This window comes from Aotus nancymaae, unplaced genomic scaffold, assembly GCF_030222135.1.
Source record: "Aotus nancymaae isolate 86718 unplaced genomic scaffold, 86718_ANA_hifiasm-v0.15.2.pri h1tg000029l, whole genome shotgun sequence".
Lineage (NCBI taxonomy): Eukaryota > Metazoa > Chordata > Mammalia > Primates > Aotidae > Aotus > Aotus nancymaae.
Window position 1 is genome coordinate 5,291,812 of NW_026988442.1, and position 72,089 is coordinate 5,363,900.

General features: G+C 41.2%; 1 long non-coding RNA gene and 1 pseudogene across 1 annotated transcript; one reads left to right on the forward strand and one right to left on the reverse strand.

The window, feature by feature from the left end:
* Window positions 1-7,605: 7,605 nt before the first annotated feature.
* LOC105719084 (large ribosomal subunit protein eL31-like) lies at window positions 7,606-8,125 on the forward strand (annotated as a pseudogene).
* A 3,541-nt stretch (window positions 8,126-11,666) lies between these two features.
* Window positions 11,667-38,142, reverse strand: LOC105719362 (uncharacterized). The gene is made up of 3 exons (XR_001107961.3): window positions 38,057-38,142; window positions 30,790-31,040; window positions 11,667-11,964 (listed from the first exon to the last, which is right to left on the reverse strand). It is a non-coding gene; the product is annotated as an uncharacterized LOC105719362 (long non-coding RNA).
* Window positions 38,143-72,089: the final 33,947 nt, after the last annotated feature.

Genomic DNA, 72,089 nt, shown 5'->3' on the forward strand with positions numbered 1-72,089 from the left:
GAGACTAGTGCAGGCAACATGATGAGACCCCATTTAAAAAAAAAACAACAAAAAACCAAAAACCAAAAAAACAAAATTAGCTGTGCATAGTAGTGCATGCCTGTATTCCCAGCTACTGGGAATACAGTAGGGAGGCTGAAGTGGGAGGATCGCTTGCTCTCAGGAGTCTGAGGCTGCAGTGAGCTATGATTACACCACTGCACTCCAGCCTGGGTGACAGAGTGAGACCCAGACTCTTAAAAACAAATAATAAAACATTTTCTCAGGTTTAAACCCAGACCTATTGAATTGGAAACTGAGGTGTGGTCCAGCAATCTATTTTAGCAAGCCTAAGTGATTCTGATGCTCACTTAACTTTGAAAGCCACTGTGCTACATAGACACATGCCTGCACTTAATTAAAAACTGCTCTTGTCACCCGAAGTCTTGACTCAGACTCTACCTAGGACATTTTGCCCTCTCAGAAGGTATGGGGAGGAAGCTTCTTCTTACTCTCTTGTAAAAAATAATCTATTAATAGTTGATGGTGAGATGGGGCAGAATCAGTTCTCCATGTGGACTGGGCTCTTTATTTTTGGCCCTGCCTCTGGCAGGTCTCTGCTTGCAGTTGTCGGATTCTATCTGCTTCCCTGTAGGAAGCACTCCTGTTGCAGGTCAGGTGGGGCTGGCCTCTAGAGATAGGCCTAAAAATGTGAGAGCTCCTCTCTGGGGCATGAGCCAGAGAGTGATCTCCATGATCTACCCAGTGTCTGCTCCACAAACCCAGGTCTTCTGCAGGCAAGTTCTAGACGAGGATGTGAAGGAGTGGGCAGCCCTCCTTTGCCCTTAAACTCAAGCCTTGTCTTTCCCAAACACAAAATACAAGAAATCCTTCATCTGAAGGTCAAAACACTGATACTGGACTTGAATTCTTATTGGGTCTGTTCTCAATTGATTTAAACCAAGAAGGAAAAAGTAGCATGATCAATTGACACCTCAAACCCCAATGTTCGTCTACTACAGTAGGCCAGCCCTGGGGACTAACTTTGATATTGAATCTGGACACCATTTTTTTCTGAGAAATTACACCAGGGCCCTGCCATACTTTATTGGCCCTATCTTAGATATTCTCACTTTTTTCCCATTTCTAGTCTGCTGGGCAAAAGTACTTTTTAGATCTCTTGCACTGTAGAAAGGATGAACAAACTTCAAGTTCACCAAATATTCCTCAAGTCTACCCAAGCCCATTCCTAGCTCCAGTTCTCAAATCTGTTCACATTTTTAAAAATCCCATTTCTATTCCTGGTCCCTTCTCTATAAGAATTTTCTGTCATCACATGTTATAAAGATGTGTCTAGTGAACCATCCGAAAGCTTAATGGGTAAAAATAACAATAATATATTTTGCTTATAAATTTGCAAGTGGAGGAGGGAGTGATGGGGCTGGCCATCTCTTCTCCATGTGGTGTTGGCTGAGTGGCTTGACTGGGAGCTGGACTATGTGCTGTCAAGACAGTTAATTCACATGGATGACCAGTGGGTGCTGACTGTCATCTGGGAGCTCAGCTAGGGATATGGTCAGAGGTCACATGGACCTCTCCATAAACTGCTGCAATGCAGTGGCATGATCGGTTCTCACCGTAGACTCAAACTCCTGAATTCAAGTGATCTTCCTGTTTCAGCCTCCTAAGTAGCTGAATTACAGGTGCATGACACCATGCCCATCTATTTATTTTTATTAAAGAGCTGCTTGGATTTTATTACAGCATGGTGGCTATGTTCCAAGAATGAGAAACCCAAGAGAACAGGCTAAAGACCTATCCTTGGAAATCACATGCCACCACTTCTACCACACTATCAGCCAAGGCATTTACAAAATCTTACATACACAAAAGGAGGGCACATAGATTCTACCCTCGATGGAGGAATGAAAAGATTCTAGAAAAGACTGTAGGATGGCAGATATTGTTGAGGACACCTTTAGAAAATACAGTAGCCACTGAATTCTCTAATGGCATCAAACTCATTTTATCAAAATGCAAATATTCCTAGAAAGGTAATACAATAAACAGCTACCAGTCAATGCCCTATTGAGGATTATTTTTTACTATGTACCCATCTTGGAGGAAAAATGACATATATTGATTAAAGGTAATGACAATAGCTTCTAGTTTGCATACCTAACGTGTGTCAAACACTATGCTACACAATGTACATGTGCTATTGTCTGTAAGTGTAACAAACCTGCGAGATAGATATTACTGTTCACGTTTGACAATTGAGAAACCAAGCTTAGATAGGTTTAGGGACCTTGTTTGAGGCCACACGGGTTGCAGGTGGTTGAACTGGGATTCCAACCCAACCAGTCTGATTTTGCCTCCTCAGTCTGATTTTAAGCTTTCTCTCAACCTACCAACCAAAATTAAAAAAAAAAAAAAATTAGTTTGAACTAATTTTAGATTTACAGGAAAGTTGCAAAAATAGTGCAAAGAATTCCTGAATGCCCTTTACCCCACTTCCTCTGATATTAACTCTTTATATGACCCTAATACAGTGATCAAAACAGGGCCATTAACATTACTACTGTTAAAAGAATAACTAGAAAAATTAAGTTTAACAGAACTTAATTGAGCAGAGAACAATTCTCAAATTGGACAGCCCTCAGAACCAGAAAACATTCAGAGAGCTCACTTCACAATGTGGGGAGGCAGCTGTTATTAACAGAAAATGGAAGTCAGGTACAGAGACAGCTTTATTGGCTACCATTCTGTGTTTGCCTTATTTGAACATGGACTGATCACTGGAAGCCTGTGATTGACTGAGACAAGGCTATTTATTACAAAATAATAAAGTTAGGCTTTCAATTAGTTTATATACTTAGGTTGCCATTTTTTAAGGCCTCAAACTATGAAGGCATCCTCAGGTCAACTTTAGTTGAATTTCATAGTACAATGTTAACTAAACTACAGATGTTTTTTGAATTGTCCTCTTTCTTCCAAGAATAGCCTCTTTATGTTATAGGATCTAATCTAGAATCCCACATTCCATTTAGTTGTTTTTCACCTTGCTTTTTCTCAACCTGTGACAGTTTTTTTTTTTCAGTCTTTCCTTGTCTTTTATGATATTCTCACTTGTGAAGAGTACTGCTCAGTTATTTCAAAGACTGTCTCTCCATTTGGATTTATCTGATATATTTTTTCTCATTAGATTGAAGTTATGAATTTTTGACAGGAACACCAAAAAAGTGATGCTAGACTCTCCTTAAGGCAGCACAGTAACTCTCATTACTAATGTTAGCTTTCATCACTTATTGGGTAGCATTTCTAAAGAAAGGTAGGAGAAAATGAAACGTGGACTTGATGTGGCAGTAGGCAATTCTATGCAGAAATGTTGCTATAAATAGGATGATAAATAATTATTCTTCCTTTATTTTTTAGAATTTAGCTGGGATTACAGGCATGCACCACCACGCCTGGCTAGTTTTTGTGTTTTAATAGAGATGGGGTTTCACCATGTTGGCCAGGCTGGTCATGAACTCCTGACCTCAAGTGATTTGCTTGCTTCAGCTTCCCAAAGTGCTGGGGTTACACACGTGAGCCAATGCGCCCTGGTGATAAATAATTATAACGAGCCTTCCATGCGCCTAGAACAATACTTATCACTTTATTAAGATTAACTAATGGGCTATCCAGGATGAAGTGATTTCTCAGGACCTTGGTCTCTATGACCTTTTAGGGAATTTGTTTGATAACAGAGCCAACTTGTGAGTGTCAACACCCATCTTGTGGGGCTCAAGGAAACTAGGGTGGAAAGCAGGCATTTCTAGAGGGAATCTGGGGCTTGTAAAGAGCAGATTAGCATATTAGGTCACTAGCTGAACTCCGGCTACTGAAATTTCTGTCCTAAGTGCATGGAGCTTCCCTTCTATTGATCCATTGACAGGCAGCCTGGCTGGAAGGGTTTGTGGCCCAGAGACCTGGCTCTGTGGGATAGGACCCTCTTTTACTATCATAAATGGTACTTCTTCAGCTTCATCTTCTCCATTTGCAAAATGATGATGATGCCTATTTATAAGCAGGAAGGCTATGAGAGTAGTGCTGTAAGGGTAGTGCTGAGCAGTTCCTATTCTATTAGTAATCAATAAGTGGGAGGTAGTGTTTTGAGGGCAATACCATGGTATAGAAAGAAAGAATGGAATTTTTTTTTTTTGTCTGAGATGGAGTCTCTTTCTGTCACCCAGCTGGAGTGCAGTGGCATGATCTTGACTCATTGCAACCTCCGCCTCCTGAGTTCAAGCAATTCTCTGCCTCAGCCTCCTGAGTAGCTGGGATTACAGGTGCCTGCCACCACGCCTAGCTAATTTTGTTGTTGTTGTTGTTTGTTTGTTTTGTAGAGACAGGGTTTCACCATCTTGGCCAGGTTGGTTTTGAACTCCTGACCTAGTGATGCACCCACTTCAGCCTCCCAAAGTGCTGGGATTACAGGTGTGAGCCACCGCGCCTGGCCGAAAGAATGGAATCTTTAAGTTGTACGCTCCTGTCTCTCAGCCTCAGGCCTGCCACTTCCTAGTTGGACAAACTGGAGTAACATAAAACTCACAGCATCAATTTCTGGAAAATGTTGAGAAGCATCCCTAGTTTGTGATAGTAATAATGTATAGAAAGTTCCTGGCCTATAATAGGTGTCTCAAACCAGTACCTTTTATTTTTATTATGGTTGATTACATCTTTAGTCAGTTAATCCCAAGGTTTTCTATCTAACCTTGGCCTTTTCCCAGCCAAATTCTCCCTTTGGGGTGCCCTCATGAGGGACTTCAACTAGGTGGGCTCTTGGCTCTTGAACTGGACTCCTGAGTAGAGCTGAAAAATTCAAAGGAAATCCATGAATCTCCATGATACCAAGGATAGAGCAGCAATGAGATTTTTTTTTTTTATTTAATGGCACAACCATTGGCATCAAGATAAAGAAGAGAATTTTCTTGTGACTCAGCAGTGATTAGCCTCTAAACGCTCAAAATATTTGCAAACTCTTGCATTCTCTATGGATACACAGGTATTGGTATGTTTCTAAAGAAAATATCGATGCAGAATACAGGCAGTTTGGAAATGGCTGCTTGCCGAGATGATTAATATTTTATGACAACAGTTAAACTGAAATGGATTTTCCTTCTGGTCCTATAATTGCTGGTGGCATTTCAGAGTGGAAAGAAAGCCTTAGTTTAAAATAAAACAAAGCTGTTGATGAGAATATCTTCAGCAGACTGGAGTTTGGGTTGAGGATTACTCCTCTGAAAGTGAGGGGGTACAATGAGGGCAAATTGATGTGTCTTATGTATAACCGTATGTGAAAATGAACTGTGGTGCTCATATTTTTCAAGTTGTAATATAAGTGTAAGTTACTGGATTGGTAGGAGACTTGGGTTCCAGACTCCCTTCTGCCATTTCCCTGCTATGTGACACTGGGGGAGTAGCAATACCTGCCTTGTACTTGGTTGTCTTATCTAGAGATTTGTAAGAACAATACTTATATAACTACATGCTCTGGATATATCATAATTTGCAGGTGACTATGGCCAACAGAAGCACACAGTTGGTGCTTAGCAAGCCCTTGATGAGTTCAGTAGAATTTAACCTAGTCCATACTTGGCATGAGTGGCCTTGGGCATATCCCTGGGCTTTTCCTGTAAAATAAAAATGGTGGATATTAAATGGGTATAAGAGTTGCTTCCACATCCAGATGTCTCTCTGTATCTTGGTGTCCATGTCTGTGCCCTCTTATGTACCTATACAAACATTCCACCATAGTTTCCAAGTAGACATTCTGAAGTACTGGTCAGCTGTCTCAAAGGCATTCCCAGATTGAAAGCTTAATGTCCTTTGCATTGTACCCTCCAGTTCATATGTGCCAAGAACTTCTCAGGAAAAAGCAAATGACGGAATATAAAGATTCTACTGTGGCTGCATTTCAAACAGTAAGCAGAAGTAATTTATTTAATCAAATGAGACTCTTTGTATTCTCTCTCTCCTCAAAGCAGTTACAATTCCTAAACATCTCAAGGGAGTTTTCTTTGAGTTTCTGAAAATATGTACCTCAAACTAAAGTTTAAACTTTTAACACAGAAAGGCAAACAAGGCAAACAAGACCAGCAACTCTTAAAAGTAGGTTTCCGAAAGAACATTCTTAGAGGAATGTTTCTTAATTCACAAGTCATTGGCAGGTGAATGTGACTATTACTGAACACACTTTTTCCTATATCTTCATAAAGAATGGAATTCGATCAATCTCTCATACTGATACAGATTTTTAACTTCAAGAAAAAGAATACTACTAATTAAAATTTCTTGCAGTAGTCATCAGCAAACATTTCAAAAGCTACTTTATTGCTTTTCAAGATGTATTTAAGTGTATTAGTTTCCTAGGACCACTGTAAGAAGGAACCACAAACTGAGTGGCTTAAAATACCAGAAATTTGGCTGGGTGTGGTGGCTCATGCCTATAATCCCAGCACTTAGGGTGGCCGAGGTGGGTGGATCATGACGTCAAGAGATCGAGACCATCCTGGTCAACATGGGGAAACCCCGTCTCTACTAAAAATACAAAAATTAGCTGGGCATGGTGGCACGCGCCTGTAGTCCCAGCTAGTCAGGAGGCTGAAGCAGGAGAATTGCTTAAACCCAGGAGGCGGAGGTTGTGGTGAGCCAAGATCACGCCATTGCACTCCAGCCTGGGTAACAAGAGCAGAACTCTGTCTCAAAAAAAAAAGAAAAAGAAAAAGAAAAAGAAAACCCAGAAATTTATTCTTTTACAGTTCTGGAGGTAGAAGTCCAAAATCAAGGTGTTGGAAGGACTTTGCTCCCTCTGAAATCTGTATGGAAAAACCTTATTCTTCCCTTCCTAGCTTCTTGTGGTTTGCTGGCAATTCCTGGCATTTCTTGGCTTGCAGCTGCAGCACCTCAGTCTCTGCCTCTGTCATCACATGGCATTCTTCCCTTGTATGTCTCTTCTCCTCCACTTCTAAGGACACCAGTGATTTTGGATTAAGGGCCATCACTACTCCAGAATGACCTCATCTTAACTAATTTCATTTGCAATGACCTATTTCCAAATAAAGTCATATTCTGAGGTCCTGGGGGTTAGGATTTCATCATATCTTTCTAGGGACACAATCCAAATCATGACATTCAGGTACCTGGAAACAGCTATTCATTCAGAACGAATAAAGCTAAGTACATTTGCAAGAAATTGGAGAAGCTAAAAAGTAAATAGCAGCTATATACTAACTAACAGATTTTATATGATGGCCACAATGTATATTTTGATGAGACAGTAAGGATCGATCAAAACCTCTATGGAAAACAGTATGGAGATTTTTCAAAGAACTGAAAGTAGAACTACCATTCCACCCAGCAATCTCTCTACTGGGTATCTACCAAAAGGAAATGAAATTGTTATATCAAAAAGACACCTGCATTCATGGTTATTACAGCACGAGCCACAATAGCAAAGCCATGGAAGAACCCTACGTATCCTTCAATGGATGACTGGATAAAGAAAGTGTGGTATATATACACCATGGAACACTACGCAGCCATAAAAAGAATGAAATTATGTCTTTTGTAGCAACATGGATGGAGCTGGGGGCCATTATTCTACGTGAAATAAATCTAAAACAGAAAATCAAGACAATTCCTTGTGCTCTTCCTTTCCACCTCAGAACCGACAGAACGGCTCCCACAAAGAAGGGTGGCGAGAAGAAAAAGGGCCATTCTGCCATCAACGAGGTGGTGACCCGAGAATACACCATCAACATTCACAAGCGCATCCACAGAGTGGGCTTCAAGAAGCATGCCCCTCGGGCAGTCAAAGAGATTCGGAAATTTGCTATGAAGGAGATGGGAACTCCAGATGTGCGCATTGATACCAGGCTCAACAAAGCTGTCTGGGCCAAAGGAATAAGGAATGTCCCATACTGAATCTGTGTGCGGTTGTCCAGAAAACATAATGAGGATGAAGATTCAGCAAATAAGCTCTATACTTTGGTTACCTATGTACCTGTTACCACTTTCAAAAATCTACAGACAGTCAATGTGGATGAGAACTCATCGCTGATCGTCATCAAATACATCAAATAAACTTAAAAAATTGCCAAAAAAAGAAAGAAAATCAAATACCATATGTTCTCACTTATAAGTGAGAGCTAAACAATGGGTACGCATGGACATCTAGAGGGAAGTAGAAACACTGGGGACCCCAAAAGGGAGGAGAGTGGGAGGGGATGAGAACTGAAAAATTACCTACTGGGTACAAAGTTTGCCATTTGGGTGATGAGTATATAGAAACCCAGACCTCACCATTATGCAATATACACAAGTAACAAACCTGCACATGTACCCCTTGAGTCTCTCTATAAATATATCTGTTGGCTTAACTTTTTGTCCAATGCATGCACTTTTCCACATATGTTTGTGGTAGGGTGGACTTGATTCTGCTTGAAAACCCCAATGGCATTGAGATGATTATTTCATGAAGGCTACCACTCCACTTTTGATGAAAGCTATCACTCCATTTTTTTACTTTCTTGGTTGTAAAAGATTATTCTCTTAGCACGTCTACTGGGTAGGATCACACAGCTACTGTCAATAATCTTCCTCTCTAGATAAGCCCAGGGTCTGGAGGGGTCTCCCTGGCCCTTGTGACAATTCTCCTGATACTCGGTAAGAGTTACTACTGCTGTATTATGTGCTCTTAGCTTACTGTCTAATCCACACAATTCAGCTGCTGTAGCAATAGATTGCTGTGAAAATCTATTCTAAACAATCTCCAATGAAAGTTATCTTAAATCTCCATTAGCCGAGTATAACTTGACCAGAAATCTGTGCAGAAATGGGCTCAAGATAGCTAATGAATCCTTTCTCTTAGGTGGCTCCAATTTCCTCCTCACAGTCATATGCAGTTCTCATTTTCACTGACATCTGCAGTATCGGACAATGAACCTACCTTACCTTGGGTTCCTGTCTTTTAAAACTCGCATATAACTCATAGTTTTAGTTCTCTTCTCTATCTCTCTGATTACCTTTATGCTATTTTCTTTCTTCCTTGTTTGGTTTCTCTTTCCCCTCCAATGGGAAATTAAGTGTATGATCTTATCTACATAATTCCATCTATCCTCACTGTGCTGAGTGCAATATTTGTTCAGAATATTTTATTCCCTTGTCGTCGCCATGCCTCCTCACTCCATTGACTTCAGACTTGGCTATGGGGCTTGCTTTGGCCAATGGGATGTGAGTGGAAATTATGTATGTCACTTCTGAGCAAGACTTTAAGTGTGCTTGCTTGGTTGGCTCCGTGTCTCTTCTTATTCTGACCTTTCACTGTGAGAACAGTATGCACCAGATGCCCATGTAACATTGAACAGAGTAACAAAGCCCCAGGCAGAGCTGCAACTGACTCACAGGAGACATGCTGTGTGAGCAGCCATAGGCTTTTACTATTATAAGCCACTGGGATTTGGGGGCTGTTTGTTAGGCAGCATAATCTACTGAACTATGACAAATTCAGTGAGCTTCAAATCTACCATGGCCTTTTTCTAGTAGTGCCACATGGTCCATTTTCTAACTGCATGTTTTGTTGGCATTTCCAACTCAGTTTGTTTAAAAATTAACTCATTAGGGTTGTGGGGTTTTTTTTTCTTTTCAAAAAAGTTCCTCCTTCTGACTTCCCTGTTTCTATAAATATGACCTTGATCTTTGAGTTAACTTGGACTTCAAACTTTGGAATCAGCTTCCAATCTCCCTCTGTCTTGCTACTTCCACGTTTAGTTAACTGCCAACCCTGTTGAATTCTTTTCTTTAGTTCAATAAATGCTGATGAAAACCTACTATATATCCAGCACGGCCCTTTTCTCTGTGGGGTTTGGAGATGAATGTGACATAGCCTCCTGCCCTCAAGAAGTTTTCAGTCAGATCTGGGAGCAGGATCATAAAGATGATTTCAGCACTATACTATTCGTGCCGTGATAACATTATCTTGTAGGTGGAGAGGAGAGGCACATTCACGGAAGGCTGCCTGGGGGGAAATGATGACTGAGCTGGCATTCATGAGTAAGCAGTACTGAGGAAAGCGGGGTGGGGACAAGGCAAGCAGGCCGACTCTTTGGAGGAGGACCAGGAAGGCATGGTTGAGTGTGGGGGACTTGGAGAACTACATGTGATACAATATTATCTGAACACAAACTGAGGTGAGCATAGGAGATAAGATGGGAAGATGAAGCAAGGTCCAGGCCATGGAAAACTTCCTACATTCTGTTACCCAGCTTAGGTTCCAGCCTACAGAGTTAGGGAAGAGAGGCATGGTTAATATCATGCATTAGTGGAAGGTGGATTATTTTCTATTTTAATTAAAACAGAAAACATAATATAGCACCTATGACATGCCAGATGTCATTCTAAGTGCTAGGCAAATATTAGCTCATGTAACTCTCCTAACAGCCTACTCTGATTTGCCATCTTACAGATAAAGAAATGGAAGCAGAAAGAGCTAAATCTGTCCATGGCTATAGAGCTAAAAGTGTGAGAGTGTGGATTTGAACCCAGGAAGTTTGGGTTCAAATTCAAATGTTGAACCACTACACTATTTTGCTATGGCTGGATGAGAGAGACCACTGTGATTGTACAATGGTAGGATGAGCTCACTAGAGACAGCATGCTTTGTCACAAGGGACTGATTTAAGAAACATTTATGTGGTTAGATAAGGAAGACTTGAGGCTAATTGGATAAAAAGCGTTCAGCAGAGAGAGGAGCCAGGATTGACCTGAAATTATTTGGCTTGGCTGACATTGGTGGTGTCACGAGTGAGAGACAGAATATAAGAGGAGGAGCAGATCTGAGAGGGAGATAATAAATTCTGTCCAGAATGTGTACAGTAGAGAAAACCAAATAACAGTAGGTTGAGAATTGACTTAGAGGCAAGAAGCTGGACATGGCAAGCCTCCGTTATCACCCATTAATTCATGCACTTTAATACCTGAAGTGCATAGCAAAAGCCTCCTAACAGACTTCCCTAATCACTGTCCTCCCTACTCCCACAAATTCTGTACCCCACATGGCAGCAATCTCCTGAAGGTGACATTTTAATTATGTCCTTCTCTACCTCACCCATTTCCAAGGACTCCACTAGTCCCCCTTCACCTCCTCAGCCTGGCTTCAAGGTCTCAGAAAATCAGGTTCCACCTACTTTTCTAGTCTTGTTCTTCCTGCAGTGCCTTATGCAACGTCTTCGAGCTTTATGTTCCCAGTTATTCCTTGACTTTTTACGGTTTTATGTTTTTGTGCATGTCACCTTCCCCTCTCAATGCCTGCCTAACAGTACCCTACCCTTATTTCAAGACCCATACAAGACACCCTTTCTTCCATAAACCTTCTTTAATTATTCCAGCCAGAAGGGGTCTTTCCTGTCTCTCAGTCTCTACTGTTGTATATAGTTGACACCTCACCTGGCATAGACTTATGCCCAATGGCTAATTATCTAAGAGATTCATGTGCCATTTCAAGACTAAAGCATTTTGTACACCTTTTATAGTCTTTCTATTATACATGCATACTAAATTAATTACATTATTCATGATCAAGGTGAAAAAACATGTCTTTGGCTACACCAAACTTCAGAATAGCTTACCTTAGCCATCTTTTTCCGATTGAATCTTCTTGGAAGCTGTGTCAGCTGACTTTGTTTATGTCTTTATTGCCTCAACATGATATGGAAAGAATTGGGGAGAGGGAGGAATCATTCCTTTTGAATATGTTCTCTAACAGTTTTACGAAATTTTAAAAGCAGCATGCAAACATGGTGGCTATTTAGCCCACAAAGTAAAGATATTAAAACTAGCACTATGATAGCAAATGCACGAAGGAGTGCAGAGACATTAACTTCCACCAAAGTTTTCAAGCTCAGATATCTGTGGCCATATCAGTCCCAAGGTTCATCCTTCCTGTAAAACATAGAACACAGCTTGGTGGGACCAGTATCCTGCAAGCCAAGAGGCACATCGGTTATAACGCTGTGGGCGTGGGTGTTTTGCATGGTTATTTCAATTTTCAAACATGCATGAATAGTCTCCCTGAGCTAGATCACGAGCGGTCTGGGAACCAAAACTTATCTCCCTGTGGGTTTCCTGGAGAACCTAGAGGAGAACGACTTAGAGGAGCTGCTTTATAGATGTTTATTGAATGGATCAGTCATGCCCAAAATCCCAGGCATATTTCTCAGGATCAGAATCTTCTGTGAGAAAAAGAACGTTATACCAGGTGAAACAATCATCTTTTCAGTTATATATTTTAAAGAAATTGTTAGACAGGAGAAGCCTGAATGAACTTCATGTTTTAAAAAGTTAATGTAGGCCGGGCGCGGTGGCTCACGCCTGTAATCCCAGCACTTTGGGAGGCCGAGGCAGGTGGATCACGAGGTCAAGAGATCGAGACCATCATGGTCAACATGGTGAAACCCCGTCTCTACTAAAAATACAAAAACTTAGCTGGGCATGGTGGTGCGTGCCTGTAATCCCAGCTACTCGGGAGGCTGAGGCAGGAGAATTGCCTGAACCCAGGAGGCGGAGGTTGCGGTGAGCCGAGATCGCGCCATTGCACTCCAGCCTGGGTAACAAGAGCGAAACTCCGTCTCAAAAAAAAAAAAAGTTAATGCATTATTCATTTTTATCCTGGACTACTCCTGGGGAAGGGGTGTGTGTGTGAGTGTGTGTGTGTGTGTGTGTGTGTGTATGACACAGGTGACAGAGAGGGAGAGAGAGACAGATTCAGCTTAAATTTTCTACACAGCAAGCATGCCTTGTCTTAGAGGCGCTAAAGAAATTTCCTTTTCCGCATCTGTATTTAAATGAGGCAGTAACTAAAATCGGGTTTCATTATCCTAAGCCTCAGCTCACACTTAATGAAAGAGTTGGTATAAATTATTTACCGAATGTCATACTTCAGGTTTTAAATTCAATATATTGTGATACATATGCTACATAATTTAAGAGGCAGACAAATTACAATAAGGCACCTGCCCCTGTGTCTCCATTCGGTCATTTCTGCTCCCTCACATCAATATTTTAGCAGAGACCCTCCAGTTCTCTCCTTTAAAATAAGCCACCATCCAAAAACCTACAAAGGGAAGTAATCCATTTAACTTAGGACAAATCTCATATGCTGAATGATTTAACAGCTCAATTCCGAGCTTCAGTAAGTCACCGAAACATGTTGTGAGCAGAAGTATCAAATGTGAGAACAGAAAGTCTCCCCAGCCAGCTTGACTGTCCTTCTTTTGCCGTCTTTGGGTCACTGCTCTTGGGGTGTTAAATTTTTTTGCTTGCACTTAACCCCAAGTCTGCTCCCCTCCCGTGGGCCAGAACCCATTCTGCCTGTCCTGCCTGCCCCTTTGCTCTCTTTCCTCTGTTTTCTTTCCTGTTAGCAATTATTTATTAGTCTCTGAGGTGCAGCCTAGGATTTTTCATGGTATTTCTCCCACTTCCTCCAGCCCGTTTGGTCACTGCTGAGTGTTCAGATGGGAGAGTAGGTTTTGACATGTCCCGTTGTGTGGAACTGGAGCAGTACGCTGGAAAAGCTATACAATTACCGGTTCCCTGGCATCATTTCCTCTCAGCTTTTTGACCAGGGGGGACTGGCTGAAGAGGAAGTGTAGTCCCATGCTTAGAACACACAGTGGTGGAGAAGCCTGGGCCCTGGCTCTGTCTCTTGGCTCTCCCGCTGACTCCTTGTCTGAAAGCGATGTGCCCTTAGGCAATTTCTTTTTGTTGTTCTCTCTCTCACTCTCTCTCTCGCTCTGTTCTTTTCTGTCTCTCTCTCTAAAGTCAAGGTAAAAATCCTTTTGATTGCTAACACCCTCTTACCTGGCATAAATGAATGTGAGACAGAAAACAGTTCACTAAGCCTGCAAAGAATTAAAAAGGATGATTCTAAGGTGCTTTGACATCCTGAGAGAAATAGAGTACCCTTCTATCATTCCTTGGGGAAGCTGAATTTCTCATGTGAGCATGGTCAGAGAGAGCTGGGGTCAATGGAAATAATTTGTATTTACTCTTTCCTTATCCATCTGTAATCACCCTGCCTATTTTTAGAGTAGTGTTTCTAGAATTTTAATTGGTACACACATTACCAGGGGATCTTGCTGAAACGCTGATTTTAATTCAGTAGGACTGGGTGGGTCCTGCATTTCTAACAAGCTACCAGGCCATGCCTATGCTTCTGGTACTTGGACCACACCTACTGTGGCCAGGTGTTCGAGAACTCTCTGCGCCCCCAACTGTTTCCTTGTCCACACTGTCTAGACTGTCCTCTCTGGCCGGTCCTCCTCTTCTCTCCATTCTCCACCTAAATGTGCCAATCCTATATCCCGTTGTCTGAGATCCTCTGTGCTATGTCACCACGACGAGGAGCAGTTTCATGGCTCCAGAACTACTTTTCCACCCTTGGGTAAAAAAGTTCAATCCTCTTCGAAGTTTGAGCCTACGTCACCCCCTCTCTGCTCTTGTCCTTGGCATTGTGATATTGTTCACCCAGTCATTTGGTGAAGGCTGGTACCTAACTCATAACCATCATGATCCATCCACTTTGATCAGTCTACAACACTCATACAGTCTGCCTCTTCGATACCTACTCTCACAACTTTTTATTTTTTAAAAATAAAAATGAACGTTACCTTTACTCCACTGCAGCTACTGCTTCAAGCGCCACACCCCAGACTTGGCCACCAGCCAGAACTGCTGTGCATCAGAGAACTTAAACACTGATATCCTACCCTGTGACCTCCTGTCCTCTCCAGTCTTCCTCCCTCCCTCTGGCAATGCTTGTTCTTTCAATGCCTTCATCCTTGATGTCTCCACTGTCTCTTGACCTCTTGCCTTTGTGTGTGTAACCCGGGTCTTCTCCCATCCCAACTCTTTTCTTAGAAATGCACTCAATTTTCTTGAGTTTCTATTTTTCTTTCTCATTGCATCTGGAGCACCGTCATCTGCCCTTATTTTTCCTACACCTGGGAAACTGAACATGGCTAGAGAAAAATTACCCATTGTACTACTATGAATGCGTCGTCTTAACCTCCACCGGGCCCATGCGCAACTCTACGATGTATTCATTCACAGACGCTCAGGTCCTGAAGCCACCTTCTGAACTTTCACCTTCTCCTCAAAACTCTAATCCAGTCCATGCCATACCCCTCATCTCAATAAATAACCATGCTCCTAGTACACAAAAATTAGAGAAGCCTTCCTAGGTGAACCTTCTGTCTTCTACTATCTACAAGCTTATCTTCATCAACACCAGTCTTCTCTACCTTCTCAGATGATGAGGTGCCCTTCCTTTTGTTAAGGCCAGACCCAATCACCTGACCCTGATCACCTCTCATCTCATCCCATTTCTTCCAGGCTCAGTTCAATTAGTTCCACCAGCTTCCTCATCTTTAACCTCTGTTTCCCTCCCATCTCCTTTTCCCATACCTGCAGCATGCTAGATGTAATTCTCCTCTGTAATTCTCCAGCTTCCTCTCCCACAATCACCCTGCCTCAGACATTCACCTTGTTTCCAATCTCCTCACACATGACACTGTTTCATGCCTTGATAATTTTGCTGAGGCTGTCTCTAAATGAGACATTCTTTGCTGTACAGTCTGGAAAATGTCTATTCATCTTACAAAACTCCAGTTGGGTGCCTCCCCCAAGCAGGCTTCCATGTCTCCCACAGTCTTACTCACCTTGCTTCCAGGTTGCCATCCATGTCTTAAGGTTACCATAGCAACCTTAATATATTTCCTATATTTTATCATATTATCTATCTGTGTGTCTGTCTCTCTTATGGACTAGGTACCTTTTGAAGGCAAGGACTATTGGCTCATTTGTTTTTGCCTCTCAAATGACTGGAACTGGCTGGGTGCAGTGGCTCACACCTATAATTCCAGTACTTTGGAAGCCCAAGGTGGGTGGATCATTTGAGGTCCGGAGTTTGAGACCAGCCTGGCCAACACGGCAAAAAACCCGTCTCTACTAAGAACATAAAAATTAGCCAGGTGGTAGTGGTGCACACCTGTAGTCCAAGCTACTCAGGAGGCTGAGACAGGAGAATCGCTTGAGCCTGGGAGGCAGAGGTTGTGGTGAGCCAAAATCGTGCCACTGTGATCCAGTCTGGGTGACAGAGTGAGACCCTGTCTCAAAAAAACAAAACAAAACAAAACAAAACAAAACCATGACTAGAACAGTGCCTGGAATAATGTGGTTGAGAAATAAATATTGGTGAAATGAATGAATTAATAAATAGAAATCACTCATAAAATAAATATATTATCTTGCATGCCACCTTAGTTCCAAATTGCTTTACTTCACAGACCTCTTTTGGGGCATATTTGTATTTATCACAGGGCCAGCTTTCGAAGCTTACTTTAATAATAATAATAACATCATAGGTAATAACATTTTTGACATAACACCGACTGTTTATTGAGTTTGTCTTAGGCACTGTGCTAAATGATTCACATACATTATGCCGTTGAATCCTTACGACAGCCCTGTGAAGGCAACCTTATCATCATAATCTTAGAGGCGAGGAGCTGAGGATCAGAAAGGTTAAGTACACACCACAGGTCACATGCCCAGGAGGTTACAGAGCTCGTTCTGAACCTTCGCCAGTCTGGCTGAAGATGCATGCCCTGTGCACCACATTTGACTACCCTTTTGGCCCCTGGCTGTTCTTCCCTAGAGTCTGGCCTCTCTCCTTCCTGGTCACATGCAGGGATTTTCCTGGGCTTCTTCGACATAAGCACGCTCCTCTCTGTCCAGCCTCAGAGCACTGTTAAAAGAGTGGCGTTCAGTTCTATATTTGTCCGTTTAGTCTAGACACATAATAATATTTCAAAGAAGCCTGCGGGTTGAGAAAATTCATTTCTTAATAATCATTAAGTAATGAAGTGCTACTTAGCACTGTTTGCCTTAGATAGGGAGGACTCTCTGGAACTGAGGCATTCTGTGGTTTTCAGTAGAATGCAGGTTGAGATAATTGGAACTGTTGTGCTCTGGCTGGCGCTTTTTTTTCGTTTGTCACTAGTGACGCTGTGTACAATAAATTCTGCATGTTCACCTTCAACAAGGAATGAATGAAAATTGAGAACCAAGGCTGATTAGAAAGCCAAGGGGATTTGAGACCTGGCATGTGTGATCCTGAGGCAAGGAGCCTTAGTGACTCCTTTACCTGGCGACCAGAGGAGGACGTATTTTATTCATACATTGTCAGAGGCTGCTCCCTACACAGACTGCTTTGAGACTCGGGAGAAAATCAGGTGAAAAAGATTTGATCCAGGGTTTACCTGGTGATTCACATTTTTCTTATTTTCAGTTAAATTGGATATTTGTTTAATGCACAGAAATATAATAATAAAGTTTCTACTGAAGGCTTTATAACTTGATCCTAAATAATTATCAGGGCCTTTTTTAGGACCATCACAATTTCTAAACTCTGTCCAGCTTTCTCTGGTCTATAATGTTAATGTATTGCTGTGCCTGCTACAATGTTCATGACATAATAGCTTTAGATGATCATCCTTAAATCTGAATTTTATTTCCCACTCAACCCACATTTGAAGCCTGCATTCACTTGCCACAAATATCTCACCCAATTAAATTGAAAAAATATATGTATAACTAACAGTTTAAACATATGTGTGCCTGTGTTTCTTAAAACAATAAAATCTGAGTAGAAAAGAAGGTTAAATCATTTTGAATTGTTTAGACACATATTGGGGGTCTATATTATTAGCAGTATATCTTCTGTATACAATTCTGTAAATGTTACCTTATATGTTATTGTTGGTAGTGTTTTTCTTTTTAAATCTCTGATACATGATAGAATCATATTGTGGAATTTTTATCTCCTCCCACCGGGTCATTTTATCATTAGAAAACATCCTTTGGTTTGTTAAATGCCAAGTACTCAAGGATGCAATTGCAACCATTTCAATTTATCATTCACTTTTTTTTTTTTTTGAGATGGAGTTTCCCTCTTATTATCCAGGCTGGAGTGCAATGGCATGATCTCAGTTCACTGCAACCTCCACCTCCCGGGTTCAAGTGATTCTCCTGCCTCAGCCTCCCAAGTAGCTGGGATTACAGGCACCTACAACTAAGCCTGGCTAATTTTTTTGTATTTTTAATAGAGATGGGATTTCACCTTGTTGGCTAGGTTGGTATCAAACTCCTGACCTCAGGTGATCCACCCACCTTGGCCTCCCAAAGTGCTGGGATTACAGGCATGAGCCAGCATGCCTGACCTATAATTCACTTTTAAACCTTTTGACTTTAGCCTTATTTCCTGTAATAAATGCATATAAAGCAACAATTTCTTTATTGGCTCATTTCAGAAAATAAGCACCTTCTCAAAAATACATATAAAACAAGCTTCCCAGACCAAGGTAAACAGAGATCTCCTAAACCTCTGCAGGCAAAAAGACTGATGCTCTTTGGGTCCCTTCTGGAGATGGGGTTGTAGGAGTTCTATGGAGGTGATGGCTGTAAGGAACCAGGTACGAGTCAAAAGCCACTCTTTTAGATCACAGGATCCCCGGGAGTTTGTCTCCCAGATAGCACTCTGATAACTGCTGGTGTTTGAATTAAAGCTAGAATGCCTTGCTCTTTACCCTCAGCACTAAGCCCTCTTTCTCAGTGTAAACAGGGCCTATCTGCCAGGGTTCTTTTTCCATCTGAGGTCAAAATATTTCAACTGTGACATCACCATTGGTTGTTGAGGAAATGATTAGGTTATCACAAATAAAGTCTGTCTCCCTGGAATGAAATGATGGAGCAAATGAAAGCATAGGAATAAAATGCTTGTCTCCTTCAAAAATTCTTAGCCTTCCATGTGGAGGGCCATAAAGATGGCCTATGGAGAAGGAGGCTTTGGTTCAAGTTATCTGGGAGAGGTTAGAAAAGTAGCGAATTAACCTGTCTGATATCTTATCAGTCAGTTTTGAGTAATCAACTAAGTTAACATTCTTGCCTTTCACAAATCATTAAATCATACACCATGGACCCGGAAATCTCTTAGTTCCTCCACCATGAGGTATGGCTGGAATGTGAGGAAACGTCAGATTAGGAGGACTTTTCCCAACAAAAGAGAGTTAGTGATTCCCTTGGAACTTTAACCCTTTTTAATCTGAGTAAAGTCCTTAGCAGTTAGATCAGGATGATAAATGAGGCAATTGCTCCTGGTTTATGACACTCTTTGATGGGTTAAGTTGAAACCAAATGGAATTCCACTAAGTTCTCAATGGAACATCGATGCACACAATAGCCCACAATATCATGCACACAAATACACAACACAGGGCATACAGCTGTATTAAGCTTGGGTTCATTCTCCATGGTTTTAGTTAAAGAGTAGCAGGAGGGACTGGCTTGTAGATCATCTTTTTTCCACCTTTCCTTTCTTCTCTTATCAATGTCCTGTCTTCTAGGGTTTGAATTAATGCTATAAAAGTTAACCCTTGCCTCAACTTCTCCATACCTCAAGGAAATTCAACACAAAGAATGGAGATAACGAACCGATTAGAACTAGCAGAAACAACAGCAGAAAACTGGGCAACACCACAGTGCCCAGGCAAGCATGTCAAGAAGACTTTTCTATCCTTCCGCGATCGGTTCAGCTTGGGGCTCATTTAAAATTGAGATGCTGTAAATTCTTGCTGAATATTTAAGTATTTCCTTATTTACTGAGTCACTGAGGATAAATCATCTGCTCACTTTAAAATGTGTATGTAGTCTGAGGCAGGTGGATCATCTGAGGTCAGGAGTTTGAGACCAGCCTGGCCACCATGGTGAAACCCTGTCTCTACTAAAAATACAAAAATTAGCCAGGTGTAGTGGTGCATGCCTATACTCCCCGCTACATGGGAGACTGAGGCACGAGAATCACTTGAACCCGGGAGGTGGAGGTTGCAGTGAGCCTGAGTGACAGAATAAGACTCTGACTCAAAAATAAATAAATAAACAAAAAAACAAGCAAATAAAATGTGTAGGTATCAGAATTACCTGCAAAACCTTGAAGAACTGTACGCTCTTATGCCAACACACAGAGTGGTAGCATAAGCACTCAAGCTTGCATTCTTGTCCCAGAGGCCAGCAGGGCCTAGGGCAGCTCTCCTAAGAGATTTCTGAATCCCTGCCATGCTTGGCTAGGTGAGATTTGATACGATTTGACACCAAGGGCAACTCTAAAAGGAAGACAAATTAAAAAAGTAAAACCCAAGGTGGTGTACTTTTCACAAATAGAAACTATGTCTTATTTATCTTTTTGTCTCTTTAAGGTGACTACCAAGTGTCTGGCACAAAACCTCCCTTAGTGTCTTGTTGGTGAGCTAACCTTCTTCTCTGCCTTCTGCTGGGCAGAGGGCACACTAGTTGGTTATATGAACAGCACCAGCTGCTTGAGATAATGCCACTAGCCATGCCGGCATCCAGCCTGTAGGGCTACCTACCCAGTTCTGACCAAGACAGAGACCATTAGAAGCCTCCTCTCCAGGAAGGGGGAAGATGAATGGGTTGGGCCCCATATGCATGTAACAGTCCGTACAAAAGCCTGCACACTCTGACTTTGGCCAGTCTTCTCCCCAAAGAGCTGTACTTTGGGAATTCTGGTGTTTCATTTTAAACCAGAAAGACCACAAGGCTGGCACTTTTCTGTCTAAATCTCCCTCTTCCAAACCTCACTTAGCACATCCAAGAGGTTAAGGTTACAATCTTGAATTCTGCCTGAGTTCCCCAGGACCATTCAGATATTGTTTCAGTTATCTATGGCTGTGTGTGTGCCAAATCACCTCAGAACATAGTGGCTTAACACAACAATCATTTCATTGCTCATGATCCTGTGGGTCAGGAATTCGGGCAGGGCTGAGTGGAACAGCTTGTCTCTGCTTCACGTGGGATTGGCTGGACTAACGCAGCTGCACTCAGCTGTCGGCTGAGCTGGGCTGGGTTAGGCTGGGCTGAGCTGGAGGATTTAATATGGCCCTGGTGCTGGCTGGCTGCTGGAGCACCTTGGTTCTCCTCATGGACTCTCTTGAGAGACTTCCATGTGGTCTCCTATGCTCCAGGCCTTTTTCTCTACCTAGCCTCTCTCTCTACAGATGGATAGCCTGGGCTTTTTCATGTGGTGTCTCAGAATAGTAAGAGTTAAAGTAGAAACTACCAGTTCTCTTAAAGCCTGAGTGTGGAAATCCCAGAACATCCCCTCTGCATCATTCAAAAGCTGGTGTAGTGTAAGGCTCAAGATCAACTCAGTTTCAAGAGGTAGGGAAACAGACTCCCCCTGTTGATGGGAGAAGCAGCACGCATGTGCAGACTTGAGAGAAGTTGTGGCCTGTTATCTCTGTAGGCAATCTACCACAGACCCTGTGGTTTTGGAGCACTGACAGCTGCTGTTCTCTGACCGCCATACTGATATGCAAGGTAACCCTTGAATTCTTCCTTTTCTCAATCTCAGTTTCTCTCTTCACCAGACCAGCTACGTGATATGCCTTAGGTAACCCTTGCTCACTCAAGACGTGGCCTGGGGCATTCCTGGTATAGATGCTCATGACATCAGTCACCATTCATGTGATGGAAGGGGAGCTTAAAGCTTATGCCTTCCAAAGACATCCAGCCACTTCCTAAGAGAACCGTGCTGGGGAGTAATTTCCACTCCCTCTCCTTTATCTCCAGCCTGATCTTCAGTCTAGGTCACCCTGCAAACATTTTTATGGACATGGCTCATTGTGTCTTACCCAAACTTACTCTCCCAACTCAGAGTTTAAGTGCCCTTAAACACCGAGCAGTATGTCCCTGCCCTGTTCCAAGATCTGTGGTGTCAGCCTGTACTACCCATTCTTTCCCTGACATCTATGTCTTGGTTAAAATGCTTGTGTTGCATGTTGCATGGGGTGGAGAATAGGAAATGGCCACTGATTAGAATGCATGGGTTCCGCCCCACTGATCCTTTGTCCCTGTCCCCCTCCCCACAACGTTAGGCCATATTCCAAGAGATGATCTTTGTTCTCTATTGAGAAAGGCTGTAATTGACACACCTCTTAGGATGCTTTTCTGTATCTCCAAATGGTTAAAAGGTCACATTACATATTTTATACGCACCTTCAGGCTTTAGTAGAGCATTGTGATTGGATGAGGTTTACAGGAAAATAAAAATCAGGATGCCATCAAGGAAAACACGACTAAATATTATCTAAAAATAATATGCCTAATCTGCATTTGGAGACAAATCTACACTGCATATCAATTTCACATGATTAATCTATACTATTTCACATGGTCCTGTGATTCTTAAGGGTCACAGACCATCTTTGTTAGAAATATAAGGAAAGGGGGATAAACTATTTCCCCAGAAAAATGCACAAGTGGATAACATTTTGCATTCATTTCAAGACATTTGCCTAACTCCTGAGTTTCATTCATGAATTTCTTATAAAGAATTTTAGATGCAGGCAGAAGAATCTCTTGAACCCAGGAGGCGGAGGTTGCAGTGAGCCGAGATTGCGTCACTGCACTCCAGCCTGGAGACAGAGCAAGACTCCGTCTCACAAAAAAAAAAAAAAAAAAAAAAAAAAAAAAAAGAATTTCAGATGCAATGGGAGGTAGCCTTTTGGAAAATCTCAAGTACGACGAAGATCAATTTAGAGTAATTTTATTGAGAATTATATGGTCAGGACACATGTGTCCTCCTTAAGCATTCCATTTTAATTACTGTCTCATGTGGATCTTATTACGTAGGTTACCTTCTGCCCTTTGGTCATCTCCACCTTTCTTTCGAAAGATCTGATGGAAGTATCCTTAATAACCACGTAAGCTTTCAAGCCAGTGCCCCTTCCTTGGGGAAGGAAAAAGCTCTCTTAATCTATGGCTCACATGAAGTACAGTGCTGAGTTTTGTAAGAGGAGGATCCTACCCTGAAGGGTTTTGGTGACAATTCAATTTTCACATGAGCATCATAAACTGAAATTACCAGTTGCTATACATCCTGTCTATTCTCCTATTCTTCAGAGAGATACACAGTCCTCTAAGGAGACAGAAATAAATGCACAAAAGGTCATGTGTAGTTTGGGCATTTCTTGGGCCAGGTACAAAGTCCATTTTGATGGACAACATCAGTGGATGCCTTGCTCTTAATGATTTACCATTTCTAAGAAGATCTAAGTAGAGTCATGAAATGTAACCTGACAGAATCTGAAAGTAATTAAGATTTCTTAAGAAAATGTGGTGTAACTGAACACCACATTTTGTGTATATAATTCAAGTGCAATGCCCAGTTCGATAGATATCCAATTGTTAAGGCAGCCCTCACACACCACATTTTATTAATTTGTCTCATTTCTACATTATCATGGGTTTGATCCTGACTATGAAGAGGAAAATAAGATAATAACACCTTGGGCAGGTAGAATGTCTTTTATCAGTGATCTCAAAACATCTCATAAGCATTAATTACTTCTGAAAACATGCTGGGAGGGAGATGGGGCTATGACCATCGTGCTGATGAGGAAGCAGATGCTGGTTAGGGATTGGTGACTTACAATAAACCACAAGATCTCGACAAGGTCTGGATGAGAAAGGAGGGAAAATGGCCAACCCCGAGACAGAGCCTTCAAGCTACTTCTTTGCCCAGCTTGGTTCATCAGCTGCCAGTCCACTCTGCTCTGGCTGCACCCATCCTCACCACTTCCTGTTTCCTTCTTGTCTGATTATCTCTGGTCTCATCACCAGGTAATATATGCTCCTCTTTGAAGCAGATAGTGTTCAAGCTGAACTTTATAAGCTGGGCTTCTTGCAAAGCAAATAAAAAGAAATCAAGGGAGAACTAAGTACCATACATCTGTCAGGCCTTCCAAAAGATTCATTTACAACAGCCTGGGTTGTAAATCTCAGACTCTATCAAACCTATCTGGGCCCTTGAAGACTTAGTTTGGAATGAGTTGTCCTTCCTGTGCTCAGTAGTGATGAGATACTATCTGGTCCCGTAACGTCCTAACACATTGGATGAAGAGCAGCTAATTTTAGCCTTTTGTGTTGCATATTCCACAATGTAAACTAGGTGAAGCACTGTTAAGAAAGTAACTCCTGATCATTGGGCATGCTTGCTACAATTTGCTCCTTTTTTTTTCCTTTATCTTCATGAATCTTCTCATTTTCTAATCACACTCAGGAAAACACATTCAAGCCTCTGTCCAGGATTAACATCCAAGTCAGAACAAAGTTGTGCCATGAACACTCACAAGAACCATCTTATCAAGGAAAATTCTAGAAGCTCCTCAACATGTCACAACTCCTCCATGGACAACACCCTCCTCTCTAGTATTAATATATAAATTTTTTATAAAGCAAAATATATATGCCATTCTGGATATTTCTACTTCCCTCTCTTCTCCTTCGCCTTCTTCAAAATAGGCAATACATAAAGATGAAGTTTTAAACAACGATAGCCACTGTAGAATGAAGTGTGGACTACAAAATAAAATCATGATAAGTTCGTTCCATGCCACGTCACTAGAGAAAAAGGTTATACACAACTAGAGGAAAAAAAATCTTTTTTTCCATTGACCCACTCAAAACAAGCTATGACTTCACCAGGGCTGGATATCTGGTGAATTCCACTAGAATATCATGCTCTGGAATTTAGGAATTAGAGGAAGGGGCCAGAGGAAATTTTAAAATAGACCTAGAGGGTGGTGAGGCCTGGTTCACAGATCTGCTGCACTGTGTAACCCACAGCCCTCTGGGAACTGTAGAAGTGATGTGTTTTACTTTTCTATTTTGAGCCTGTGACTCACATTACAAATATTGACTTCTATTTCTCTATTAGCATCAGATTTTTTCTTGAATCCTCCAAATTGACTTTGACTATAACTTTGGTTAATATTAAACCTCTTGGGTCAACACATTTTTATAGCTGTGAGCTGCTGCAACCACATGGAGTGGGGATTGGCAAAGAAGCAGTGCAACCAGGAGCAGGACACGGAGAGGCTCTTTCCAGGCCTCCCTCCCCCGGCCCCGGACTACCCCGCACGCTCCTGCCAGATTCATCTTCCCAAAGCACCAGTGGCATCATGGTTTCCTGGGTAAAAGCCTTCCATCTAGTACCCCTTTGCCAACTGAGGAAGATTTGAATTCCACACCCAAGCACTCCAGGATATGGAAAGGCTTCTCTCTCGCAGACCCCAAGGACTTCACCCAAACAAATCACTTCCATACACATATATCATTTCTCCCTTGCTTCAATACTCCAAGCACTCTGGGCCTTTATTTTGATACATAAGTCATACATGAGAGTACATAAATTCTCAGCTTCTGCCGTCTCTACCATAGGCTTTGACATACTCATCTTTGTACTCTCCAAATACCTAGTACCAGAGTCAGGCACCCAGGAGATAATGAATAAAACTCTTCTGAGCTGAATTCTGTTTCAAAGTTTATCTATTTCCTTTAAGCACATATTTAATAGTGACATGAAGTAATAAAAATAGCTGTACTGCGAGGTGTTAGAGCAAGATGTCTCAGGGAAAATTGAATGATTTTCGCTAATACTCAGCTAAAAACAAAAACCACACGTATTCGTATTATTTTTCACCTTATCTGGAATAGTAAAACAAATCATAGCCAGAGTTGTAATAAGCATGAAAATATAAATTATAATACAATAAAAATAGAAACCCACAGAGAACACAGCGTCCTAACCATCCTTATACCATGAATTCTTTTGAGGATACACTAAACAGAATCAGAGCATGAGATATATTTTTCACTTGTCTCCACACATTTTGTAGTGGGTGATTGTTAAAGAGAAAACAATGGGAAGGCAGGAAGAGGATGCGGAAAGCAGGAGGAACTGGAGAAAAATTAAAAAAGGAAAGGAATCTAAAAAACCAGGTATCTCACAAAACAGAAAAGACATCCTTGACAACATAAAGTGGATTTGACCTCGCTCTTTCATGGAACTGAAAGCAACCAGATAAAGTTCAATCCCTTTGTTTGCAGTTGAGAAAATTGAGGAGGGTGGGGGGCAGGAGGCTAAATTATTTCACTTTCTCAGGGTACAAGTACTGTAACTGAAGGTAGACATTTTGGTCATTATGGTTGGACATCCTAAGCAGGTTAGTTAAAAAATCAAATGGAGCCCAAGTGCTGCTGATAGAGTCCTTCTGGTTGACAAGTGTTTATCATGCCCCTACTCGATATCAGATCCTGAGGATACAGGAGGAAATTCTTGATTTAATCAAAATTAATTCAAGAGTTAAGATATGCCTTTTTTATTCTAAGGGACTGAAAAATAAAAGGCTGAATTATTCTGAAAGTTGGTTCATATGTAGCTTTCTCAGCCATGTTAGGCAAGTCCTCTAATTGTTCACAGGTTTGATAAATGTCTAGCTTGTATATTATTGCCTATGCCCAATCATTGACTGGCATTTGCTTCCCTGATCTGTGATTCATCTTTGTGGTATTTCCAATCAATTGCTGATATATTGGTCTCTTTGGCAATGTAGGCCAAGGCGTGAGTGCAGTTGCAAGTGGGCTTTCATGCCGACTGATCCATCTCTCATCCACTGTCTAGGGTTTCTGCAATAAAAATAGTTGACCCATATGCAGTTTGGGCCTTTCATCAGCTGCCTTTTTTTTTTTTTTAAATCAAGTTTGCTTTCTTGAGACACAAATACCAATTTGGTTTCAGAAATATAAAGGAAGCAGGAGACTATTTTGTCAAATCAACCTTTCTAGAAAGTCTATGAGTGATTTGTGTATTTTCTCATGGTTTGTAATAATGGACAAACAGGGGGCATATGTTTCCATTTGATCATATCCCTGTGGATACTGAAAGTCCGTATTTTCCTGTTGCTAAAACTTGATGGAAACAAAACTAAATTAAAAAAATCCCTCAAAAGGAAAGTAGCAACACTTCTCTCATGACTCATTTTCAATGTCAATAGAAAGATTTGTTTCCTCTGAAGGAGCGCTTCAAAAAGGAAAAAGCAACTAAAAATTCTAAAGCAAAATGAAAATCCCACTACATATTTTATTATTGTAAAGCCAAGAGAAAAAGTGTCTGTGACCAAAATATTTTTTTCATTCACTTGTACATTCTCACTCTTTCCTCCTTTCAAAGAAAACAACTGGACCATCTTCACCTTCCCATACGGGCACATGTAATACTTTCGCGATAAAACTAAAAACTGAATATTCACTGTAGTTTGTTAGGAATCAAGTCAGAGGTGAGGTTATCTTCCTCCAGACATTCAATGTTAGGCATATCAACTTAATCCCTGACTGTGTCAACTCCCCGGTACAGCTTTATCTGTTTTAAATAATATTGACAGCCACAGCAACAACAACAGCTAACAGTTAGTGAGAGCTTACTAAGCCTCAGGCACTACAGAAGCAGGCCAAATTTAAAGGTAAAACAATAAAGTTTGAATTCTTAGGAAACAAACTCACTCCTATGCCCAGCACTTTGGATTTAAATTGACTTTGCTTCTCAGAGCTCAGGAGAGAAAGATGGAAGGAGATGAGTTCAGGGAGTCATGATGACCGGTTCTGAAGTCTACTGAAAAGACAAGGCAGAGAGTAATACAGAAGAGGGGGACACTCCCTCCAGGTGTCACCCCTCACCATTGCGCCCCAGTACAAGGCATGTGCCTGCCATTTAGAGTGTTCTGTAGGCGTTTGCTGCATGGAAGGAAGTATGCTTCTCTCCTGCATGCCAAAGTGATTTCTGGAACATTCATAACCTCTACTCCTAATGGACATGGCCTCCAGGACAAAAGAAAGAGAGAGAAGGTAGAGGCTAAATTGGAGTACTATCATGAGCACTTCTGCTTAGTCTGATTCTGCTTTGGAATATTAAAAAGCTGGACCCAATTGGGCAGATGGGTGTGCCTGCCTCCCTCTGGGCTCAGGACTTCTATCTTCTAATGTCTGCGGTTTCAAGCTTGCCACAAAGACTTGACAACTTCTCACTTTCAAACACTAAATGGGGACAATTAGCCTGTGATCTATGTAGGATTAAATGCTCAGCTTCCATTTCCTGATTTCTTCCAGCTCACGAGACCCGCAGGCCAAAAATACACTCTCCCTCCTGCCCACAAGGCCGCAGAGCCCCGTCACAGTTCCTGTCCTCTGAGTGTCCTTCCCGTTTTTGACCCCTTTTGCTATCACAAGCTTCTTTCCTGTTGTGCCTTCTAATTCATCAGTTAGCACAGGCAAAAAATCCAGCAAAAAGCTGTGTCCCTTGTGCTTTCTGCATGCTCCGTCCCTATCCTTAAGTTCCCATCTCATGTTAACTGGACTCCCTGCCTCACTTTGCCCTTCCTGCACCCCGCACCTTATCACTCAAAAGAAGACACAGCTTCAGACTTCCCAAGATCTTTACTGTGCTGGCCATTGGACTAAAATGTCCCTAAATCAGGCCGTTTCCCACTTACCATCACACGCACATCTCATCTAACAAGAGTATGACCATACAGTGTGTCATTTCCAGGTCCTACTTCCAGGGAGTGACCTTTGATGGTAATTGATCATACAAGTGCATCTATGCTAATATGTTATTTGTCTTTGAGGTAACTTTGCCTTAACTAGGTGGGAAAGCACATATTTTCAAAAGTTATTCAAGACCTAATGTAATAGTGGGGATTTTGGCACAGTGAAAAGTCAGGGGCCAAGACTTGTTGGAATGGCTTCCAACCATACCAGCAGGTAAGGGTTAGTGTTTTAAACTCTGATTATGTTTCCTGCAGCCTTAGCCTTTACTGCTCCCTCTCTGCACTTAGAAGCCTGTCCTCTCTGTGGCCCTCAGTGAGGACTTGATAAACCATTGACCTCAATTATTAAGTGTGGCGCAGAAACAATATTAAACCTGACTCTTGGTTCCCTGTTGAGCTATCATGTGTCTCTCAGCAACTTGGCAGGAACCTTTTTCTCACCCCATGTCCTTCCTATTACCCTGTAGCACATCCTGAACCCTCCAAAGCAACCCCAGAAACTCAACTCCAGCTTCTCAAGAATGAAACTGTGGGACACCTGTGCTGGTAATTTTGCAGGTCAGCACTTAATCAACAGGCTCCTTCCTGCCCTAGTGTTCTGATGGTCACCTGGGGTCACGAGGGTTACTCTTTCTATCACTAATCACTGCCGATTCCTGGGAAGCAGAGTTGAGCCACCCAAAAAGGAAGTTGAGTCATCCACAAGCAAAGAGTTGCTTTTGTGTTTTGCTTTGTTTTAAAAATCTGAGTCTTAGAGGAGTCTGGATAGGGATTTGGAAGGGTCTTCCTCCCTCTGGGTCAGCACAGCCTGCAATTCCTAGGATACCTGGTTGCTGCATCATTAACCAAAAGAAACCGAGAAATTCCATTGACTATTAAAATTACAAAAGCAGATTTTATATATTTAGCAAACACATTGTGACATGTATGTCTTCTGTGGGATTTACTTCTCACAGTAATCCAGTGAAGCAGGTACTGTTATTATTCGCAATTCTAGAGGTGAGAAATGAAGTAAAAAGGCAGTGATATGCTGGTAAATGCTCACAACTGACTCTCCAGGCCAAAAAGAAACAGAGAGGAAAGAGAGAGAGAGAGGGGGAAGGCAGGCAGGCAGGCAGGGAGGGAGGGAGGGAGGGAGGGAGGGAAAGAAAGAAAGAGAAAAAGAGAAGGAAGGAAAAGAAAGAAGGAAAGAAAGAAAGAGGAAGAAAGAAAGAAAAAAGAAGCCTTATGTGTAACATTTGCCAGTTTCTGAAGGGGTAAATCTTCACTGTGTCGTAGCTTTTTTTTTTTTGAGGTGGAGTCTTACTTACTCTGTCACCCTGATGGAGCACAGTGGCTCAGTCTCACCTCATTGCAACCTCCGCCTCCTAGGTTCAAGTGATTCTCTTGCTTCAGCCTTTTGAGTAGTTGGGACTACAGGCACCTGCCACCATGGTTTTTTTCTTTTTGTATTTTAAGCAGATACAGGGTTTCTCCATGTTGATCAAGCTGGTCTGGAATTCCTGACCTCAAGTGATCTGCCCGCCTCTGCTTCCCAGAGTGTTAGGATTACAGGCGTGAGCCACCATGCCGGCCCATCATAGAAGATTTTAAATTACCAACATGATGCTGGTGAACAGAGAGTTGGGAATGATTTGCACAATCAGCTTTCTTGAGTTGGCTCCAGCACAACTCTCCAGACAGAGCGGTTGTTACCTCCTTCCTGTCACAGAGCATGTACCTGGTACAGCTGACGTTTGAACAAAGAGAAGGCTGGCTCCAAATTCCATACTCTTAACCACTAACAAAGCACAGCTAGAGTCAACTAGCAGGGCCCCCTCTGATTAGCAGGATGTTTGGAGTGCTTATTTTAATTAATCAGTTAATTTCACAGATAATCACAATGGTATTTGTTGGCAGAGATGAAATGACAACATGTCTTGATTATTTTTGTCTTCCCTGCCTCTGAGATAGTACCAGCATGTTTTAGGCACCCATATGTGTTACTGGAATTTTACCAAGTTTAATAGGCTGACGTTAAAAGGATGTGGGATGTTCTTCGGTTAAGTCCTTAGAGGATTGAGGATTAGTATTCTGGAGATGGGGCAGGTGGGAGTTGAGGATGGGGGAGCTACATTTCAGAGTGTAGAGACTGGCAGAGTGGGGTAGGGCACGAGGCCATTGGAGTCAACATTTCCCACTTGCCTTTTTCCCTAGGCTGGTCCTGCTGCTCAGAACTCTAAGTGGAGTATGGTTAGGGACATCCTACCTGCTGATTTATTTGTCTTCTTTGCTGCATTAGGTCGCTGATGAGTCACTCTGCTTTGGCTTTCAAGAAACAGGTGGAGACAGAAGAGGCAGGGCCCTCTTTGCAGATCAATGCTAGCAGCTGCCTGAGGTATGAAACTGGAGTGTGTGACGTCTCACGGTTTTGCCTCCAGATCAAGGGATCAGTTCACAATTTCACTGCTTTCAAGGTGAAACTGCAAGGCTCTGCCACATGTTATCAATTTGGCTGACCTGAGAAACAGAGAGGGATGGTTAGGATGCCCCTGCTGTATGCCAGTGTAAAAACTAGTTAAGGCATAAGCTATGATTGGGCAAAAATCCTTATTTGATCCCTGGTAAAAACAAACCTTCACCTGGTCCAGACACACAGCACATTTGTCCACATGACCTTATTTGGCCCTCACTAAAACCCCGAGTGGACCTTTTATTCCCATTTGTCAAAGGAAGAAACCCTTAAGTGTATCCTTCTGGCCTGGCAGGAAGTTCCTAGTCCACTCAGATGTTGAACGTTAAAGACTCTAGAGAAGTGACTGCATGCAGAGGTGTGGTCAGGTTGAAGGGAAGCAATGGGGCTGAGCCACCAGGGGCTAGCAACAGCAGGAGCCTGTACCATCCCCAGGCGTAAAGCAGAGGGAAAGGGGCAATGCCGCCAAACCCAGAAAGAGCTGCAGCCATGGGAGGGAGGCCACTGACTGGGGCCATGGCCATTCTCAAAGCCGTGACCACTGTCAACACCAGACCTGACCCAAAGGAATGTAGGACAAACACTCCAATTTCTCTCTCACATCACGGAAGCGAGGAGGCACAGGAAGTGGGCCCCAAGGGTCAGCCTCCTGGGCACAAAGCAGGACAAAGAAGGGCAGAGGATGCATCTGAGGGGACACACGGAGAACAGCCAGCACGTGAAGTGACTTCACTAGGCTCGCAGAGGGTGTGTCTGCCAGGAAGGCCTGAGAGGGAACACAGGCATCCTGGTGCAAAAGAGAGCCAGGAGATGGGTCCAGAGTCCATGAGTCCATGTGGCCTTGACCAAGCCACTTCTGTTTCCTTGGTCTCAGTTTTTCACCTCTAAAACGGAACACTAGACTTGATTCACCATAAGACATTGCCACTTAAATAACCATAGTTCTTAGTTTTCCCCAAGTAATACTCTTTGCATCACACCTTGCTAAAATTGGAATCAATTTCCGTCTTCTCTTCTTTTTTCTCTCTGAATGTAAAATGCTTAGGGTATATCACACATGAAACAACAAACAATACCACAAAAGGGGAACATTTCTAAGTCACCACTTGTCAGCTCAGTGAACAGGACTCATGAGACATGAGAATTCCTGGTTACTCGAGGTGGCAGCAGGAGTTACTATTGCCTGGCTGGGAGTCCTGCTGCGCAGCCCTGGCCTCCGTGTTTACTGCAGGTCATGGGGGCTTTAGAGAGGATGAGGAGGCTGGCTACCCAAACAGTGTTGGTGGGAGAATGGTGGAAGAATCTAGATGTATAAACACACACACACACACACCTGTGGCCACACAAAATCTATGCAACTTTCTTTGACTTATTTTTGGGATGTTTGGTGTGTGCCACATTGTGATTCATCAATACTATAAAACAGAGGCAGCACAGAAGCGTTTGAGGAGTGCCAAAGCTCTTTAAGTTTTTTGTCTTTAGCCATTAGGCAACCTATTTCACAATGAACAAATTCAGGGAGATGGAAAAGGCTGGAGAAAACTTGTATAAGTAGTAGAAGTTCAGCCTGTTCATGTCCTAAAATGGAATCATTCATAACTGAGAATGTATGTAAATGATACGAAATAATGATTCTGGGTCTGGAATGAGGTTGGACGCCCGGGCTTCTGGGTTATTCTCTTGCTGTTTAGCTCTCCTGACAAAGGCGAGAGCGCTGACATTTTTACAATCGTTGTATTGTAAAAGGAACAGTTGAAAAATAAGCATTCAGTGAACAAACGCATGTCTGTATGTGGGTTATGTACCCCTTCTCTGAGTATTCTGGCTGGCAGGCCCACATACCGTTTTGGCTCACCTGAGGTCACCTGCAGTACCTCCCAATACACAGATGGCCTCCTGCGTCTCTCTGACTGAGATTGGTCTCTTGCCACAGGACTGTGCTTGACCCACAGGCCAAGGCACAAGTGCCCTATGAGCAACATTTAACTTCTGAGGGATGGGAATTCATATGGCAGGAATATCGCAAGCTCTTTGCCCCCTCACTGGGATGGCTCTGAGCATGTTCCACACAGTCTCTTAGAACAGGGCTCCCCGACCCCCTGATACCTGTCTTTGGTCTGTCAGGAACCAGGCTGCACAGCGGAATGTGAGCGGTGGGTGGGCGAGTGAGCGAAGCTGCATCTGTGTTTACAGCCATTCCCCATTGCTCGCATCACTGCCTGCGCTCTGCCTCCTGTCAGATCAGCCAAGGCATTAGACTCTTACAGGACAGCAAACCCTACTGTGAACTGCACATGTGAGGGATCTAGACTGTACGCTCCTTATGAGAATCTAATGCCTGATGATCTTTCACTGTCTCCCATCACCCCCAGATGCGACGGTCTAGTTGAAGGAAAACAAGCTCAGGACTCCCACTGAATCTACATTATGGTGAGTTGTATAATGATTTCATTATATATTACAACGTAATTATTAAAATACAGTGTACAATAAACATAACGCGCTTGAATCATCCCAAAACCATCCTCCACCACCGCAGTCCGAGGAAAAATTGTCTTCCATGAAACTGACCCCTAATGCCAAAAAAGTTGATAATCACTGTCTTAGAGGGTCCAGGGTGGGATTAAGCCTCAGTTGCCATAAGGGTAAACCACTCATCGACTCATCTGGCCTTCTTCCTTCCCTTTCTCACCTTCCTTCCCCGCTGTTCTCCCCAGAATTACCTCTCAAAAAGCTGCCTGCAGGCAAATCCTTGCCTCACACTTGCTTTGGGAGAACTCAAACTAAGATAATGTCTTGGGCAAATTAGAAAATGATGCCCCTTCCTGCAGGCCAGTTTACCGCATGTTGGGCAGAGCACAGGCTGGGTTCCAATGCCCCTCTGTCCTCACCACGCCCCTTGTGCAGTGAACAACTTACACCACTGCACACAGGCACTCTGGTATCACAGACTTCACTTATCTAATGTAACATGAAATAAGTTAGTGCATGCAGAAATGCAGGACACACAGTAGGTGTGCTATGCATAGTAGTTACCTTCCTCTATTTGAAATGTTCACACTGGTTTTCTCAATCTTTTTTATTACTTTTTAGCTTTTTCTTTATCCTTGTCTTTTTGATGCTATAAGTGCCTCACATTTTTGTGGGGGAACAAGGATTGTTTTGTTTTAAAGGATCATATACACTTAAAAATTTGTTTAGAGGGTAGATTTCATGTTCCGTGTTCTTACTATCAAGTAAAATTGCTCGTGGCTGAGTTTAAGGTTGTGGGTGAAGTAGCTGAGATAACCACTGGAAATGGGGAAGGAGAAGCTGTTGAGAGAGAATGTTGCCTTGAGCCCAAGGCAGTTCCTTTAGGAGTGACCCGAGAGCCCAGCCCGCCCAGGAATGACGGCTGGAAAGATCATTCGAGGACACGCAGCTTTGCCTACGCTGGGCTACTGACTCGCCTACTTTACCTGAACTGATTCGTTAACTCAGTGAAACAAATGGCTTGACTGATATTTTTGCCCTGAATCAACCACTTATTTGGACATCTTGCAAACACAGGCTTTCTGTGAAATAAGATCAGGTAATGTCAGCTCTGCGCCGGCAAACACACAGACTGGTTGCAGAGCACGTTTTGAGAGCAATGGCAAGAAAGTAATTTAAAGTTTGTTACTGTTGAGGAAAAATAAAAAGATAATTAAGCATTTATTATTCCAGCTTAGGAAGGAAAGTAGCCACTTGCCCGGGAGTGAGTACCGTCAGCCTGAAATACACGGTTATTTGTGTACCTGTTTAAAACTGAGATCTGAATGCCTGGTAATGGGAAGATGGAACAAATGTTCTTTTTATCCAGTTGTTTCAAAACTGTGTGGTTAAAAGGCACATCTGCTTGGATGCTGTTCCTCTTGGGATTGCCTGACCTGGATTTTAAAAACCAAAAGGGTTTTTAGCTGGGTATGATCATCAGCTGGGTACCATGCTCTGTGCAGAGGGGGAGGACTCGAAAGTGGCCTTGCCTTGCATTGCAGTGAAGCCTCCCGGGGTGGCATTGCAGAGCTCCAGCTGCATGGGGTGTGAGGCCAGACGCAGTTTGTTCTTCTGAGGATGGGTGATTGATGTGAGCGAGCTCAGAGGCCCAGGAGTAAATGAGTCAGCAGCAGGGAGCAGGAGCAATGAAACAGGGGTATTCTCTCGAATCCTTGCTTATTTTGGGACAGCCCGATACTCTTCTCAGAGGGAGCAAATAAAGTGTTAGTGGAGGGAGATGCGCTTATGTAACTCATTTCTAAAACAAGTGGGTGACGTCACTGAAGGAATCAACACCTTAATTAAAGAAGTTAAATAGAATTGATGTAAACACAGCTGGCCTCCTTTCAATGTAGACTCATACTATCCTTAGCTCCACCACTAATTAGCTGTGTGAACTTGGACAAGCATGCTGGGCCTCAGTTTCCTCAAATATAAAAGAGCAGGTCATCCAAGGCAATGGCCCAGGTACTTTCTAGCTCTAACACCACTCAATTCGATTGAATATAAAGAGTGGCCGAAGTTTCCACAATCATTGCAGGGACAATAGTAGCTAATATTTCCTGGGCCCCTCCTACGTGTCAAGCACCGTGCTAGAGACTTTAAAATGTATTCTATCCAAACACACGATCTCATCGTTTCCTTTAAAGAACCTCATGAGGTAGGGAACATTATTATCCTGATTTTTGCATGTGGAGAACCTGAGGCCATAAAAGATTATGGGCCTTGGACAAAGTCATGTAGTAAGTAGCTGATTTGGTCAGGGTCTCAGCAGGAAAAAGATGACATGTTCCAAAGGGTTTAACTGAGAATAAATATAGGGGCTCCTTATGGATCTGTGGGCAGAGCTAAAGCAGCCAACAGGGAATAGTCAGGCACTGGGACTGTCAAAAGCAAGGGAGCCCAAGGAGACATGGGGATGAAGTGGATGTCACTGGAGCCTGGGGAAGGCAGAGGCTAAGGAGACGGGACACCTGCCTGGAGCTGGAGCCACCAGCAGAACGAGAGAAAAGCAAGGAGGAAAAAGAGGAAGAAATATCCCAGCCTCTCTCTCTTACTGCCCTCCTACATCCTGCTGACCTTCTCATTGCCTATAGGCAATCGAAGCTAAAGGTTAAAGGAGCCAGAGAGTGTAGTTCCTGAGGTCAGCCTCTTGGCACAAAAGCAGGGAAGAAGAAAAGAGAGAAGAGGTCTGGGGACCACGTGGAGAATAATTAGCAACACGGAGCCAGGGCTGTAGCACTGCTCTCTCTGAGTCCAAAGACCATGAACCGTCCAGCCGGGTCCAGCTAGATGACAGATGTGTAAGAAGACGTATTGCGTGTTTGAGACTATAATAAGATGATTGGAACTTGAGAAGCTCTAACTTCATTGGCAATGGCTCCATGGTCACGGTCATCAATGTCAATGGCATCACGACAACTCCTATCATTGCAGTCTCACTATGTTTAGGGTTTTTCCCCTGAAGACATATCAGTGGATTGCTAGTGCTGCAGGAATGGGAATGTGAGGGGGAGGAGGGTGGAAGGTCATTCATTACTCATAAGTCTTTTCATAAATAATGCAATAATATTTAACTTTTGAATGTAAGTTCCCACAAAGAAGCAGGCCCAGATATGCACAAACACATGGGGTTGTACACTCTTCAGTCTACGACTCTTGGTGTGGTAACCTATGTACCCTCAACCCCTATGTATCCACCTCTCACCTCCTAAGAGACATCACCATAAGCCCATTTCCGTGCAGTCATCTTTTGCACATGCTACTCCCTCTGCCTGCAACAACCTCTTTTCTCACTTAGTGAAACTAGGTTTCTTCTCCAGGAAATGAATCAAAGTTCACTTCTTCACTGTGAAGCCTTCCTCACTTCCCTGTTCACTCCCTTATCTACATTTCTTTGCACTAACTTGTATTTGTATTGCCGCACTTCAAAAGTGTAAATATTTCTGTTTGCTTCTGCTGTGGACTGTGAACCCATGAGGAAAGGTGTTGGTTAAAAACAATAAAAGGAACAACACTAACATTTATTTAGCAATTACTAAACAGCAAGCGCATGCATTAGTTTAAGTAAGCCCCACAATAAACCTAGGAATTGGGTGTAATTTTTATTTTCATTCTGCAGATGTAGAAACTGAAGTCTGGAAAGATTAACTTGCCTAAAAGGTCACCTAGCTATATTTATAGATGTTTCAGATGTTTATAGATGTTTTTATAAGTCATCCAAGTGAATGTGCTCTCTTGAATAAAATGTATAAAAAGTATAGAAGAAGTGGGCATAGGAGCCAGTTCTGGCTGTGAAAGGATCGGACAAAACATAGCGACATGTATTTTTATTGAGCAACTACTATGTACCAAGAATGGATACTAGGAACACGGTGTGATAAAGTAGTGTAAATATTGAATCCTTCCATTCAAAAACTTAAATTATGAGCCTTTTGTAAAAAAATAAAAACATAGGAAGTAAAAAGAATTGAACTTTACCAGGAATGTTTATTTCTTTTATTCATACATACATTATTTATCTTGGGAAAATCTGATTAAATGTTGGCATTTGTTCATTCTGAAATCCTACTACATGGGTATTTGCTATATATAAAAGCTTATTTTTTTCAGCTCTCCCCAGTCTCTATGCTTTGCCAAATTAGAAAGTTTTTCAAATTGAAAATACACAGAATACTTACATGATATTTTATATGTAGTAGATAGTAAATAAATATTTGTCAGTAATAATGAAAATACAGAGGCAAGCTATTAATACAAAAAATTAATACAGATCAAATGAAAGTTCAGACAACAAAAGCTGCATGAATTTCAGAGTCATCATGGAACATAAAATATTGTCTGGTATCTGAAGTACATCTTACGTCAAGTTCTAAACATATCAGAAACATAATGCTTCTGGGTCTTGAAAAACATTCCCAACTAAATAATAATTCCACAAAAGAGTCAAGGATATTCAATTGCTGAATCATTAAACACGACATGACAATATTATGTATTGTTTCATGACAAGAAAGAATAGTAACGACACCACCACAAAAGCACTCACAGAGTAGGTTGCTGATTGCTTCTCCTGGCTCTGAAGACTTTAGGTGGCCACACTCTGTTAAGTCTGATTTCACTCTGATTTTGTGTGTGTGTGTGTGTGTGTGTGTGAGAGAGAGGGGGGTTGTGTGCACGCCTGCGCACATCTGAATTAGTGTACACACATGACGCCAAACTAAATGAGATTGCAACATTCTCACCAAATGCATGTGAGACCAGAAGGCTGCTACGAAGGTGCCCACCCTCCCACGTGCACAGATTGAGTGGAGAAGCTCCCACCCTCACCTGCATATTTTGTCTCTATGGTACTGTAATTCTGGACTACAAAAAATAAAAATAGGATTTGCTTCTGGTTTAAGATTCAGGAAGGTAACTACAGGTTGATGTAAGTGTGAAAGAATCATTTAGAATGTTCGTACACATTTGGCAATGTATTACATTATATATACCTATTGTGCATATGTATATGTAATGTATATACATATGTATAAATAACATATATTTTGTCTCCAGAGACAAAATATGTCTCTCATGTACGTGTGTGTGTGTGTGTGTGTGTGTGTGTGTGTGTGTGTGAGATAGGGTGAAATTAAGCCTGACAGAAATGTGGGCAGAAGGAAGAAGGCTAAGGAGGGAGATAATATTTCAACAGCCTCTTAATAATTTTTCTTAGGATTTTTGTCATTCCATCTCCTCACTGGCTCTCCCTACACATTCCCAACACTGTGCCCCTAAGACCCAAGGGTTATGATGCATTGCTAAAAGGCTTCTTGGATTGTTTTGATCTCCCAACAAGTCCCTTCATTCCCACTGAGAACTGCCACTGAAATCCATTCCTCGTAAAGCCACCGAAGTTACCTTCGCATGTCACACAATCAGCCTGACGTTTTTCACCATATTTTCCCGGCACAACTCCTCAGAAAGCCCCCAACAGCGATCCTTCACAGTTCGGTTTCTGCTCACATTTCAGTCTTCGCCAAAATCCTTGCCCACTCCATTCGCAGCTAACTCTGAGGTTCCTGGATGACCCCTACAGGGAGATTCACCATTCCTAGGTACTCACAAAAGCAATATTCTCTTGAAGTAACAACAAAGCATTCAAGGTCAAATCAGAAATGTGCCTCCCATTTATTTTCTGACTTAACACTGATCTATATTAGAAAACATTTGAGAGAGGCTTTGTACTATGGTTCCATTGTTCTTCAGATTCCCCAGAGATCTTAATCTGAACATAGCAGGCTATTTCCCACCTACCCTTTTCGTATCCTTCTCCCTCTGCTTGAAATGTCCTCCCGGTCCCCCAAGTGGGTACACTGTGTCTACCTAGCTTGTGCTTACTTTTCCCTGAAGACTCAGCTTAAACATCCCTGATGCTTTGAAGCCTCCCTGAAGTGACCTCTCTTCCCATGAAATTACTGTCATGGCTACCACTTATGACCACTTACTATGTGCCAGGCACTGTTCATGCGTTTTGAATGGATTTCTCATTTAACTCTCAAACACGTGTTGGGGTAGTGCTATTATTATCTCCACTTCACAGACTAAAATTTTAAGGTTCAGAGAAGTTAGGTAGCTTGCCCAAAGCCACACAGCTAGCATATGGTAGAGCTAAAGACAGAAACAACGGCCATCTATATCCATGACAATCAACTTTCCAGCCTCTCTGCCCCTCTATGGTAGCCCTTGTCTTACTTTGTTGTGACCATTGGTTTAGTTGTTTGTTAACCTGTCTGTCTGTCTGTCTGTCCCACTAAATTGCAAGTAAGTCCCTTGGGTGCAGGACCCATTGAAAATTTATTGTTAGTGTCACACTTCTGGGATCCTGTTGGAGGGATCTGGGTATTTGGAGGAAAGAGGGAGAAGAGGAAAAAAAAAGTTTCTCCAATAACCCTGGAATCATTGTCAGACCTTGGAATGACGTTTTCCAGGGCTCTTCATATTTTCCATGGTAGTCTAACCTAGTTTCTCACTATTCCTCATTCGTGTTCAATTCCACTCCAAGGAAACAGCCTGACCCCATGCCTGAGAGGGTTGTGTGCATTATGGCACATAAAAAAAGAAGCCTTACAAATAGCAAGTGTTTTGAAAACTCTTTACTATATTCCCATTTCCCCTACCTACCTCCACCCAAAAAAAGCTGGAGTTATGAAACGCATGCTAAATATTGAGCCATTAAACTTAGGGATACTGAGAGAACTGTTTTCTTAAAAGCTTATTTTTTTCAGCTCTCCTTGTTTTGCCCTGAGTGTTTTTAGCAGTTCAAACAGGTTGGGTTGCCCACAAAGAGCAGGGCACAGGTTTTTTCCACCCCGTAGGTTGAGGTATTCATTCCCACTTTAAACCTCTCTAAATTTACGTGCCAGTATTTTCCAAGTAGATGTATTTGTAGATATGTTCGGGATAGGACTGGACATTCACAGTATTGACTGAGACTGGGAGATGACAGCTGGACAAATTCGAGGTTTCAAGCCTCATCCTCAGCCTGACCTTTGGCAGCAATGGAAATGTTTGCACTTTGCAAAGCTTGTTATTCTCTCTGTGTGTGTGATCATGTGAGCATGTGAGTGTGTGTGTGAGAGATAGAGAGATGGGGGAAATATGAGAGAGAGAGAGAGAGAGAGACTTGGCTTTTAAGAATAACACTATAATAATTGCCAGAATGGGTCAGGCCTGGGGCTTCTGGGCTGCTGGGTTCCTGCTGGCCAGAGTTTTGGCTCTGAAAGAAATGCCACAACATATTATTACATTATTGTCAGAATTCCTTATGATCTTATTAGACTTCTCTCTTTCTAATCTCTCTTCCCACGTCACCTCTACCTTGGTGACCTAGCACGGATCTATCACTTTTTCTTTATTTTTTTTCAGTGGGTGGGAGTCAAGTTTACTGAAATATAATTTATTTACCCTATTTGGACAAATGCACCTAGTCCTGTAACTGAACTGCAATTAAGATACAGAACAGTTCCCTCAGCCCTGAATATCCCCGTCTGCCCCTTTGTAGTTAAACCACTTCCCTAACCCGCAGGCCCTGGCAATCGCTGATCAGTTTTCTGTTCTTATACAGTTTTTAGACTCTCCTATCAATGGAATTACACGGTATGTCATCTTTCATTTCTGGCTCCTTTCACAAAACAGAGTATATTAAGGAGGCATGAATGCTGTTGTACCAATCTGTACTTGATTATGATGATTTTTTTCTGAGTGTTATCCCATTGACTGGATGCAGTACAGGATATTATCTGCATACCAGTTATTTATTCACTATTGTTTCTAGATTTTATTGATTATGAATAAATCTTCTATAAACAACTGCAGATAGTTTGTCTGTGAGCCTAATTTTTTATTTTTCTTGGGTGAATCCTCAGGAGTGAAATTGCTGGGCCATATTGGTAAGTGCACATTTAACATTGTAAGAAAGTACCAAGTGTTTCCAAACGTAATCTCTATTTCTTCATTCATCTGACAATTTCAAAAGACTTCAGCAGGGTTCCTGATCATGTCCCTTAATGCCAAAAAGCGTTGGGTGAAGCAGCATGTTAAGGATATGAGTATAAAATGGGTCAGACTACTCAGAATCCCAGTCCAGTGGCGGGAGGAACAGTGTGTGAACTATTACCATTCTGAGCGTTTTTAGGCATCCTTTGTCAAGAAATTATGGCCAAAAAGGGTTAACTCACCTGCCCTAAATGACTCTGTCCCCAGGTTGTGAATAAGTCATTCTGGCTCACGGGAGAACCAAGCCTATTATTAGCATCCATTTCCCCTTTTTCAGGAGGAGATGGTAAGGCCTGAGTAGTTTAGGAATGACCTGGAATTTGATGTTCTAATATCTGCTGCCTACTGTGACAGTGACTCACTGGATGACTCTGGTATATCAACCTGATGCTCCGAGATTTGGTTTCCTGAAGTCTGAGATAGGATTGCCCTGTTGACTCAACTCACTGCTTGGGGAAAAGAGATTACAAATAGGAAGAGTGTCACACAGGGGCGTTGATGCTGGCAGTCTCACGGCATCATGGGCCTGGACACCTTTTTCCCAAGAATGAGAAAGACCATTATTATCCCATTCCCTAGATGGAGACTCTCTCATAAAGAGAGATCACATGCCTGACCCTGTGAGACACAGTGAGTCAGAAGAGTTTAAAGAGTTCTCAAGACTCCCAACACTCTTTCTGAAGGTGTCTGCTGACTCACTGAATCCCTTCCTTCTAGAATAATTCTACAAGTTGAAAACACGGTTGGGCATATAACTTGGCCCTTGGCCCTTCTCAGAGATGTTAATAACAGAACTCATCTCCAAAATGGCCATCTTACTTTCAGGTGTCCCTTTCCGCACATCAGAATTCTTTAATAAACTGGTCCAGGCTGACCTTTAAAGGGTGAATAGGGGATCCCAAGGCATGTCTACGGCAGACGCTGTCTACTCATAGGTTCTTGATTTTTCTTCTCACTGCTGGGTATGCCGGCCTGATTTCCTATGGCCATCACCAGCATCTCTCTCTCTTCTTCTTCTTTTTCTTTTTCTTTTTTTTTTTTAGCACCCACCACTTTGGGGATAACACCTTCATCTTTGTCATGGGACTTTCCTTGGGCTCAGAACACATGTTGCTCTGTGCATTCCCAGTGGCTGTGTCTGTGAATTCACATCCTACCAAGGCAGCCCTAACCTATGACTGGGCATTGGGTCTTTTGGCTGAGATAATATTGAGGTGTGTGTTTTGCATCATTTTGCAGAGCTTCTCCCTGGGCTTTTGTCACCTCTGTGGAAAGTGCCTTAATAATACACTATTTCTTGCCGGCTTTTTCTCCCCACATCAACTCCCTCCCTTCACCCACCCAAGCTCCTTGTACTGTTCAAATAAACTACTTGCCCTCAAACCTTTGCCTTGTGTCTGGTTCTGGGGAATCTCAACTAAGACTGTCATCCACATTTTGCATTTTCATATATGTGCACATTTTTTTTTCTGAGGACATCCATAGTCTTTCTCCAATTCTAAAAGGAGTCTGTAACTCCCTTCTGATGATTAAGAGCACTGTTAAGATATGCTTTTCTCCTTTGGAAATCTCTTCTCCCTCTGTCCTTGCAATTTTCTTCTTCCACAGACCTCTCAGTGGTACCCACTTGCTGTTAAAACCAATCTACAGGAATGAATCAAATGAATCTTAAATTTATGTGCAATAATATTTAGCTAATAACTGTTAATGAGTTACATAATAACTAGGGGCATATTCATCCCAGGGACATTTTGACTTGAAACAATCATTAAGCACAAAGTAGAAAACATAGATTTTATATCTGCAAGGAATCCAAATAATTCTGGATACCTTAGGAGAACATTTTAGTTGAAGCATTAAAGGAAAAGGGTCAAGTTGATTGTTGAGCGTTCTTCTAATAAAACATCGCTTCATGTGTTTTCATCACATAGATGGGGCTCTGGCAATTGAATTTATATATGGACACAAAATCTGACCTGCACACCAAAGACAATTATAAAACTTGTAAGCATATAGAACAGACGCAATTTCTTTAAACTGTCTATAAAAAGCAAAGGTGTGTCCCTTTCTAGAAAAGGTAGGCAGCTCAGGATGTCACTCAAATAGTTTTACTCACTGACTTACGACCTGGGATTATTTTAGTGGTACCTTGTCCTCAAGCTATTTCTAATGTACTGAACACACACACACACACACACACACACACACACACACACACACACACGGTTTTTAAACCAAATGCACAATGTACTTTCATATCCATATCCAGTATCAACATCAAGGAATATCAAACATAACAGCTGACAGTCTGAGACTCACTGTCTGCTTTCAAGGAGCTGCCAAAACATTCAAAAGAAAACACTCCGATTCACAGCAGGGCTCATTGTCAGTTTACCTGATCTGAAACTCAACACTATCATAACTCCTAACATTCTCACTTACTTGCCTTAGGAAAATGGGGGGGAAAGTAATTTTCCTTAGTAGAAGACTACCGTCTGTTTGACAAAGCTTGCGTTTGATCTTCACGTGTCCACCCTCGCCAACAAACACAGATCAAATTCCATGTCTGTGACAGGCGGAAGAAATATAACCTTGTAACTTACTAAATAAATGGTATGAATGTGGCCATTCCAATGCAAGCATTGTGGGATGGAAGCACTGGCTTGAATAGAGTCCAGTCACTGCAAGTTAGCAGGAGGTGTGTGCGCCCATCACTTCCACTGTCCACAAAGGAGAAATGTCAACGCTTAATAGCACTCACTTCCTTCAGGCACAATTGACAATCAGGCCTCCCCTGGCAAGCCAACAAAAACTATGTTTTCAGCTGAATGAGCTAGAATTCCTCATTCACTCACTGGTAGCCACGTGGATGGATGCTTACAAGGACGCATCCATTTTCACATCCATTTTCAGAGGTACCATCTTGTGCTTTGCAGTCCCTGAGAATTCAGCGTCTATAATTCAATCAGTTATAATGTTCCATATAACTGGAACATTCAAGCTTCTCAGCCAACTAAGTAAGATTTTATGCTTAAATGAACCGCTGTGGTTCTGAATAAACAGTTGAAGTAAATTGTGGGGCTTGGGATTTTGTAAAGACACAGAACTTTTTAAAAAATTAACTTTATTCAAAAATTTTCTCTTTCTCTCTTTCCTTCCCTTATTCCTTCCTCCCTTGTTCCTCTTTTACTGTCGATCTCTACCTTTTGGTAAAGTACAAAATGGACCCAGGAAAGGTTCTCAGCTTGATTTTTACCAAGTGACCACAGTTGCATAACCAGATCTTAGGTGAAGAACAAAAGATTACCAGCACCAAGAAGCTGCCTTGTGGGGCTTGCAGTCCCTACTTCTTCCACCAAGGGTAACTGCTCTTCTGAATTCTAATTGCATAAATCCATGGAGCCACTTTCTACACTATATATATGAAATCATACAGATGTACTTTTTATGTCTAATTTTTTGTTTTTGTTCTAGTTTGTGCATTCTCATTGCTGTTTATGCATTCTTCTATTTCTGGGTATTACAATTTGTTTATGCATTCTTCTATTTCTGGGTATTTCAGTAATTTCCAGGTTCTAACTATAACAAATAGTGATACTATAAATCTTGAACAAGTCTTTTGATGATCATCAACACCCATTTTTTTTAGGGACAATATATGCTCGGTAGCAGAATTGTTGGGTCCTTTGGCATGTTAAACTTCAGGAGACACAACCAAATAGACTGGCAAAGAGCTTGTACACTTGGTGTTTTTCACTTTTACATCTTAGCCATTTAGGTGTGTGTACTCTTTTATTTGTAGCAAGGTTTTTGTTTGTTTGTTTTAGAGATATGTCATGTTCCAAAGCATGTCCTAGGCACAAAGAGCCAGATCCTCATCTTAGAAATTTGATGAGAGAGACAGAGAAATAAAACAACGCATACAATCCACAGTCGTGAGGGGTATAACAAAAGTAAATACAAAACGCAGTGGATGAAACAAGGGAGCATTTCTTCAAAGAGGTGACAAAGAAATATATATATTTATTTTTATGTGAAGCTTCCAAACTTCATGTAAATTTCTCATATGATTAATGCGTGCTAATAACCCAATTTCTTATTTCATATATTCAAGAAAATGTTACTTAAAGCTTTGCTTACTCCCCTAGTTCATTCTTCATGCGTTTTGCAGAAGATTATTTGTTTACCATCTCATCTACTTTTTGACGTATTTTTTCCTTCAGTTATGCAGAAGGCATGGAGAGAAAGAAATCCTCCAGCTCGAATAAAAGCAGCCTATGAAGGTTTAGAATTAAACAATGAGTAAGTTTGAAATAATTTTGAAGGAAACCAGAAAAAGAAAAGAATTATGGTTGTCCTAGAAGGATGAGTAGAAGACAAAGGAGAAAACGAACAAGCAAAGAGAGAAAGAATCAAGGCTCATTTAGAGACCAGCAAAAGGTTGTGCTCACATTGAGTAATGGTGGGAGCAGTGTGCAGAGGTAGCAGGTCTTGCTATCACAGAGAGCTGGGAATTTGTTCTTTAGGCCTTCATGAGATTAGAGAGGTGTTGGAAAAGGAGAATAGCCTAATTAGAGTTTTTAAGTATGATATTTGTAACCACGCTAAGTTAGCAAGCACAGAAGTTACCGGTGGCATTTATATCAAATTTGCTCTGAGGTTGTGCTGTTGTTCTGTGCTTACCAGTGAAGACTTTACTATCCACGACTGCCTGGGTTCCAGTTGTGCCCCCAGCACTTACTGGCTGTGTGATGCTGAGCAATTCAGCTTCAATTCTGTCAACTGGATGGTAGTCATTCCAACACTTCCTACCTCCTAGAGCTGACGTGAGGGAAATTATCCAAGCAAAGGCCTCAGCTGCAGCCTGGCAAAACATAAGAGCTCTAAAGGTGTTAATTACTAGGTTAAACAGGAGATAAAAAAAGCACCAGGGTGATGACTTATGCCTTTCCTGTGGAACACCATGGGTGTTTTATGTACAAATGTAGAAAGGTAATCACATTGACATGTTCAAAAACAATCTATGATCCTAACTATGCATTCATGCATTCAACAAATAGGAATCATGAGTGTTCTGTGTACAATCTGAAAAAGTAATAAAGTTTATATGTTTAAAAACATTCTAAACTCACATTCATGGATTCAACAAACAGGTGTTAAGTCTCTCATGGAGGCAGGCAATGTGCTGGACACTCTAGATGCTAAGAGAAATAGAATTGCTTCTGCTTCGTGGAGCCATTACACAGTGTGAGTAGTGCTCTAACCAAAGGAAGTATAGAGGAAGCACCCAATCCAGTCTGGGACAGCCAAGAAAGATTTCCTAGAGATGACAAGTAAACAGAGATCTGAAGTGCAAGCTAAACAAAGGACACTTATGTGTAGGCATAGCAAGGGATTGAGAAACAACATATGCAATGATAACAGAATTCATTAGAAGTAGGGATGAAAAGCAGCTATTTGAGGTGATTCCCTCTGGCTGCAGTGAGCTAATCATATGATAGTAATAGTTTATCTATTACTTCATGCATCACATCTTTATTAATTATCAACTTTGCGCCTCAAAATGTTTCAAGTACTAGGGATAGAGCCATCTGAGATGCTCTTGTCATCTTGGAGTTCATATTCTGCTTGTTAAGAAATAATTAGTAAAGAAGAAAGTGACAGATGTGACAGATACTGCGAAGGGCATAAAACAAGGTGGTGTAGTGATATTGATGGTTTAGCTAGGAGGGATGGAGACGAGAAAGTGTCTCCAAAGACATAACATTGGATCTGTGACTTTAAAAGATCAGGGAACGAATATTCCAAGGAGAAGGAACTGCAGGCCCAAGGCAGTGAGGTGGGACTGAGCTGGAGGAATGAGTATAACATTGAGTTTGGAGATATAAACAAGAGTCAGGTCACACGGAACCTTAGAGGTCAATGTCAGGTGCAGATTTTATTCCAACTGCAGCAGGGAGCTGTTGGGTGGATGGGTAGGAACTTGAAGCAGAGAACTGTCATGCCAAAAGATATATTGTATGGTAAATGATATTAAAGTAGGGCAGCAAGGGAAAGAGACGCCTGCCCAGCAGCCTGAAGAGCGCTTCAAGGTGAAGCCCAATGTCTCTGCAATATATCAAAGGGTGCAGACACAAGTAACATCTCCATTGCCTCCAATTCAATTTGTCAAAGGAGAAGGAGGCCTGTCTTTGTCTTGGAAGATGCCATATCATCCTAAATACTTTCTAAAAACGCACTGGTTTGCCCATCCCTGAATGAAGACGTATCTACTCAAAAATATCCATTGCTGCTTCTTTTAGTCAGTTTCCAGGGTGGAAGCTGAGTGGCTCTATTTTTTAAAAAATCAATCCAAAATAAATAAAAGAATGTAAAATGTTAATCAAAAGTAAATGAAGGGATAGAATAAAGGAGCCAGGCACTACTAGTGACTTTTATTGCTTTTGTTGGGAGTCTAGCAAGGGAATTTTAGATGAAATTCCCCTTTCAGCCTCCAGGAAGTAGTGACTTCGTTCAAGTTAAGCAGTTTCCCTTCCCTGTGGCCTTGTGTGGTCCACTGTGATTGGGATCTGGCCTGTTCTCAGCCTGCTAGAAGAGTGTCAGAATATGTGACCCCTTCCCGGCCTTTCGTGATTTCTCAGTAGAAAGGAGTCATTCACGTGAACGCTTCATGTTATAGGCCCCAGGAAACAGATATAAGACGCACTACTTGGGAACAAGAGTTAGTTTGAAAAACAGCGATATTTCACCCTGGCTGTTTCTAGCATTGTCCCACAGTTGGTTCACATGATTTATGTTAGCAGAATCTCCAACTGCCCAGGAGTGTGAATTTCACAGGGGTTGCTGGGGGATGGGAATCATTGCCAAAACAGTGGATTCATTGCATTTTTCTGGATTTTTAAATTATGAACCTTTGACCATTCAGAGGAAATAAATAATTCCTAATTTAAGCATCTATTAAAATGGTGGTATCATTGAAGATAAAATGAGGATCAACCGGAATTTCGATCTTAAAACACATAACTGTCCACCTATATTGATTACTTCCAATACAGTACACAGTAGCTGAAATCTGGCACATTTAGTTACCACCTGTGAGCACACTACCCACCAATACCAAGCTGTCTGTCTTTGTCTCTCAGCCTGCTTTTGGAAACCCACCATTCCCTGTTCATTGAAGCTTGCAAACAAGTTTAAGTACAAGATTAAATAAAAGACAATCTTTATTGAAAAAAATGCAATAAATTTGACAGTCAAAGATGACTAGAGATATAACTTCACTACTCCTCTCCTCATTGACCTGGCTTAATAGTTGTTTTTATTTATCCCCAGGAACCAAAGTTCTGAAAACATCTATTCAAATTTCTAAGGCACATTCATTTTTCAACATGAATGTTGAACCATTAAGATTGTCTTTTCAGTGATGTCTTTCTATTTAGAAAGATGATTTCCCCCCTACTAAGATCAGGGCTTATACCCAAAGTAATCATAGAACCATTTTTTTTTTCTGGTCTCAAACATGTTATCATTTTTCTGTTCCACAGAAGTGATGTATTTGGAGCTGTGAAATACTTATCAACATCATGCCATCTGACATTCTTATCTTAATGATTAAAATTAGTCAGTTCTTAGAAGAATAAATTCCATACTTATTGCCAGAAGCAAGCTTCTCTTGTTGATTAAGAAACTTCAACTGTGATGACAGGAAGTGTAAATTTGATGTTGTGCTAAGAACATGATTATCCAAATCGTTTCCAAGTAGCATCAAGCTGGAAGTAGATATCAAAAGCAATACTTCTGTTTTCTTCTCTGCCTTCTAATATTTTAATTTATGTCTCTCTAATTTTTAGCAGGTTTGCATTTTTACTCCATATTCTTTTGTCTCATATTCAGAGATACTAGATCATCAAACTGAATATAATTGAAATTGAATTAACAAAAAACAAAAATGTGCTTCATTTATAATCTATAATGAGGTTGTTAAGAAAAGAGCTCAGAAACTTACTAGCCCTTCAGTTCCTAGTAACTACTTCATAATATCTACTCTTATTGTTATTAAAGCATTAGGTGACGTTTCTCCCTCCATAGTTTTCACCTCCCTAAAGAATCTACTACCAAGAACAACCAAATCCTTCATTTTTTGAAGCTTCCCCTGTTAGTTAACAAATATTGATAGCTAATAATACAAGACTGGAATACCCTTTAGAGTTTTCATTGTTTATTTTTAGTTAAGGGTTGAATACATGTTTTTTACTATTTTTCTCTAAGAACGTATGTTTGATATGGTCTCTAAAACCTGAAAAGTTGCTCGTTATTTTTTAAAAGCAATTGAAAGGTATCATTGATAATATGATGTCTCATAAGACCTGATGTCTGCCAGTAAATTTTGGACACACAAAGCCATTTATTTATTTATGCATTTATATGGTCAAACCACTCTTAGAAAGGAATAAATGAGAGGAGACATTTACTATTGAAACTCTCTGGTTTATTGACTTCACCCAATGGTTTTAAGTCAAGTTATTTATGCTCTTACAGAGAAAGTCTTCATGTCTACTACTTTTAAGTATTGGCTAAATTAAGCTATTATTCATTTATGAACAATCCTACATTCATTCATGTAATCATAAAACATTAGAGCTAGAAAAAAATAAACTCAGTTTAACTTAATCCTAGTATTTCATTTTATAATTGAAAAAATTGAGAGGTGGGGACTATGAATGACTTTCTTATAGTCTTCATTACTTAGTTATCTGTTCTATATTTTACAAAAGGACTTAAGGTAATTTACAGATATACAATGATAGAATAGAAAATAAAATAAGATCGAAACAGTGGCTAAATTTGGCCACAAATATAGTCCTGGGTGTCCAAGTGGCAAAAGCTGAATATAATCTTCACAGACTCCAAGGTGCCTCTGAGCTACCTCAGATCAATTACTTAAATAAAGCATAGAGTCCCTATAGAGGGCTGAGAACAATGCTTCTTCAATCTACTACATTCTTATTTAGAAAGGAAGTAACTAGCTCCCAACCTGATTTTTTTTTCTCCATGCCTCTGACATCAGTTTTTAATCACTTATGAGAAATATTACTTAAAACACCCCTCCAATTTCTTACAATTTATCTTCCTTTAGAATCAGTTTCACTGTTACTTTTTTTTCCCTTATGGCATTCTTGCCTGTTTTTGTCAGCACTCCTTATACACCTGCATCTCATTGCTTCAACCAGCCCGTGCTCTAAGAAAGCAGGGAACAATTTTACATCTTCTAGTGTTCATGGCCATGGCAGAGTATCCACAAACAGTAATTGTCAAAAACTGCTAAACAGAGGGAGGCCGAGGGGGCAGATCACGAGGTCAGAAGATCCAGACCGTGTTGGCCAATATGGTGAAACCCCATCTCTACTAAAAATACAAAAATTTGAGCTGGGCATGGTGGCGTGCACCTGTAATCCCAGCTACTCGAGAGGCTGAGGCACTAGAATCGCTTGAACCCAGGAGGCGGAGGTGGCAGCGAGCCGAGATCGCGCCACTGCATTCCAGCCTGGCAACACAGTGAGACTCTATTTCAAAACAAACAAACAAACAAAAACTGATAAACAGAGAAGGAGAATAAAGGAAAAGAATAAAAACACCGTTGTGTGTTCTTATCAACTATCTATGGGCCACTTGACTAAAAGATGGTGGTGTGTAATTGTGTTTAATCAGCAATGTTTCGTGTGTAAAAGTATATGAATATAATAATGGCTTATTTCAAATGTTCAAATACAAGGAGAAAATTCTTGACTTAATTTCAAAGGTAAACTTTAACAGGAACTTATTTTTGTTTTACTTTCTTCCAAAGGTTTGAAACAAAATGCTTCAACATCTTTTGAGCAGTTATTTTATGCCAGGCGCTATTCTAAGTTCTTTGCACTTTCAGACTCATTTAATGGCTGAATGTTTATAAAGCTTCATCCAATGTCCCCCTTGCTCTCCCACAAAACTGCCCAGAGTGAAGCAAATCCCCTTGTCTGCCCTCTTACACATTACTTTCTGATGCTTTAAACTGTTCTCCATTTTTTTTCTTTTCCTTACTACTACCTGCACCATTTGCTCATTGGACATTGCCAATATTTGAGCACCTTTGAGTGAATTCTGATGAGAAAATTTGGCAACTATTTTGGTGACTGTGGAGACACATTTGCAGTAATGGTTGGATACCTAGAGCTATAAATGGCAATCAAGATGATGTCCCATTGAAAAGAACGCAGATAGTTCTGTTCTACTGGAATTTAGAAAGAAACGAAAGGTTCACAACAGAAAATGTGTTGCAACGATAATTTGCTATTGCAAAAATGAATCCATGCCATTATATTCACTGAATACAACACAATGACCTAGACCCAGTAGAAGACTACGTAAGTAATCCCAGCTTTCTAAGGAAAATAAATACCTCTTCGAAGATCACTGAGGTATAAATGTTTACCTGTCAGGTAGGATCCTATACACATACAGGTTATTATCTTGGGAACATATATTTTTTGATTTTTTTAATATTCATAATATCATATAGCAAGTACTTATAACAGGAAATAAAATATTATAATTAAAGCATTTCAGGCTTTTCTATATACACATAAACATATATGTATGTATGTATATATGTACACACATACACATATATTGTATCAACTATCTGTGGTCACAATAATGCTACATAGGAAATCACACTGGAACGCATGGATTAAAACATGTCTGCAGGCTGACAGAGAGTTGGCTGATCTTGATGGCACTTGGCTGGGCATTTCTGACCTCTACTAGGCTACAGAAGTGTCTCTGCTCCAGGTGACTTTCTTCCCCCTCCTGGGACCTGTGTGCTGTCCTGGGCATGTTTTTCCTCATAAAAGTGGCAGAGGGGAAAGAGCAAACAAATCCAATTATGAAAGCACTTTTCAAGGTCCTGCTTACATCATAATTGCTACCAATCCCATTGGCTGTGTCAGAGCTCAAGGGTGTAGAATCATATACACCCACAATAGGAGGACACTGTCTGCATGGTGAAAAACATGAATACAGGGAGGGATCAGCACTTGGCTGGACAGTTCTGATCTCCACTAGGTACAGACGTGACTTTCTGCTCCAGATGACTTTCTTCCTCCTCCTGGGACCTGTGTGCTGTCCTGGGCATGTTTTTTCTCATGAAAGATACACACATATATATATGAGAAAAACATATCTATCTATCTATCTATCTATACTATAAACATATATGAAACATTACATACACACACACACACGCACGCACACATGCACGCACACACGCACACACACACAAAGGTTTCACTTCATTTCTTTCCGCAGAAAAGATCTTTAACAACAATTTAAAAGGTCCCCCTTCTTTTTCAATAACAAACGTTATTTTCCAATAACAAACTGGTTTTCAGCATAAAAAAACATTGATAATAGCCATCATGTGTTAGAGGTTTTACCAAATACCAGACACCATGCAAAGGTTTATTCATTTACCACTGAACTTAATGTTTACAATTTGGAAATGATCGTTTTTACAACACTGAAATGTGAGTGGTAATAATCTTATTTTAAAGATCAGAAACAGGCGAAACCAGGTAAGCCAGCCAGTGTGAGTGTGTGGAGAATCCTGGATCCAAACTCAGTTCCATATGATTCCAAAGTGTGTGCTGTCACTTCTCTGTATTTCTATGTATCTCCTGCTATACTTAAAAGTTCTCTACCACTGGCCTTGCCACCCTTTCCAACATCATTCATCATTCCTTTCCTTCCTGCCCAGTAACCTCTAAATGGTCCCTTATTATAATGCATCCTTTGTCCAAACTGCCACATTCTCTTCTCCTTCTACCTCTGGACATCTATATTCTCACTATGCTATGAGGCTTACTTCAAATCCTGTCCATCAGGGCTGTCATCATTTTCTCACTTGGGTTTTATGAAGTCTGCCAGTTGGCATGTCTTCAAGAAAAGGAGGCAAATCTTTATATTCCTTCCTAGTACCTACCTTACAATCAGTCATTTTTTAAATAAATTAATAGATATCAAATTTTCCTTCCAAATTTGAGTTGAACGTCAAAAATTTATGGAGAAGGTACCTGCACTCAGAAAGTAATTTCTTCTTGCACTCAAGATCCTTTGAGAATGGGAAGACAATTCCTAGAAAGTTCCTCGGAAGAAGACATTTTTTACAAATACAGGGTGGTTTTTAACCAAGGGTATGAAAAAAGGGGATGCCTTTATAACCAGAGGCAAAAGGAGTGAATAAAAGCAGGATAGAGTCCACAGTGGAAGAAGGGAGTGACTAGAGAAGGGGAGTGCCTAGCTGCAATAGAATGAATGTTCGTGTACCCTCCAAATTCATACGTTGAAATACTAACTCGGTGTGATGGTATTGGGAGGTGATGTCTTTTGGAGGAAATTAAGTCATAAAGATAGAGCCCTCATGAATGGGATTAGTGTTCTCAAAGAAGAGACCCCAGAGAGAGCCCTTGCTCCCTTTCTATGATGTGAGGATAAAAAGAGGAGATGACAGTCTTCAACTTGAAAGAGGTCCCTCACCAGAACCCGACCACACAGCACTGTGATCTCAGACTCCCGGCTCCAGAACGCTGAGAAATACATTTCTGTTGTTTGTAAGCTCCCCATCTATGGTATTTCTTATAAGTAAGACAAAAGTCTAGCCAGAAGAAGGAAGTCAGGGGCAGATAATGAAAAGGAGCAAAAAAGCAGGCAAGTAAGAAGTAAGGAATCAGAAGAGAGATCACAATGAGAGCAACATGGAGCCAGGATGTTGAAAATCAGTCATTTGGCACTGATCCCAGAGAGGGCAAAAGTCGTCAATCTTATTATTTCAGTGTCTGGGTAGGTTTTCTAATTAATGCTAGAAATCGTACAGGTGTGATTATGATCCTGATTGCAGTGAACACTTGCCCAGCACTGAAACAGGACTTTTGCCTAAGTGTAAATAGCTTCTGTTTAATACATTTCATTCTTTAAATACACTTTTAAATCCAGTTGAAAGATGAAAAATGCCATTTAGCTATCATTGAGCTAGTAAATAATGTATGGTATGTCATCTTTTCCAAGCTTCTTTGCCAGTGTCAGAGAGGATTCATGGTTTTTGAAAAATCATCAAACTCCCTAGTACTGAAGCTAATCTGAGGTGCCCGGAGGCAGAATGTGTCCAAACAGTCCACAAAAGACCTTGTATAAAATTTAATGCATCTTGAGGATGAACTGTCTTCTCTGGTCTCTGGTTGAAATTCCACGCTCTCCAAAAGCAATAATCTCCTTCCTTCCTTGGCTGTTTCAATCTTCATACACTTTTGGGTAGAAATATTTCCCTTGGAATTTTCCAGGACTTTCATAGTCTTCCTGAATGTTTCCTAGGGTGATTGTTGGGAGTTAAGATGCTCAGAAGCCCAAGAGGATTTGACTTATTTAATCAGTATACCCAAACCCAACAGAATTCAGCTGGCTCTTGGAATTTTGGCCAGGTCACCTACTCCCCTACTGTAACAAGGCACCAAATTCAAAGATGGTATTCCAGATGAGTCCTCACCAGGATCCCTTTTTAGTTGTTGAATGTGAAATGGAGATTTTCCTCCTGCTGTCAAAAGCAAACCAAGCTCCTTTCTACTCAAATATCATGTTGCAAACTCCTATGAAATTTGCCCTCTGTCATATCCCTGTCTTTTCTTGGCCTCACTAATTTCCAGGTTCTGAACTCCCATGGAATATCTGTGTTTCTCATTAATTTCCACAGATGTATTTCCCTTTCCTCTAAGTGGAATCTTGGCATCTTCAGGCTGGTCTAGATTACTAGCCTACAGTTCTTTTGTAAGTTTCTGCAGTCTTCGTGTCGGAGGAAATTCTCTTTCGCCTCATTTCATCGCTCTCAGGTAGTGAACTTGGTCCAATGAGGCAGGGTGAAGTTGAGCTCCATCCGCAGCAAATGTTGTCCCTTACTCACTGGCTTGGCTTCCTACTGTTCATCACATCTTGAATCATTTGTTGATGGACCAGCCTTTCCCCTGAAAGGTTACATCAGTGGCAATCCTTGAAGTACTCATGCTAATGGGCTCTGGTTTTGAATTCTGGCATACCAGAAACAGCATATTCATTGAGCACACTCAGCTTAGATCTTTCATTCAGGTACCATAGGGTACAACATTCTGCCAACCAGAGTCAAAAAGCAGACATTACATTCCTTTCACAGCTTCAACGTGGAAGAGATTTTTCATCCCCTCACAAAACCCATGAAACGTCCCTTTCTGTGGGTCTACTATAACCCCTCTTAGGACAAATTGTCTTAACAGAATTTCCTAAGTGCTCCCATGAGCTATTTCAGGATTGCATGCAAAAGGGTTCCATGTCAAAGAAGATGGGGATAAATTTCATACTATGTGTCCCTCTTGGAGGACGTACAAATAGTTACTAAAATTTCTAAGAAGATAAGAAATATAGAAAATGTTTTACTTTGTTCAAACCAAAGTTTTCTAAACATATTTGTACTGACTCATTCAATCTTGATACCTATCATAAGTACACAGAACAGAGATGAATAATGAATGAGTCTCTAGGCTTTTCTTGTCTGCCTGCTCATGGATGAGGATTTTTGAGTTCCTCACTCAGTTTCTTTCACTTCTCCTATCTCTGCAGTTGCCTTATGTGTTCTTTTAGGCATGTGGAGTGGAAAAATAGAAGTGTCTTACAAGAAGCTCAAAAGATTGAGCTTCATGGAAAATTATATATTTTCAAGATGGCTGGACCAATAAATGCCATCTCACATGTTCTTCATCCTCTGTGACCTGCAATGAGAGATGGGATCTATGTTTCCTCCCTGAAATCTGGACAGCCTCTTTTGTGACTGTGATGAATTGAGTATAACTGAGGTATTGTTATGTGTTTTCTGCAGCTAGATCGTAGGAAGCAGTTGGCCTTCTCTCTGTGTCAGGATTCTCACAACCTCCATGTTGTGAGGAAGCCCAGGCCACGTGGAAAGGTTATGTGTAATTTTCTGGCCAAAAGCATTAGGGAGATCTCAGCTAATATCTAATACCAACTGCCAGACAGGTAACGAAAAGACTTTAGATGATTCCAGGACCCCTCACTGCACTTTTCTAGTTAATGCTGAGTGGAACATAGATGATCTATTTCCAGGAGTCCTCCCAATTATAAAATCATAAAAAAAACAAGTGTTGTCATTGTTTTAAGCCACTAAGGTTTTGGGTAATTTGTTATGCAGCCATAGTAACTGGAACAGGTTGGGAAAGTCTTGGAGTGGAGAAAGAGATGGGTCAACATGATTTAGCATTTTGATGATGGCAATTACCAATCAATAACAAATGACTGCTAACAAGAGAACAATTCTTTCTAAAGCTTATGGTGCTCACAAATATTACCTAGAACAGTGGTTTTCTTTTTGCTTATCAAGAAAAGCCATTTAAACAATTTATAATATTTCTTCTTGGCACACTGTTTATTCATTAGTTTCATTAATTCCAGACGGGCTGTGGGCTGAACAGCCAAGATTTCCCTTGGCTAGCTCCCTTTCCTCTTCAGAATTAGCTCAACTACCATCTTTAGAAAGAAGCCCTCCCTCTCTCCTGCACAAGGATTTTGCATCTATACCCATCATAGCGTTCAGCATTATAAGAATTATTTAACTGACTTGATTACTTGTTTATTGGTTGTCTCTTCCCACTAAAATTGATTTTTTTTAAACTTGTGTTATGCACCACTGTATCTTCAAGCCAGTGACTGAGTTGAGCAGGTATTCATTGAATGAATGGACAATAATAAAGGGAAATCTCAAGGAAGGTCTCCGTCCTGGTAAGTGGAATATTGGCTTCTGGAGCTGGCTAGTAGCTATGTAGGTATAGAGCAAGGCCTCTGTACTCTGTACCTGATCCACAGTCCAGGCGGTAGACAAATGACCCTACCTGTATCAGCTCTCCACAGTTCAAGCTGCTGAGGATCTCATGGGGCCTGAGGTTCAATTTTAGCAAATCCTTATACGACTTCAGCTGAGTTTTCACTACAGAAGTTGCATTCAATCATTTTAAGATCTAGGTTATAGTTTCATCTGATAAAAAATCTGCTTTTGGAACATTTAGTCCTGGCAGACACACCTTTGTTCTCAGTCTAGTCTGTCTGTTCCAGACAGTGCCCAAACAGACAGGCTGGGGTGAGTATGATTAGACTGTTCATGGTGCTTTGTAACTCCTTTTGCAAAGAAAGTCTTAGAGGCACAACAATTATATAACTTATTATCCAAACTAGGACACGTTTGAGAGGAAAATGGGGTTCTGTTAACAACTACATTCAGAAAAACAGCCTAAATCAGGATTGCCCCAAGAAAACCAGGACATTTGATCATTCTCTATTTTCTAAACCTTGGGTAATGCCAAGGAATCTAAAAAGATATATACCCCTTAATTAATTTTGTAGCATTGGTAATATGAAAAGCCACCAATGTTTTGGTGTCTAACATGCATTTCATGAATAACAAGGTTTTGATAATATTATCATTTTGCTGTTTTCTTTATTTTCACAATGTCTTTTTGATACAATGGACAATAATCAGGCCCTGAGCAGGAAATATAATTTCCCAGGAAAGAGTTTAACTGAAGATAAAATTAGTAATGGGGCTATGCACAGAGGAGAGGGCAGACTTTTTCCCCACATATATACATATGGTTCAGTGATATATTTAATTAATGAACGTCATTTATAAAGTAGTTCTAGGTCTACAGAGAAGTTAAGCTGAACGTGCAGAGTTCCCATATGCCTCCCATGCCTTTCACAGTTGCCCCTATTATTCATATCTTGCATTGGTGGGGTACCTTTCTTACGACTGATGAACTAGTATCAATACATTATTATCAACAAACGTTCATGGTTTCTACTAGGATTGTCTTTGTGTCGTACATTCTATGGTCTGGAAGGATGCACTGTGCCTTGTATCCACCATTGCAGCATCATACAGAATAGGTGGCTGCCCTAAGATTCCTCTGTGCCCCACCTATTCTGCCTTTCCTCTCTCCCCACATCTGTGGCAACCACTCATCTTTTTCACATCTCTGTAGTTTTGTTTTTCAACTATGTCATGCAGTTGGAATCATAGTGTATGCAGCCTTTTTAGACTGACTGCTTTCACTTATCACTATGCATTTAAGGTCCTTTCATGTCTTCTCATGGCTTGACAGCTCATTTATTTTTATTTCTGACTAACATCCCATTGTATGAATGACCACAGCTTGTTTATCCATTCATCTACTGAAGGACATTTTGGTTGCTTCCAGTTTGGGGTAATTATGAATAAAGCTGCTATAAGTATCTGTATGGAGTTTTTGCACAGATATAAGATTTTATCTCATTTGAGTTAATACCAAGGAGCACAATTGCTAGATTATATAGTAAAATGATGTTTAGCTTTGTAAGAAATTGCCACACTGACTTCCAAAGTGGCTGTACCATTTTGCATCTCCACTAGCAATGAATGAGGGTTCTTCTTGCTCTATGAGATGTTGATAGTTTTAATGGAACTGATAAAAGATGTTGAGGAACTCTTAGTCCAGCAACAGCTAGAAACTTACCAATCGACCTGAAAGACAAAAAAATAAAAGTAGGGTTGACAGAGCCAGAAAAAACTGAAACCACAAAGATGTTTCCACGAAACAGGAGCTGTAATGATGGAGGCCGGTAGCCACTACCAGGAAAGAGGTGCCTAGGCTGGGTAAGGGCAGGGGAATAAGTATTCTGAGCCCTTTCCACTCTTTCCCTCTGTTCCCCTGCTAGCACCTCCTATTACCTCAGCCAGGTAGAAGCTAAAGAACAAAAGAATCCACATGATGTCATCAGTAAGGGTCAATCACCAGGGACAGACAGGGCAGAGAAAGATGGCTGATGGATCTGAGAGGTGAGGTGGAGGTGAAGAGGAAGTAGCTCTCTCAAACATTACACAATTATGATCAAGACAGTATAATAAGCAACAGTGTGTGCAATTTTAAGAGCATTGTTGTTTTTTGAAGAGTTTTTAAATGATACATTACTATTTTTCAGTAGAATATGTTATTGAGTCATTCTATAATATTTAGAAACACAGAATCTAGACCTGCAAATGCAGCAGAGTAGAGGGGCAGTACCTCTCTCCAGGACTACCTGTCCTTCCTCCTTGCCCTAACCATTCCAGGCAGGTGGGTGTCCATTTGACTTCCAAAGAACTTTAAGGATGAGGAAGACTTATCCTCATCTACCAGTTACAATGCTTAATAATGCAGGCTTTGAATGATTATTTCCAAGGGAAACTTCACTGAAACTAAATGTCTGTTCTCTGACTTTAAACAAAGGTTTTATGATAGGTGCTACTGCTGTTTATTTCTTGTCAGTTTCTCTTGTCTTAAAATTTTATGTCCAATCAAATAAAGAATTTTATTTTGAATGTGAAAAACAAAAATAACATTTATTGTCTTTGTTTTTTGATGTTTAACATACAAAGTCCTCCAGGTCACAGGGCCAGGCAGGAAGTAGGGGGGTCACCTCTTGTCCTTTTTCAGGGTTTTTCATCCTCAGCACTATTGATGTTTTGAGCTAGGTAAGAGGTTGTCTTACCTAGAGCTGTTGTCAAGAGCTGACTTGTGCATTTGGAGGATGTTTAGTAGTGTCCCTGGGCTCTACCCACTAGATGCCGGCATTCTCCTATGAAACGATGACAATCAAAAATGTCCCCAGACATTGTCAAATGTCCTCCAGAGGCAAAATCTCTACCCTGTTCTCACCCACTGTTGAGAACTACTACTGTTGTCTAAAGGAGGCACTAGCTTCTGTCTGTGCCATCGTCATAGTAACTCAACAGTAACCTTCATTATTTGACATAGACATGGTCCTGATTTTTGTAACCAAAAGATTTACAAACCGGATCTAAACTTATTGTTACAAAATGGCATCTTCCAGAAAATTCCGTGGGGAGATGTCTTTTCTGATGTAAACCAGCTTTCCTACTTCTCTTAACCTTTTGCTTATATTCACAGGGTTGTTGGTTTGATTCTAGCTCAATTTAGAAGATCTCAGTATCCTTTCTGGCCAGATTGGGTGGGTCATTGATGATGATACATAGGACTGTGGTAGAATTTCAAATGGCAGTTGGAATAGAAGATTTGGGATCTAGGGGATTTCTATGCTGCATACAATTAGCAAAAACAAAGATCAAAAAAAAAAAGTGGAAGTAGCAACTTGTACTTTCTCCAAATCACAAGTTATCAAAACGCTAGCCCTGTATAATTTACCATATTTATCCAATGGCCATTGTTTATTTAGTGTTCTTGTTTACATCTAAAATGTAGCAGCTTCTCTCTTTTCAGTCTTTATCTTCCTTCAAGTGTTTGAGAGAAAACAAATCTTCAAACTACCCAACTCATTTTACATTAGAGACAGTTCTATTTATTTATTTATTTCCTGCCTCATTCCAAAAAAGGTTTTGAGGAGGATGAAGAAATTGAATGGCATGGGTCAGTGAGAAAGAAACTGAAAATGACATTCCTCAATTTAACACTATTTTCTGAAACAATGTCAAGCCCTTACAAGGATGGGAAAATAACAAAGTCACATACCGTGAAAGTCAAGGATTCTCTCTTAGGGAATAAGTGTCCTCTAGCTACTGTCCTCCCAGTACATTTGTGAGCTTAGCAGTTTGGAATGTCAACAAGAAGGGTGATTAGGGGCAGAGGCCTGCAAGAGGCTTCATGGCCCACTCGTTGATCAATGAAAGGAAGCTGTTTAGAGAGTGTGCAGACTACTTTAAATTATCATGAAAGAGATATTTATCTTCCCCAGTCATGAGATGAATCACAACCAAGAATCCTGGGCAAGCAGATCTTCTGAAAACAATACCCTACAGTGAAGGGGCTGATAATCTGTTCAATAAATGGCAAGACCTTGAATTGATTGTCTTTTAACTCCTCTCACTAATCACTCTTCCAAATATTCAGTCCAAATGTCCAGTCCAGGGAGATTCAATTGATCACTTTATTTACAATAGTCTTCAAGACCAAATCTGGTCTTGAATTGTTCTGTATTGACTCAGAATTTAGAAGGAAAGAGAGAAAGACAGAGAGAGAGAGAGAGAAAGGAAGGGAAGGATGAAGGGAGGAAGGGAGGGAGGAAAGGAAAGGAAAGGTTATGTAATGGATCTAGTTGGGGTTACTTAGTCTGGCATTGTCTTTAAAAAGAGTAAGCAGAATGTTGGGACCCAGCTTCTTTTTCTCTTTTTTTTTTTTTTTTTTTTTTTTGAGACAGTCTTGCTCTGTTACCCAGGCTGCAGTGCTGTGGTGCGATCTCAGCTCACCGCAACCTCTGCCTCCTGGGTTCAAGTGATTCTCCTGCCTCAGCCTCCCGAGTAGCTGGGATTACAGGCACCTGCCACCACATCCAGCTAATTTTTGTATTTTTAGTAGAGACAGGGTTTCACCATATTGGTCAGGCTGGTCTTGAACTCCTGACCTCCTGATCCGCCCACCTCGGCCTCCCAAAGTGCTGGGGTTACAGGCATGAACCACCACGCCCGGCTGAGACACAGTTTTTGAGTGGAAGTTCAGTCCGCAGGGAATGTTTTGAGCTCATCAGAGCACACATATCACTGGAAACCATTGCTGCAGTTACACAGGACACCCTTAGTTACTAGTTGCTTTGGAAAGGTCTAAAGGGGCAGACTTGTAAATCACAGGCACTCTCTCTGCAGAGTCAGCAGAGAACAGAGGCCTTGGAGCAGCCTGTGTTGCTGTGACTCAGTCACTTTGGCTGGAAACAGGGTTGGAAGTAAAAGCAAGACCCTGAGAGACCAAAGACATGGAGAATGATGAGATCGGTTTGGTTAGTCTAGAGCAGTAACAGAAATACAAATGTGCCATAGAAATGCATTGCAAGCCATATATGGAATTTCAAGTTTTCTAGTAGCCACATTAAAAAAGTAAAAAATAAAAATAAAATACAGAAAATGAATTCTAACAATATATTTTATTTAACCTAATATATCCAAAATAGTTCCCACTTCAACATGTAATCAATATGAAATAATTAATAAGATAATTTACATGTTTAATACTAACTCTTGGAAATCTGATACATATTTGACACCACATGTAACTCACAACACATGTAGCTATTGACTACCATACTAGACAGTGCAAGTCTGAAGATATGATGTACAAGTTTCAATCTCTCAGTAGCCTAGGGCTTCAGGATGTGCCACAGCATATCAGTGAAGTGACTCCATCAGCATGACTTGAAAATGAAGTACAGCTGCACATAGCAACAGTAAGAGAGCTGAATCCAGTCCTTGGGGCCAGTTAGCTGGGTGAGCTTGGGCAAGTCTCTTGAGTGACTCTTCTCATCTCTCAACTGAGGCAGCTGTGCTAGTTGATCTCCAAAGTGCACTTAAACTTTAATATGTCTAAGGTATCTGGGTTGTGAAAGACACTTGTGGTTTTTAAAATATGTCACATTTGTTTTTGATACTTGGCTCCACAAGAGGTAGAGCCTAATTCTCTACCCCTTTGGTATGGATTGGACTTAGTGACATGCTTCTAATAAATAGAATGTGGCATAAGTTAATGATTACAATATAAAAGATTTTGACTTTTGCTTTCATTCTCTCTCTCTTTCTCTCTGTCTCTCTCTCTCTGTACTCCCCAGAGCAAGGCATCTGTTATGTTATGAGAACTTTTAGGCAGTTTATGTAGAGGCCCACATGGTAAGGAACTGAGGCCTGATAGCATCCTTTTGAGTGAGCCTGGAAATGGATCATCCCAGCTGAGCCTGAAATAGACTGCACCAAGCCAACTGCTTGACTGCAACCTCATGAAAGACCCATAGCCAGAACCCCCAGCTAAGCTACTCATAAATTTATGACCTGCATAAACTGTGAGATAATAAATGTTTGTTGTTATAAGCTGCTAAATTTGGAGACATTTGTTACATAGCAACAGCTAACTGATACACTCCTGGAGTGTTAAAAACAAGCTGAATAAACTAAGAAACTGATTGGCTACAAGCAGGACAGCATGAAGCCATCCTTTCCATTATGCATGGGTACTTCCAGGAAGTAGCAGTGACAAACAGGCCCACCATGTGTAAAAAGTAACATTAACTGAGCATTTTGGCTCAGTTAACTGCTCCAGGCACTTCGTATAGCTTAATGCATTTAATCTTTTTAATGACTCATGAGGTGGGCAGTACTCACACCTCCATTTCACAGATAAGAAAACATTAGCATGGAGAGGTTAAGTAATTTTCCCAAGATTATACGAGCCATAAAAGACAAAACTATGATGTGAACACTGATTGTCTTTACTTCTATGCTACAGTGCCTTTTATAGGAAATTAGGTGGGTGGTGTTCTCCCCAAGGCCTAGATCACAGAATAAATTCGTGAACACAGTGAAAAGCCCTGAAATAATAACTTCTTCTGGGAAAAATGTGTGGATCCAAAGACTTCACTCTCTACAGTCTGGTCATTTGCATGTAGGGATCCTGGCAGCAGCCGGTCACATTTTTCAGTTGCTCTGAGATGGGAAGACGGTTTAGGGCATTGGTCCAAATTTCATTAAAAGTAAGATCTTCCAATATTATAAATGATGATGCAGAAATTAACTGAGGAAAGCTGATGTCTGAATTTGGAGGACTTGTTATTTTGGGGAATCCATTTTTCAGGCAGTAACAAGAGGAAGCTGAGATGTTTTAAGGGCATGGCATGCAAGGGACAGTGAGCAGAGCTGCCCTTTTAACTAGAAATTTTAAAAAATGGTATTAAACCACAACAGCAACAGATGACCCTGAAGTTCAAGGTTAGCTGGGATTTCCTGTCAGGGAAGACTGTGAAACTCGAGCCTGTGGAGTTTCCTTCCCTGGAATTTCCCCTCTAAGGTTTTTAGACTCTAATAGTGAAAAGGGGGAGGAGTGACCTCTAGTAGAGAGGTTAGAAGCATGATTTGGGGGTCAGAGCTCATTTGGAGCCCTTTAACTTTGTCATGTACAAGCTTCATAAACTCAGTTAGATGACCACCGTGCCTACATTCCAAATTCTTCAAGTGCAAAATGAAGACTTGTAGCAAGCGTATCTGTATTTTATGGATACTGTAATAATTGATACCACAAACTGACTGGAGTGGCTTTGATCATTCACAATTACTAGTTCCTTTTTTACTGACATTGGTAGCTTTCAACAACTAGAGGTAAGCAAGGTCTCTTCTCCCTAACCTTCCCATCAGGTAATATGTAGCAATAAAAGTAATTGTCAGAGATAAATTTCCCCAAATACAAATATTTATTTGCAAGCAGGTACCAAATGCTAGGAATTCCTTACTTAACTCTCTGTCTAGCTAGATGCTTCCACAGAGCCTTGCCTAGGAGGAACACTTGAGACAGATTAAAAATGTGTATTTCCATACCAAAATTTCACCCAATTCAGGTAACAGTGACCTCTTATAAACAAAGTTGGGATTATTTCATATTCCTAAGCTAAAGATGCTATTCAGAAGTTTGCAGACTCTTGGGATCATCCACTCTGTTCACACAAGGGAGCAGCCCTGTGTAATATTATTCCACAATCTACATGACTTTAACAACCCTAGCTTCATGAATGCAACACCACTCTGCACACTAGTATGCAAATATACCAGGCCTCTGTTATTCACCAGATGCCGTGAGAGCCAGGGCTTATGGTAGGGCTTTTAAAGTACAGTGCTATGCTAGTAAAAGGGATCTCAAAATTGTATTCTTTGCTGGTTTTCATTGTATAAATATTCCCATTATGCTTACTTCAAACTATTATATTAACATGCCATCTCTGTATACAGAGTAAGAAAGAGTTGTGCACAAGCACCTCTCACAAGCCAGTTCAATCTGGCTCTATATTACTATGAAGTGTGGTCTTCTGATTTGAGTTTTCCAAATGCTAACTACCTAGTCCCCAAGAAACATCCTCTGTCAATAGATTTGTGTTAATTATATTTTGTTGCATTAAAAAGTACCCCTAACCTGGCAGCTTATAACAACACACATTCATTGGCTCAGTGTCTGTGCTTTGGAAATCTTAACATGACTTAACCAGGTCCTCTGCCTCAGGGTCTCTTTGAAGACGATAATCAAGGAGGTGGTCTTTTCTGTGGTCTCATTGGAAAGCTTGACTGGGGAGGGATCTACTTCCAAGCTCAGTCTTAAGGGTGTGGACCTCAGTTCCTGCTAGAAATTAGCAGGAAGCCACCCATCCTTCCTCGCCATGCAGGCCTCTCTGAATTCATCATCACAGCAAGCATTCAGGAAAAGCCAGAGAGGAATAGACCAGCAATGAAGAGAGTGAAAGATGGAAGTCACAGTGTTTTATAATCTAATCTCAAAAGTGACATCCCATCACTTTTGTCACATTCTGTTATTTTGGAAACAAGTCACTAAGGTCAACCCACATGGAGAGGGAGATGATTACACAGTGGTGTGAATACTAGAAGGTGGAAATCATTAAGAGCTATTTTAAAAGCAGCATACAATGAGCTCTAGAGTACAGATAAAAATGAATCCCAAGTATATATCACACTGTCTGTGCTGAAGATATTTCAAATACGATTAGAAACAATGTGAACTAAGGCAATGTAAGTTGAATAATAAGTCCAGAAAATGTTCAATAACTCCTCCTCCTCCTCCTCCTCCTCCTAAGAAGTCATACTAGGCAAGTCATAAGACATAAAGCTGGGTAAAATATGGCCCCTTGGTCTAATCGAATGAGCTATGTCTCATTTTATTTTCTCTTATCAAATTGTGATGTTCCAAAGATGCCCAATCTGGTGGAAAAATTAACAACAAAGGGCTGGGAAAATTCAGGAAACAAAACCTCACTCCCTTTTCATAGCATGTTGAAGGTATATGAGGTGGCCCAGGAAAATCCCCAGAGCGTAACCAGGCATTAACAGACTAGAACAGCAGTTCTCAAAATGTGGGTTCCAAACCAGCAGCTTAGCGACACCTGGGTACTTGTTAGAAATTCAAGTACTCAGGCCCTACCTCAGACCTTCAGAATCAGTAATCTGGGGGGTGGAGCTCAGTGCTTTGTGTTTTGTCAAGTGCTCCAAGTGATTCTGATAATTCTTCTCATTTGAAAATACCTACACTCTAGTCGGAGTCTTGACATAGACTGTACTCAGTCTACGTCAGAGCTAAAAGGTATCTTAGGGATAGATAATATGTTCAAATCCCTCACTATTCAGTAATGAGGAAACTGAGGTGCCAAAAGGTGACATGACTGGTTAATTTCACCAGATAATAAGCAGTTGTCTCCCGAAAGCACAAGCATTTTGAGTCCTTAGATTTTGAGCAGCCCAGCAGGCTGGGCTCCCTATGTCAACCCTGAGCTCCTGCCTAAACCCATTCCTTGGCTCCGAGTGTATCAGTGCCTCTGTCCAGTCATGCATGGCACGTCCTGCCAGGTTTGCAGGTGTGGTCCATGTACTCAGAGGAGTGCCACTGGAAGAGTTAAACAATTACCAACCCTTGCTGGCCTTCCTGCTCTTTAACGCCACATACCTGCCCCATTACCTGCAAAGGTGAGCTCAGACAGAGGCTGTGATCACACCTCCCTGGCCACCTGCCAATGCTGAGGGGGATGGGATTGGGCTGCCATGGTTGCCACCTTATTTATGCAATTAACATTTAGACAATAAACCTAAACTTTCCCAATATTACACACCCTGGAACACAAGATTATGAAGGTTACAGAATTCCTGGCTCAGGTATAACTTACCTTTAAAAAAATTTTTTTTAAATATTTTCAGAGATGAGGGCTCGCTGTGTAGCCCAGGCTGGTCTTGAACTCCTGGCCTCAAGCGATCTTAGCCACCTCGGCCTCTCAAGGTGTTGAGATCATCAGTGTGAGCCTCTGTTCCCAGCCTAGGTATAACATTCTGAATTATCCTATGGAATAAACAGACCTCCCAAAAATACATTATATGAGTTGGTGAATGGGTAGAAAATAAAAATAACTCAGTGTTTATTTGAGCAAAAGCCTCCTCATTAAGTCAGAACACAGCAATTCTTAGCCCTATTCTGTATCCCTAGGAACTGGAGAAAGGAAGATGAGAGGGAGGGCCTCCAGAATTTGTTTCAAGGTCACTATTTCCATGAATGGCACTACAAGGCACATGTCCTTATCTGGGCTATCAGACATACTTTAGGTTATTTTTAAATCACATGTCAATTTCCAAATCTATCTAGAAAAACTTCATCATGAGGGATGAAGAGTGGTAGATGATGGATTATTCTGAGTTTAGAGCTATATGGCTTTTACAAGCAAATGAAGAATTTAAGTGGTAAGAGTGATCTCTAAATATTTAAGTACCAATTGTCATCCATGTAGAAGCCTGTTTAGAACAGTGTTTCACCATAGGAAGCAGTAGGGAGCTCACGTTTCTGAACCTTCTCAAAAACATATTAAAAATGCAAATGCCCCTCTTCGGGATATCAGTAAACTTCTTGGGGCTGGGAATGGGGGTATTGGTCCATTTTCCAGGTTATTCTAATAAATCGTGGCCTCCTAGTCTCAGCACCTCTCCCTACACTCATCCAACACCCCTCAACTCCAGCAAGGGTACAAAAAGTATAAATACGTAATTCATAGAGATTCCAAAATTCCACACTAGAAGGCTGTGTTTCCCAGAAAGAGGAGCCAAATCTTCATCGTCTCTGAATTTCTATACCCTATAACAGAGGTAAAAAAGAGTGTACCCCTCTGTTATGCTAGCCTACACACATGCATTGTGCTGTACACACTGTGTTTAACTCATTTTTAAAATAAGCGTTTTTGTTGTTGTTGTTTGTTTGTTTTTTGAGACAGAGTCTTGCTGCTCTGTCTCCTAGGGTGGAGTGCAGTGGCACAATCTGGGTTCACTGCAACCTCCACCTCCTGGGTTCAAGCAATTCTTCTGCCTCAGCTTCCCAAGTAGCTGGGATTACAGGCGCACACCATCACGCCTGACTAACTTCCATATTTTTAGTAGAGATGGGGTTTCACCATGTTCACCAGGCTGGTCACGAACACCTGACCTCAGGTGATCTGCCTGCCTCGGGCTCACAAAGTTCTGGGATTACAGGCTAAAATTAAGTTTTGAATTAGTTACTACAGCAGCTTCTATTTTTCAAAGATGCTTGCAATAATATCTCTCTCTCATGCTCTTCTAGAATGTAAACTTCTCACTTCCCCATCAAGAGATAGAAACTATCTTTCCTCTCCTTGAATCTGGTTGGACTTATAACAGTTTTGACCAATACAGTCAAACATATTGCGACATTGTATGACTTCTAAGACTGGATCATAAAAGGCCATGCAGCTCCCTCCTTGTTTGCAGGAACACTTGTGCTTGATGATCTAAGCTATAATGGAATGAGCCCCACTACCATGAGGCCACCATGATGTCAAGCCACATGGGTAAGCCACATTAAGTTACTCCAATTAATAGTCCTGATCACTGAGTCTTCCTAGCTCAAGCACCAGACATGTAAGTGAGCCTCTAGGTGATCCTAGCCTCCAGATGCTCAGTCATTACCCTCACTTCCCAGCTGAGGCTTCAGACATGGTGGAGTAAAGAAAAGGACAGCTCTACTTTGCCTGTGAATGCCAATCAAAATAATCCATGGGAAAAATAAAATGGTCATTTTAAAGCAGATGCATTTTTAGTAAATTTGCTTTGCAGAAATAGTACTGGAATAGTTTCCAACATTTATTCATAAAGAGATTTCTATAAAATGTCATATTTTCTTGAAAAATTGGAGAATATGGAAGATAGATTTCATGTGTACACAGAGGAAGGCCCTAGGTAGCCATGCCTGACGCTGTGAACCAAAGTTTGACAGCATAAACTTACATTCAGCCTTTGGTTTTTCTTATGCAGCCAAACTGTTTCCTTCAAATTGGAAAAGTAGAAGACCGAGAGAACCCTGAGTCTTTTATATTAGCACCATCTTGCCTGGCTCTTCTATGTGTTTGAGTTTTCAACCCCTGCCCTAGAATATAGCAACCACATAATAAATATTTGTTGAATTTCAAAATCAATCTATCCTTCTTCTTGCTAATGTATATTATCTCTGGATTCTGCTCATAAAAATTTCTTTTCCCATAGGTTTAAAAGCACTTACAACATCTTTTCCCTTGCTTTTTCCCTTTCTTCCTTCTTTCTTCCTTTACTCCCTGCTTCTTTCTTTCCTTCCTTTCCTTTCTTCCTCCCTATTTCTTCCTTTCTTTCCTTCCTTTCTTCCTTCTTTCCTTTTTTTCTCCCTTTTTTCTTCCTTTCTTTCCTTTCCTTTTTATCCTTCTTTCTTTCCTCCTTTTCCTTCTTTCCTTCATTAGTTTCTTTCTTCTTTATTTTCTTTTTATCTTCCTTTCTGCTTTTCTCCCCCTCTCCTTTCTCTTTTCCTTTCTTTCTTCCTTCCACACTTCCACATTCTTGTAGCTGCCATCCCTGTCTGTATATCACACCACTACATACAAGCTGTCCATTCATCTCCTGCCCAGAATATAGGATAGTAAGATAATAGTTTCCAAGATGGAAAAGGCCTGTCTCTTAGCAAAAGCACCATTTTGTTCAAGGATCACCTCCCTCAGAAGCATTTAGGGAGTTCTTTAAAATACAGAAACCAGAGCCTCTCCCAGACACATCAACTCAAATTGAGGGCTATAGAAATATGGATTTTATCAAATGCTTCAGGTGATTTGGGGGTACATTGTAGCCTTCTTTAAAGAGTGAAGCATGAAAGAGGGGTTCTTCCCTCAAACCCTGAGATTGCAAAACCAGACCTGATGTGACCCGGATCATGGGTGCAGGGGTACTGCATAAAGGTCAGAGAGCATGCAGGAGGCTGTGATGCAAAACGAGATGATAAGACCAAGAGAAGTTGGGGCCAGGACCTCTCACAGCACAGAGACTTAGGAGACCAGCTGAGCAAAGCTCCTTATCATGTGGTCTGTGAACCTGAACAGGAGAGAAAATTCTGCCTTGTTTGTCCTAACCTTCGACTGAAATGTTTCACTTCCTTTAAATATGTACACAGGCTACAAATCACAGAAGCATTAGAAGGCCACATGATGTTGCCCCTAGAAGAAATCAAATATTTGTATATCCCAGGGATGCCCTCTAGTACCGTTTTCACTCATCACTTCTTCAAAATTATTATATTTTTAGCACCACACTGCATATCATTCTATCTAATAGACTACTAGAGAAATACATCCATTACTTTAGTACGATACCAAAAAAAAAAATTTTGATATGTAGTTAGTTTCCCTTGTAACCCACATATTTTATCTTATTGATTTGAAACTATTCTCAGGAAGGAATCCGTAGGCTTCACCAGACTGTCAAAGGTCCATCTGCCAGAAGCCCTGGCTTAAAGGGACAGGCAAGCTGTGATGCAAGCCAGCCTGGTTTTTACAGCTCTACTGCATCTATCCCAGAAACTGAGACAGATAACAGAGGTGGGGAAGGCCCCCCAAGTGCATTCAGCAGCAAAGTTCTTCCTCCTAGGTGTCTATAGGCACAGCCTGCGGCTCATACACCAAGCCCACCAGCCTAGCCTGCTAAGAAGAATCCATGATTCATGGGCCTCGACTGAGATATTCAAGGCTGAGGGAGCATCTTCTCCAGGAGACTGAGCCCCCCTATCCAGCCTCATGCCTGGGTGTCACTAGGCCCATGACCTGCCTCTAAAGTCACTTTGCAGTCATCTTTTTTGTTTTTTTGAGACAGAGTTTTGCTCTGTCACCCAGGCTGGAGAGCAGTGGCACAATCTCAGCTTGCTGCAACCTCCGCCTCCAGGGTTTAAGCGATTCTCCTTCTTCAGCCTCCCCACTAAGCTGGGATTACAGGTGCTCACTGCCACACCCGGCTAATTTTTTTTTTTTTTTTTGGTATTTTTAGTAGAGATGGGGTTTCACCATGTTGGCCAGGCTGGTTTTGAACTCCTGACCTCCAGTGATCCGCCCACCCTGGCCTCTCAAAGTGCTAAGATGACAGGCGTGAGCCACCATGTCATCTTTTTAGACAGCAATAGAAGTGCTGGAATGAGACAGTCATCCTGGCTGAAATGCAAAGTAATACATTCCTTTACAGAGGGCCTGAGAAGGACAACTAATCTCTCAGTAAAAACAGCAATGCTTTGTTACAGGCTGAAGGGCCAGGCACTGTGCAAAGTCATTTATTCATCTTCACAGAAACCCTACAGAGTCAGAGGTTTTTTCAATGTCCATGTTAATCTCTGCTTTCTAGATGAAGAAAAGAAGGTTCTGCAAGATCGATCAATGTGTAATATTAATATCTATAATTATCAATAATTACAGATTATAAGTATTAATAATATAGATTATAATTTTGGCACCAATGTTATTTCTTATATTTATAGGTAATTATCAGTTACCAATAATGTTCATAGTAGCTAATAGTATTAACAATATAGCATCCTGTCCTGTACCAGATCACAGACTGTGCATTGAACTTT